This window comes from Astatotilapia calliptera, chromosome 18 (assembly GCF_964374335.1).
Source record: "Astatotilapia calliptera chromosome 18, fAstCal68.1, whole genome shotgun sequence".
NCBI lineage: Eukaryota > Metazoa > Chordata > Actinopteri > Cichliformes > Cichlidae > Astatotilapia > Astatotilapia calliptera.
Genome location: NC_137439.1, coordinates 31,938,417 through 32,009,128, shown reverse-complemented (window position 1 = coordinate 32,009,128; position 70,712 = coordinate 31,938,417). Strand labels below are relative to the sequence as shown.

General features: G+C 40.0%; 5 protein-coding genes and 1 non-coding gene across 7 annotated transcripts in view; 1 reads left to right on the top strand and 5 right to left on the bottom strand.

The window, feature by feature from the left end:
- Positions 1-7,469, bottom strand: part of LOC113010940 (myosin-7-like) — a 13,057-nt gene extending 5,588 nt beyond the window's left edge. Inside the window, exons 1-20 of the mRNA XM_026150237.2 lie at positions 7,269-7,469; positions 6,550-6,693; positions 5,313-5,469; positions 5,200-5,227; positions 5,010-5,115; positions 4,548-4,640; positions 4,376-4,439; positions 4,178-4,276; positions 3,974-4,077; positions 3,684-3,822; positions 3,495-3,613; positions 3,216-3,365; positions 2,954-3,124; positions 2,552-2,861; positions 2,392-2,471; positions 2,095-2,300; positions 999-1,122; positions 774-910; positions 419-674; positions 99-341 (exon numbers count right to left, since the gene is read on the bottom strand). Coding sequence (XP_026006022.2) covers positions 99-341; positions 419-674; positions 774-910; positions 999-1,122; positions 2,095-2,300; positions 2,392-2,471; positions 2,552-2,861; positions 2,954-3,124; positions 3,216-3,365; positions 3,495-3,613; positions 3,684-3,822; positions 3,974-4,077; positions 4,178-4,276; positions 4,376-4,439; positions 4,548-4,640; positions 5,010-5,115; positions 5,200-5,227; positions 5,313-5,469; positions 6,550-6,693; positions 7,269-7,469 — 2,931 coding nt within the window. The remainder of the gene's footprint in view (positions 1-98; positions 342-418; positions 675-773; positions 911-998; positions 1,123-2,094; positions 2,301-2,391; positions 2,472-2,551; positions 2,862-2,953; positions 3,125-3,215; positions 3,366-3,494; positions 3,614-3,683; positions 3,823-3,973; positions 4,078-4,177; positions 4,277-4,375; positions 4,440-4,547; positions 4,641-5,009; positions 5,116-5,199; positions 5,228-5,312; positions 5,470-6,549; positions 6,694-7,268) is intronic.
- A 14,407-nt stretch (positions 7,470-21,876) lies between these two features.
- On the top strand, positions 21,877-23,869 carry fitm1l (fat storage inducing transmembrane protein 1, like). Its single transcript, XM_026149623.2, has 2 exons — positions 21,877-22,982; positions 23,119-23,869. The coding sequence occupies exons 1-2, from the start codon at positions 22,804-22,806 to the stop codon at positions 23,804-23,806; spliced, it is 867 nt and encodes a 288-aa protein (XP_026005408.1). The 5' UTR covers positions 21,877-22,803; the 3' UTR covers positions 23,807-23,869.
- A 3,527-nt stretch (positions 23,870-27,396) lies between these two features.
- trnau1apb (tRNA selenocysteine 1 associated protein 1b) lies at positions 27,397-36,268 on the bottom strand. Of its 2 annotated transcripts, none has more exons than XM_026150314.2 (9): positions 36,089-36,268; positions 34,189-34,286; positions 33,433-33,532; positions 32,579-32,631; positions 31,529-31,657; positions 30,942-31,058; positions 29,037-29,340; positions 28,509-28,554; positions 27,397-28,409 (listed from the first exon to the last, which is right to left on the bottom strand). In XM_026150314.2, the coding sequence occupies exons 1-9, from the start codon at positions 36,125-36,127 to the stop codon at positions 28,273-28,275; spliced, it is 1,023 nt and encodes a 340-aa protein (XP_026006099.1). In that variant the 5' UTR covers positions 36,128-36,268; the 3' UTR covers positions 27,397-28,272. The 2 variants fall into 2 exon arrangements, with proteins under 2 accessions (XP_026006099.1, XP_080149049.1); XM_080292923.1 differs by having other exon boundaries at positions 28,509-28,551.
- A 340-nt stretch (positions 36,269-36,608) lies between these two features.
- On the bottom strand, positions 36,609-36,680 carry trnaq-cug (transfer RNA glutamine (anticodon CUG)). The gene has a single exon. It is a non-coding gene; the product is annotated as a tRNA-Gln (tRNA).
- Positions 36,681-39,395: 2,715 nt separating this feature from the next.
- Positions 39,396-49,301, bottom strand: bpnt2 (3'(2'), 5'-bisphosphate nucleotidase 2). The gene is made up of 8 exons (XM_026150109.2): positions 48,698-49,301; positions 45,454-45,526; positions 45,026-45,172; positions 44,691-44,850; positions 42,865-42,960; positions 41,616-41,777; positions 41,175-41,309; positions 39,396-40,783 (listed from the first exon to the last, which is right to left on the bottom strand). The coding sequence occupies exons 1-8, from the start codon at positions 48,838-48,840 to the stop codon at positions 40,638-40,640; spliced, it is 1,062 nt and encodes a 353-aa protein (XP_026005894.1). The 5' UTR covers positions 48,841-49,301; the 3' UTR covers positions 39,396-40,637.
- A 1,150-nt stretch (positions 49,302-50,451) lies between these two features.
- dars2 (aspartyl-tRNA synthetase 2, mitochondrial) lies at positions 50,452-60,754 on the bottom strand. Its single transcript, XM_026150505.2, has 17 exons — positions 60,391-60,754; positions 59,897-59,996; positions 59,251-59,314; positions 59,057-59,158; positions 58,531-58,626; positions 58,333-58,456; positions 58,117-58,163; positions 57,800-57,906; positions 55,813-55,882; positions 53,988-54,167; positions 53,750-53,857; positions 53,549-53,611; positions 53,213-53,365; positions 52,903-53,121; positions 52,705-52,815; positions 52,525-52,600; positions 50,452-51,113 (listed from the first exon to the last, which is right to left on the bottom strand). The coding sequence occupies exons 1-17, from the start codon at positions 60,563-60,565 to the stop codon at positions 50,929-50,931; spliced, it is 1,980 nt and encodes a 659-aa protein (XP_026006290.2). The 5' UTR covers positions 60,566-60,754; the 3' UTR covers positions 50,452-50,928.
- Between the last annotated feature and the right edge of the window lie 9,958 nt (positions 60,755-70,712).

The window sequence follows — 70,712 nt, the reverse complement described above, 5'->3', positions numbered from 1 at the left end:
AGGTAAATGATGGTATTACAAATTCTGTGCACAGCTTAGACACATGACTCTTTTTCATACCCTTGTTGTCAGAAATAGAAATATCAAATTAGTCATACCTTGTTCTCAGTGGCATGCTTCTCTTTCTCCACTTTAGCTAGAGTTAACTCTAAGTCATCGATGTCTTTCTTCAGCTCGGAGCACTCGTCCTCCAGCTTCCTCTTCTTAGCAGTCAGTTCTGCATTCATCTCCTCCTCATCCTCCAGCCTCTCTGTCAGCTCTTTGATTTTGGCTTCCAGCTGAATCTTGCTCTTGATCAGCCCCTCACATCTTTCTTCAGCATCACATAGATTGTCTTGTTCCTACCAAATAGAATTCTTGTTAGTGCTCACTTTAATGACACATTTAAAACAATATATAACTATGGTGTCATTCTTACTGCCTGAACTTGGAGCTGCAGGTCATTCTTCTCTTGGAGAAGAGTCACCATTTTCTCCTCTAGTTCCTTTCTTCGAGCTTCAGATTTTGCATAAGCTTCTTTGAGTTTTAGGAATTCTTCCTTCATGTTGGCCATCTCCTTTTCTGCCTCAGCAGATCTCAGCAGAGGTTTGATCTTGAAGAAAAGCTTCATCCAGGGCCAATTCTTAACCCCCATGAAGGCACGTATGTTCCACTGGATTACTAATAAAGCATCTCTAGAAGTTTTTTCAAGTAAATTAGGGATTCAGTTAAGCATAAAATCACAAAACAATAACTACTGAATGTTTAATGACAGTACCAGCTGTAGAAGATACCTGCGTTCCACCATCTTCTGATACTCAATGCGAGACAAAAGACCACGGGATCTGGCTTGAATCGCTGTGATGATTTTGGAAAGACGCTCATCTCTCATCTCCTCAAGCAGACCCAGCAAGCCAGCCTTGAAGAACACCTAACAACAGCAATGGGTTTTAAGGTTGCAAAATTCTGTTTTTATTTTTGGACATTTTTACTGATATGAGTAACACCTGAGAAGATACCTTTGTATGCCCAAACTTGTATTGGTTGTGATCAATATCCAAAGACCCAAGAAGTTTCTCTGCTCCTTTCCTACTGTCTATGAACTGGCCTTCGGGAATGGCAGCAGGATTCAGGATGCGATATCTAGAAAATGATGTAAACTTGTGCTTATAGTGCAGTGGAAATGCTATCAAAGTTTTGAGATACCCCTACTGAAAGTAGAATGAAGCACACGAGTGTTTTTCATATTCTCTAGTCTAAGGTGTCTAATATATCAGATTTCTTCTTGTATAAAAATATTTTACTGCATAATTAGTAAAAGCAAAAACTTCAATACTCTGAACTCATGTAATTTCATAATGGAATGTCTGATTCTTTCTGAATTGGTGTGAGAGTCAACAAGAGGTCTTTATACATGTCTGAAAAACAGAATGTGAATTTCTTAATGTATTAGGTAAATTTACTACTTTCAAATATTTTTAAGTATGAAAATCTGTGCTTTTAATGTACTCATATACTTTTCAACTTTTTATTCTTTTTGAAAACTTGACGACATGATGATTATTGCTCATTTGGAAGCATTTTTCTTTATAGTTTTTCAAGAAATTGAGTACGGGTTTGCACTAAAGAGCTTAACGCTAGCAACTTAGGTAACTCACCTAGCTTCTCCAAACTAAATGAGTTTTTCAATTTTTCAATCTTCAAAGACTTACCATGGATATTTTAGAAATACATCTGTAAAGATTGTGGCTCATTGGGGTTGGTTTAAATTACAAATGAAACATACTTTAATGTGAAAAAAAATTCATCTAACCAGTTACTCATGAGCTCCTATCAGTCAAAGCCTATATGGTGCCCTTTCCAGCAATCTTTTACAGTTTTGTTTTGGGATTTTTTTTTGTTAATTTAGGCTGCATATCACAATATCTGTCAATGTAAATATTTTTGCAGTAAAATATTTTACACAAGCACTAGTATTGTTCTTGACAGCACTAACAAGATCCCATTTCATATATTAGACATTTTAGACAGTATGAAAAATTGTTTGTTTTTCTTGTGGTCTGGGTATCTCACATGTGGGAGCATTTCCAACCTGTGATCTTAATGAGGTAATACCTCTGCTTGAAATCTCCATAGAGGATCCTGTTGGGGAAACCCTTTCTGCAGATCCTGATGCCTTCCAGCACACCGTTACAGCGCAGCTGGTGCATCACCAGAGGGTTCTCCATGGCCCCTGGAGTCTTGGTCTCGTTGGGGATGATGCAGCGTACAAAGTGAGGGTGAGTTGACCTCAAGTTGGTCATCAGCTTGTTCAGGTTCTCCTTTAATGAGGTAAAACAGATATTTAGAAATACTAATGATAGTTGCATGTAAAAACCATTTAGTCCAAAAAATCTAAAACATAAGCAGTACCCTGTGAAGAGCAGACACTGTCTGAAAGGAGGATCCTTTTTTCTTCTTCTCTTTTTTTCCCTCGACAGCTTCAGACATAGCTGTTGAGAAAATATGTGTTGTTAGTACTAGACAAGAAACCCTACAAATATCTTCAAACTAGATATTCAGCCAGGTGTACCTGAGTCAGCTCCTGCATAATTTGCAAACAGAGTTGCAAGAAGTTTGAGGGTAGACTTTTGGTACAATGCCACAACAGTCTCATTCAGAGGATCCTTGTTCTTCACCAACCAGTTGTTTATATTGTAATCAACAGTTCCAGCGTAGTGAACCAGGGCAAAATGAGCCTCTGGTTTTCCTTTGACAACTCTGGGCTTCTGGAAGTTGCTGGATTTTCCCAGGTGGTTGTCATAGAGCTTAGCTTTAAAGGTGGCATCACTGGCTTTGGGGAACATGCACTCCTCTTCAAGGATGGACATGATACCCATGGGCTGCAATTTATGAGTGAAAGGGCAAAATATGAGTTTTGTTTTTTTTTTAAATACCATATTTGAGCTGAACATGTAATAGTTCAGGGTCTCACCTTTTCAATCAGGTCGATACAGGCCTGCAGATCCATGCCAAAGTCAATGAAAGTCCATTCGATGCCCTCTTTCTTGTACTCTTCCTGCTCCAGTACAAACATGTGGTGGTTGAAAAACTGTTGCAGTTTTTCATTGGTGAAGTTGATGCACATCTGCTCAAAGGTGTTGAACTGTAAAGAAAGAAAGAAAGAAAATGTATTCAATTTTAATCATTCTGTACATATTATGTTGGGAGAGATGCAGTTTACTGTGATTACTCACATCAAAGATTTCAAATCCGGCAATGTCCAGCACCCCTATGAAGTACTGGCGAGGCTGCCTGGTCTCCAGTGACTGGTTGATTCGCATTACCATCCACAGGAACATCCTCTCATAAACAGCTTTTGATAGAGCACCAACAGCATAGTTCACCTGTGGAATGGGAACACAAGGACCATACAAGAAGCCACAAAGCAAGGAGGGTGTATTCCTCATTTTTGAATCTAAATCTAACCATTTAAAGATAACTGTATTGAAATATGCCTTCTCTTATTCTCTGACCTGGGCCACATTTTGTCCTTTGGTGACCCACTCGTTTCCTACTTTGACTCTTGGGTGACAGAGACCTTTGATGAGGTCGGCAGAGTTCAGGCCCATCAGATATGCAACTTTGTCAGCATCTGAAGAAAAAATAGAATACTTTGATTGGTTTGATTCTGTGCCAAAGTGCCAAACAGAACCACACTGTACCTTCAGTGCCATCAGCCTCTGCCTGCTCCTCTCGCTGCTTCTGCTTGAATTTCATGTTACCATAGTGCATGATGGCACCAGTCAGCTTGTACACAGAGTTCTTTTCCTCTTGCGTAAAGCCCAATACATCAAAGGCACTCTGTAGAACAGCATACAATAATGTCTCAACATCCTTAAAGTGAAAATATCACTTTAAGTAATCGGTCCAAAACTTCTACGGTGCTCTATAAGACCAACACCTGGACTTATTAAATGAGAGGTTATAAAATAGCAATAAGTGAGAGCCTGACATCTGTTGCCATGAGTTCCTCAGCGTCATCAATGGAGGCCACTTGGGTTTCCCCCTGTGAGATGAAGGCATAGTCATAGGGATTATTGGTGATCAGCAGCATCTCTGGAAGACACATGAATGAATGAAAAAAGGTGATAAAGGTGGGCATGTGACAATATAGAACCTATGTTTTATATTTTTTTATACCGTTCCATGCACTAACCCAAGATTTCAGGCTTTTTGTTGGACAGAATCTGGTAGAAGATGTGGTAATCTCTCTCTGCCTTGAGCTGGAAGATCACACGAGACTTCTCCAGAAGGTCTGACAAACGTGAAGTAGAAGGTATTTGTGTTAAATATACTGTGTGACTGTTTGACAAAATAAATATTATATAAGTGTTGAAAGAATGTTTGTTCTTACATGTTTCGATATCAGCAGAGGCTACTTTTCCCCTGGTATCAAAGTGAATTCGGATAAATTTACCCTGAAAAGATAATATTTGCATTTAAAAACCTTCCTCTTACTGACTAATTCCATAGAAACATAATATTCACAATACTCATGGTTCAGTTTTAAAATATTTGCCACTCACAAATCTGGAGGAGTTGTCATTCCTAATGGTCTTGGCATTGCCAAAGGCCTCCAGAGCAGGGTTAGCCTGGATAATTTGATCCTCCAGGGTGCCCTGTCATAAAGGAACACTGTGGTTGTTAAATGTGTGAATATTTAGAGGTTATCTCTTTTTTCTTTTTCTTTTTCTTTTAATTAAGAATCTCTGCTAGCAGATTATATGAAATCAGGAGAAACGTTTGTAGTCTTTGCAGGTCTTAAGCCATCATCATTGATGAGAAGCAATCCAAGCCTGTCACCCTGGTTAAAAGTGAAAAATTCTTTTGGTTAGTGTCAATTAGAATATCTATTTCTCTACTTGTTGTCCATGGTTACCCTGAAGAACAATTTTAAAAAGCCTAACATGTTTTGATAACATAGTGTTTGAGGTACTTTGCATTTGCATTGATGAGCTCTTGGACCTAAGACAGAGTTTACTGCTTACCTTGTCCTTGACATTTGTGTCCTTCTTAACACTTCCAGCCGCAATACTTGCAAAATACTGGATTACTCGCTTTGTGTTGACGGTCTTTCCTGCACCAGATTCTCCACTGTAATTGCAAAGTCACTCATCAATACGTAAATGCACCATATTGTAGAATAATGTTGTGTTGTGTATCCAAGACTTTACATACGTGATCAGAATTGACTGATTTTCACGGTCTGCAAAAAAGTACGTTTGCAAAGGTTATGTCAGTATATGTCCCAAAACTTAAACCAAACTGTGTCTATTAATATCCATCTGTACCTGCCAGCATGTACTGGTAGGCATTGTCAGAGATGGAGAAGATATGAGGAGGTGCTTCACTCCTCTTCTTTCCTCTGTAGGCAAGAACCACCTCCTGATTGTAGACTGGCAGCCACTTGTAGGGATTGACAGTCACACAGAACAACCCAGAGTAGGTCTGAGAATATAAAGAAAACCATTGCTGTTAAGGCATAAATGCATTTCTATTTCTAATTTAAAACTTTTTGTTTGGATTTGCTTCAGGCTTTGGACATGCCGCTCATTTGATGGTAACTCCTAGAACATTGTTGTGTCTAGATTCAAGATTCAAGGTCTTTATTGTCAATGCAGTGTACTAAAATGCCACTTCACCCCAAGCCCCCCGTGGTGCATTTATAAGAATATAAAAAACATATCTAAAAACAGATATGAGACTAGAAATTACAAATAAGTAATAACTCACTAAATTTGGGTAAAGTTAAGAGATAAAAAGTACTATTACTAACTATATCTATGCACAATAAACAAAGACAGGACAGAGGCAATATGAAGTGGCCATGTGCAATTATAGTAAAGTGAGATGATTGTGCAGTAGGAATGAATACCAGGTTCAAGTTATGAGTCAGGATATTGTACACAAGACAGGACGAAGACGTGCAAGATGCAAAATGTGCAAATATAGTATAGTTTAGATGTGTTCAGTAACTATGTGACTGAGGTGTACAAATAAGCGTATTGTTCCTAGTTTGTAGTAGATTTGTGGAAGTTTTTGAGTTTTTTGGTGAGTATTGTAAGGTGTTTTTAAAAGTGTTTGTGTTTATCAGTCCTTTGGTGGTAGTGAGTTGAGGGCTTTGACTGCTTGGGGGGGAAAGCTCTTGCTTCTATGTTAACATTTTAAGTACATTCCTAGTTAATGGAATACAGTATTTGCTAAAGTTAGAAAAAATGAAGCTTCTGAATATTTCTGGCAGCCCCCAATATCAAGCTTAACCACAGTTCATAGGTCATCTTCGTGCCAACGTTCCCCAGCCGATCGCTTATTGCTTGCCTACAGTTCTTACACATCTGCTATCCTCTTTGCAACCCACTTATACGCAATCTCTTCAGTTTCATGCTGTGTCTGATTTAATCAATGCCATCTCATTCCTGTTCTTTTCAGAACATTTTGCTGCTCCTCATCTGGTGAAAGCACCAGATGTAAATGACTGCAAATAGGTTTTACCAGGTTTCCCTTGTTTTTGACTTGCTAACTACTCACATAGATCATCCATGCTGCATAACGCTCTTTGAGATTAAACAGCACAGCTGGTTCATGGAGGAAGGTCAGCATGGCCATGTCTTCAATCTTGTCAAACTTTGGAGGATTTTGTTGCAGAATCTGCGAGTCTTTGACAGTCACAGTCTGGAAGGAAGAAAATAGAATGTGTTTTGATGATTTGGGTTATGAAACCAAACATTAACCTCCTGTTGTCTGTGTTACCTGCTTGTTCTGCCCTGTTATTGTCAGCATTACTTGTGTAGTGTTACAGTGCATACCACAGGCTGTCATTGCCAGATGGCAGCAATACCTCGCTTCATCACTCAGCTGCTCTGTGCTGTGAGCGGAGACTTTAATTGCACTAGTAGACAGGCTTCCATTTGAACTTGTCCTGACACTCACTTAAGGACAACACTTTAAATCATTCATAGATTTACACTCAGATTATCACTTTCTCCCAGACATGCACTCATATGCACTCACATCTAATGTGTTTCCTGTGCTGCTCTAACTGACCTGGTTACTGGAGTGGCTCCAGTTCATCAAAATCACCTGATAGATTTAGTTTTATGGTACAGAGTGGTGTACTGAACGATCAAGTGGACCAGGCAATCGATTGCCTACCACTACAGTATGTAAGGTAGGCTAAGTAAGATTATATTTGACTTAACCGCAATCTCACTGTGCAAACAAAATGCCAAAAACAGCAACGAACTAACCTTCCCATTCTGGGTCTCTACAGTGACCTTGTCTCCATCTCGGCTGGTGATGGTTGCCTTCACAAACTCTTCTACTGGATCAGGGACAAAGCATTCCTTCTTAATGTCAAAAGGACGCGTCGAGGCCTCCATACGTTCCTTCTCCGACTTCCTTAGGTACTGGGCAGCCGCCCCAAACACAGACATCTCTGCATCCCCCATCACAGCACTAATATACATGCAAAGAGTTGGTTCAGAGCTTGATACTTTTTCTTTCTTTTCTTTAAAAATTTACTGCACTCCATACTTATGCAAATGAAAATCTAACTTATTTTCTTTGTCCAAACCATATATAGAATTTCCACTGATGGAAATATATAATTGCCATATAATTGACTCTGTAATATAAGTTGTTATAAAAAGAAAGATCATTTACCAGTGGGTTCAACTCAGATGACAAGTGAGCTCAGACTTCACTGTATGAAATGATGATTCACCTGCAGTAACCAGAGAAAAAGAGTGTTTAATGAGATTCTGCAACATCCTTTTGGGTCATGTAAATGGACTGGATCTTATGAAGTGCTTTTCTACAATACTTAAGCACTTAAAGTGCTGAATACAACGTGTCTCAGTCACCCAAGTATTTTTTCTACATCTTAGTGCTTTCTATCTAACATTCACACTCAGATGGGAGCAACTCGGGGTTTAGTCTCTTGCCCACTTTGGCATGTAGCAGCCAGGGATCGAACCAGTAACCTTCTAGATTAGTAGATAACCTACCACAGCCATACAAAGTACACCAGTCCAGTGTTAGCTAAGTGTTAAATAGGACCAGGAGACCTTATAACACCACATTTAAACCTGTTTAGTTTAGACAATGGGAAAATAAACTATGATAACAGCATGCAAAGTATAACCAGACTTACAGAGGCCAGGTGAAGAGAAAGCAGCTGGTAGACCTGCAGGCAAAGCTGGGATCAAATATATAACCCCAGATAACCCTACCTTACAAGGCCAAGGGCACCACCCTGACCTGATAACACACACACACACTTGGTAACCACCATCATTTTCATCACTTATGACAGGGCTCTCCATGGTCATGAGATGATGTCTGGCTGCCCTCTCTGCTTGTTTGTCTCCACCTCTCATGTCCAAATAATGTGATTTTTGGGAACACCGCCAGGAACTTTCTGCAGCATAACTCATCTGTGACTCACCCAAACATAGCTTCTCTATCTCTAATTCTGCCACACTTTTTTCCTGTCATCTCTTGCACTGAATTCTTCTTCCAAGTGGGGACTGGTCATGGATGGAAACCAGATTCCATTTACTGCCTGGGCAGAAGGGGAGAAAAGGACAGAATGACACTTGAAAGGCACAAATTGCCACCATATTTACTTATAGTCTACAATGACTCAGTCATTTTTGCCATGGGCAGTGCACTTCCATAGCTTGGACTTTTCTCCTTGTCAGCAGTCCAACTTTCAGCAGCCCACAGAGCAGATGGAATCTTAGCAAAACATTATACAGTTTTCACCCAGTTAGGCACAGTTTGCAGGTTGTCTTAAACACATGTTTGTGTTACACACGAGACACAATAATAAAGGAAGTTTAAAAATACATCACAGATGTCATTTCTAAAATACAACTCAGAACCGTTCACACTTGTCGCGAATGATGTTCATAAAGACTCGTTACAGCTGATGCACTTCAGAGTGCACAGCTCTGCACACAAGGTTGATACCAGCGACTGAAAACAATCTAAGGGAAAGTAATTTCAGATTAAATGTGGGCCAATAACCATGTTAAGCTGAAATAGTTTCACATGGAATGACAGGCAATTTGAAAACAGACCTGCTATAGTATGAGACTAATATATGTCGGACTTTCAGATACTCAGGAAAGTGTGTCCTTTCACATTTTTCTCAAATTTGTTCATGTTTTAGCTTTTAGAATTATATTGGATCAGTAAAAAGTGAAATTGGATAGTATTAAGTCAATTAAAGATTGAGACATGCATTGCTAAAGACTTGAGCCACCCCGTTTGTTTTAACACTTTGCTTATTTTTTTGTTATTTTAAAGGCTCGTCGTGAGCAACAGGTTTTTAGGCTTTCTGAAGGTTTAGACTGCTTTGTTAGTTTTTTTCAGTCAAGTCATTGTAACAGACTATTTTCAAAGGAAAGTTATTTGTTGTTGTTGTTGTTGTTGTTAAGCCGCTGAAGACTGACCTATGAATCATTCAAAGCATACAAAAGGCACCTAGCTCAAGGTGATTTCCAGTGAGCTATTAGCTGATCCACTCTGCAGTCCCACCTGGAAAGTGTCCGATTGGTAACAGCTTCATTTTTCAGTCTGACAATGATCCCAAACACACTCCCAATGCAGTAAAAACATTGGATAGAAAAAACACGCAATGAACACTATCAGTCATAGATCGGCTTTAATCTTGTGCATGACACTGTATACATCTTTTTTGGTCTTTACATTTCCAACACAGCCCCGTGGGATTAAAAAGCTTTTCCAAGCCCTGAACATTCTGTTTTTTGTTTTGTGGAGTGTGGAGTGAATCTGGTTTTGACAGATACAACTGTTTCAAAAGATTTGTGAGATTGTGTGCGAACAATTAGAAGTTCATATAGTGCCAAATCACAACAGCAGTCAACTAAACATGCTTTATATTGTAAGGTAAAGACTTGACAAAGCCAATCAAAGGGGCACAGAGAGATTGATTTACAGCCTAAACTCCAGGAATTAAATGACCCCCTTTGATTCTAGGTGAGGTTGTTTTTCTGGGAAGAGGTTGGATTTAGTTTGGTGATTCAGTAGTGGTCAGTGTTTTGGAATGACTCACTGAACCAAAGCTTGTACTGATGGTGAACAATTGACAGACGACTTGGAGCCATGGGCTTCTAATACACTTTCTAATAACAGTTTTATTTTTTCAGTTATTATACAGGAAGTTCCACTTTTGATTTTACATGTGGTTGAATCTTCTTCACACTCACAGTTTGTAGATTATGAATCCTTATAGATGATGATTATACTGTAAAGAGAGAAAGCGGGAGCGAGAATGACATTTGTATATATGAAATTAAAACTTGAAAATATTTAGAATGTTTAAGCATGAGCAAAATTACATTCAAATAAAATTTTCAAATATGTCTAATTAAATTCTGAGTACACTGAAAGATGTTTGAACATTAACCTGTGACTGATAGTAATACTGAAATCATCCACAGGATAGCCTTCTGAACACTTGGATTTTAAAACTGCAATCCTGAAATGTTCTGTTTCTTAGTTTAATTTGAAAACATTTTGACACCTGGCCATATGCAAATCAATGCCAGGAGGAGGCTATACTGCATCACCACCTCAAGGATTTTAGTTCCATTCTTATTGCAAGTACAAAAACATATTTCTGAGAGTATTGGTTGTATTAATGATATTGTGTCTGTCAGTTCAGGCAGGGTATTATTAGATGCTATTCTTGGTAGCAAATTCTTACACCCATCACACCTCACTGAAGTGATTTGTTGGTCTATTTAAAGCCTCTCACAGCTGCATTCATTCTGTGAAATTCACCCCACCCCAAACTTCCTCTGCTGTAGTCAGACTGTTTTTGTAATCACCACAAACAGATCAAATGGATTTTACAAAGACAGACTTTCATTTTAAGTTTATGATTCAGTCACTATAGAGCAAAAATAGGTGATTTTTTTTTTTTTTTTGAAGACACCCACCTGGCGACCTGTGCAGCTGCTTTGCGACTGAGTTGCCCAAAGCCTGAGAGTGACCAGTGAAATAATTCAATAGAATCACCGAGCATACACAGATATATCTTAATCACAAGGAGGTTGCTTCCTATTTTTGCTCAAATCACACTAACTGCAATCGTTCCCAGTCAAGCTTTGCAAGTATTACTTTTTAATTTATAAACTCCAGATCTGACAGATGCTGAAAAAAACAAGCAAAAAAACTACCCCGACCCCCCCACCACATTAAAAACAATCACCAAAGCAGGGGACAACTACGCTCTCTTGACCTGTGTAGTGCACTCTATGTAGTATTTTGCATTGTAGTAACTGTAGACTGGGATTTCTAATCGATTTAAAGGTTTCAAGCGTATCTGAGACCAGAAGCTTTGAAGTTTTCCGACTCCCATTTTGCAATAGGAAAGGATATTGATTCATCCATTCTGGAGAGTGTCCTGTATATTTTAGACAGTAATTTGGGGGTTTTGAGATAAAGGAATTGTACCACATTTTCTTGTTTGCAATTTCACTTGATTAGGCTTAAATTTCGTTTTCAAAATAGATTTACTTTTTTGACATTCAACAAATCCAGTTTTGATAATCCATATTGTTTAACTAATGTATCAAATAGAATAAAGTCTATTCTGTAATTGGCTAATGGGTTCTGGGTCAAGACAGTTTAACTACAGCCAGCTTGAAGGCCTGTGGTACATAGCCGATTATTAGAGATAGGTTGATCATATTTAAGATCGAAGCATTAATTAATGGCAGGACTTCTTTGAGCAGTTTTGTACGAATGGGGTCTAAAAGACCCGTTGATGGTTTGGAAGAAGTAATTATTGAAGTTAACTCAGAAAGATCAATTGGAGAAAAAGACTAAATGAATATCAATGGTGCTGAAAGTAGCTGTAGATAATATTACATCTGTGAGATGATTATTAGTAATTTTTTCTCTAATGGTTAAAATTGAATTTTTTAAATTCATGAAGTCATTACTAGTTAATGTTGAAGGGATGGTTGGCTCAACAGAGCTCTGACTTTTTGTCAGCCTGGCTACAGTGCTGAAGAGAAACCGAGGGTTGTTCTTATTTTCTTCAATCAGTGATGAATAGTAAGATGTTCTGTCTTTGTGGAGGGCAGCAAACTATTTCTCCAGGCTAAATGATGATCTTCTAAATTTGTGATACACCATTTCCTTTCCAGATTACGAGTCATCTGCTTTAAGCTACGTGTTTGAAAATTATACCACAGAGTCAAGTACTTCTGATTTGAAGCCTTATTTTTCACAGGATCTAGTATTTAGAGTCATACGAGGTGTGGAGGCAAAGTTATAAGCAAGATAATCAACCTCTGTGGGAGTAGCATTCAGGTAGCTGCTCTGTGTTGGTACAGGGCATTGAAGATGATAAAAGTGAGTGGATTATATTCTTAAACTTAGTTACAGCGCTTTCAGAAAGGTATCTACTGTGATGAAGTCTACAGTCTGACATTAAAGACATTAAATTTAGTGACCTGCGATTGACGTAACCGAGTGTCATTACTGCCAACATGAATTATAATTTTATTGGAGGATGATTTTACAAAACCAGTTTGGTCAGGATGTATTAAAAGGGGGTTATCTTCACTAATCTTTTTGAGAGAGCTTTGCAGATTATTTTAAGTGATATTGGGCGATAGCTGGTAGGAAATACAGGGTCTTCCTGGTTTTAGCAGGGGACAAATTTTGGTAGAATTCATATTTAGTGGTAGTGTGCCATTTTCCTTGATTTCCTGCAACATTCCATGGAATACTGGTGCCAGAATTGTCCAAAATTCTTTGTAGAAATCTGCTTGAAATCCATCTGGACCTGGAGCCTTATTATTGGGTAAACAGTGGCTTCCTGGAGTTTTCCTCATGTCAGCGGTAAATCCAGTGCTATTGCTTGACTGTCTAATAATTTCAGAAGGTTTATGTCAAGAAACATCAAGAAACTGATCAATTTCGTCATTGGATGGGTTTACAGAAGTGAATATAAAGTCTTGTAAAAGTCTCTGAAGGTGTTATTTATTCTTTTAGGGTCATATACTGTGTTCCCAGATAAGTCCTTGGTCGTTTTTTCTTTCTTTATTTTCACTTTCTCTGGTTCACTTAAGATCAACCTGATTTATTACCATGTTCAAATATTTGCAAGAAAAGATTTCATATTAAAATTTTCTGTTAATAATTTTATTTAATTCTAGATTTGCTGTATGTATTTTGTTCAGCATTTCCTGTCACAGGCAGGAGACAGACTTCTTCTAAGGATTTGATGATTTCTTCTAATTCCTGAATACATTTGTTTACTCTTTTCTTTTTATCTCATGAGAATGAAATTGTTTTACCTCTCATCACAGCTTTCCCTGCTTCCCAGAGAACAGATGCTGATGTTCCAGACACATCTTCACCGTCTAAGCCCAAAAATATTCCTGACAACTCTGTCAGGACCTCCTGCCTTTAGCCTCACTAAAACAAAGCTGACACATCCACAGGATTCAAAGAACGAATGAATGAGTGAATGAATCTTTAAATTTGTCTGCTTAATATACTCAGCTAATCATATGCACATCAACCGTTCAAGAGCAGTTATTTCAACTCACGCGGACAATGCCTGGCTTTAGACTGCCACATTCATGTCACTTCTAGTTCCTATGAAGTAATCACAAGGTTAGGGTTCAAATCCCTTACAGACCACAGAAAAAATTCTTTTTCCACTTGACTGTACTCTAAATGATAAATATCGCCATGAATTTGTTACAAATATAACATGGAAACTTAAATTTTATGGAAACTTCTTTTTAGCGTTATTCTAATTTCTTAAAGGATATTTGCCTTTTTCCAAGCCGCCACTGTAAATATATGTAAGAATGTATTCTTAATGACTTGTAAATTATGAAAAAGTGAGAAAAAGTAAGGCAAACACTAGTTCAACTTCAGCTGATATCTCTTGAAAACAAAATACAGATTTTCCAAAACCTCTATGTTTTATGTTGAACACATTCTGTTGATGGCATCAGTCAGATTTGAAACACTGAAAAAATAAACCAAAATCTCCAGTCTGGCTTTGTGAAGTCGTTGCTGTTTAAGTTGACTAGTTCAAGATTAGTTGCTGACTTTTTAATAACAGCACTGTGAATGCAGAATGGTGGAGTCATTTTGGTATATGTCAGTTTCTGTGCACCTTGCACCTTTGAAATCCTACTGCAGGAATGAACACCTGAATGTAGAAGATCCTATACTACTATAATCATCATCATTAATAAATGTAAACTAAATCTGTTATATTGAAAATATGGTGGTAATTACTAGCAGTCTTCTACTCTGTTGGTGTTCTTTTAAGTACTTTCTAACCACCACACACATTCACACTCTGATGGATCCACTGGGGACAGTATGGCATTCAATTTCCTTAGCCAAAGACATTTTGACATGTGGACTGAAGAAGCTGAAGAGTGAACCACCTACCTTCCAACTGGTGGAACCCACCCGAGCCACAACCGCTCGCTGAGCTTGCTGAAGGTTAGCAAGAGATTGTGGGTTGGGTTAAAACGTGAACTTGAGAGTGAACTTAAACAACTACTTCTTACTAGCTTACAACTGCTTCCTTCTCTCACTTCAACCTGGTTGCGGCAGATGGCCGCCCCTCCCTGAGCCTGGTTCTGTCGGAGGTTTCTTCCTGTTAAAAGTTTAAAAGTTTTTCCTTCCCACTGTCACCAAAGTGCTTGCTCATAGGGGGTCATGTGATTGTTGGGTTTTTCTCTGTGTGTATTATTGTAGGGTCTACCTTACAATATAAAGCCCCTTGAGGTGACTGTTATTGTGGTTTGGGGCTGTATAAATAAAATTGAATTGAATTGAATTACAACTAAGGTATGCTGAAAAGCATACATCAGCATCAGCACGCAACACAGAGAACCTTGAAGCAGATGGACTACAGCAGCTGAAGGCCACAATAGAAGATTGGAGAAAAATTGCAAGAAATGATTTGTTTCAATATCTGCTGCAGCACTCAGAGTGTTGGGTCAGAACTTGGTGTGACCAACATGAAAGCAGAGCTTCCTCATATCAATGGTTCAGGCTGCTGATGGGGTAACACACCATGTCACAAAGACCAAATCATCTTAGACTGTTTACTTGAACATGACAGTGAGTTCACTCCACTCAAATATCCTCCACAGTCACCAGATCTCAATCCAATAGAGCACCTTTGGCATGTGACATCAGAATGTACCAAAACATCTGAGGAATGTTTCCAGCAACTCTTTGAATTCATGCCATAATCAATTAAAGTAGTTCTGAAGTCAAAAGAGAGTCCAACCTATTACTATCAATATATAACCAATGAATTGACAGGTGAGTGTATACCAGGGGTGGGCAACTCCAGGCCTCGAGGGCCGGTGTCCCTGCAGGTTTTAGATGTGTCCTTGAACCAACACAGCTGATTTAAATGGCTAAATTAGCTCCTGAAGTTCTCCAGAGGCCTGGTAACGAACTAATCATGTGATTCAGGTGTGTTGACCCAAGGTGAGATCTAAAACCTGCAGGACAGCGGCCCTCGGAGCCTGGAATTGCCCACCCCTGGTGTATACAATAATTTAATTGTTTATTAACAGTAATTGTTTATTACAATTTATTTCACTATTAATGTACCATTTATTAACAGTGTTAACAAACAGCACATACTCACATCATCATGTTCATTAAATCCTTTAGTGACCCCTCATGAATGATGCTATCACTCAGAACATTTATTTACTCCTCTGAAGTGAACCATTCAGAGTCAAGCATACTTTTTTAGTTACTAGTATACTAAGTTTAAAGTAGCCTATCAATAGAATGTAGCGCTCACCTTTGTCCTGTCATTGTTTATGTATTAAGCATGTGTGCACTTTAATAACTGCCGGTGTGATAGATTAATAATAGACCTTTTATTTGCTACCTTGCCTGACCCCGCTGCTTTCCACTGCATGAGCAGACTGGATGAACTGTTAGAGCCTGTGTACTGTCCACACTATCAGTAGCATTCTCCACCTGATAGCAGGTGGAGAGATAAAGGCTTGCTTTTACAAGAACAGATCTGAGCCATGCACAGAAGATATAGTCATAGAAGAAAAAATATCCACCACAACTACACGGAGAGGCTAAAGCGGTTATTGTCAGGCTGGTATAATGTTACTTTTTGAACTACAAAGGACAATACAAAATGAGTTTAGTTAGTAAAAAAATAAAGTAAAAAACATAAAATTATATGTTAAAGTATGAAAGAGGACTCCAGCATGTCTGACCCTGTCTGTCCTTTCTGGCTTTCCAGTTTGGAACATTTTCAGCAGCAGGACAGGGCAGAGGAGATCAGGTCAGCAGCTGTTTGTGTTGCCAGTCAGTCTTTAAGGGGGATTAGAGGCGAGATCCCACAGCTGACAGCTTCGATGACTGCCACACAGATAGCCAACCCTTTAATGGATCCGGAAGTGGGAGAGGCAGCACAGCATTACTAGCTTTCTATCACATCAAAGAGAAATTCAGAGTCACACAGTACAGAACAAGCTTGACAGATGTAGGAAGCGAAAGGTTTCAAAGATTCTGGAAAGAAAATTACCTAGAGATGTGTCCAGAGACACCATAACAATGGCCAAAACACTTGTGAATGACTTAGCCAAGTTGGGAAATGTAGTTCCAATGAAAACAATCACTCCAACCTTGCAGAGGGATGGAGTGCGAGGTTGCACTTCACTTGGCTGCTGGTTTAGCTCACTGGGATGAGCGGGTGACCATATGCTGCCTTGCAGAGAGCAGCCGGCCTAGGTTTGGTTCCAACCCGTTGCCCTTTGCAGCATATCTTCCCTTTCTCTCTCCCTCTGTTTTCCTGAGAAGAGGGAGCATAATCTCATCAAGGTGCAAGGAATCGTGAAGAAGAAAGCTATGTGAAGATTTTGAAAGAAAACCCCAAGCAGTCAGCAGGATAACTGGGTCTGGGTCATAATTTTGTCCAACATGCTGACCCATAATGCTCCCTTTGAAGAACTATTTTCATAAGTTAACATTATTAACTGGGAGCTTACTTGAAGACATATAAGAGACAAGTGTCAGTTGACTATTTTTTTATTTATTTTTTTTGCTGGATAACAATTATTATATAATTATTTTAAGTTCAATCAGAAAGATCTGTGGTCACACATCTGTCTGCTTTCCAGGTTTTTGGTGGCTAATTTAAGTTTTACATCACTTTCCCACTCTGTCAAGCTCACTGTGGACATCACTGGTCTAGTCCAATCATCTTTCTCCCTGCGTTCTCAAGGCCAATCAGCCGCCACTCCCCATACTTTAAATCTGTCATTCTGCCTTGCAGATGCCTTCATGCAACCCACCTCCTCCCCATCTCCTCCTTACCTTACAAGTTACTCAGGCTCCATCCAAGCCTCCATCTTCATCTCCACCACCAGCATCTAGACTCCACTGGGTCCTGCTCTAACTCCTATCATTCTGCTGTGTTGGGCCGTCAGAGTTTAACTGCCAAATAGATTAATTGAAATCTGTATATCAATAAATCATGTTCAATTCTGTCTCCTTTTCAGGAGTGACTGTTGGCATCAGAGGGGTACTGAAACTTGTTTCTGCCACTGAACAAAGTTTTTTTTGACATGCATAACTCGAAATTTTGAAGGTATCTCTAAATCCCCCACTGTTCTGTCTGCTCTACAGTTGTACCTACATGATGCCTCCATTACTTTGTGTTGTCGACTCTGTGGTCTGCTACAGCTGAACACAGGATTGTCACACCAGAGGATCGCAGCAATGGCATCCTGGTAAACAGGAGCATGACTCATTGTCACAATGATATCACCAGATTTTGAAAAGCAACTACGAGTATTGAGATTGAAAAGGAAGAATGTGACCATTGACTTACTATGGTCTGACTGGTCTGATCACTGGTGTGTGCCTGCATGTAAATGTAAGTGTAAGTGTGTGTGTGTGTGTGTGTGTGTGTGTGTGTGTGTGTGTGTGTGTGTGTGTGTGTGTGTGTGTGTGTGTGTCATAGGGACATTTATAGTCATATTTTTTATAGTCATCCTTTGGGGGCACAAACCAAGTTTACTTGGTGATGGCTTGTTTGAGTTCAGGTTATGTTTAGGGTCCATACTGTCCATTACTTGTTACATGAAGGTGACTATGACTATTACACCGGTTGCAGTAAACTGTTATGTCTCAGCTGATCCACAGAGTGGCAGGGTTTTTGTTCACCCCCAATTCAAAAGCATACACTATACATATAAGTTCTAATATATTATATATAAATGTACCTGTCCACTGGTCGATCACATGAGCATGTGGAGGCAGGGAGTTCATAGCACAAGCATGCTCCCAACCTATTATAAGATTGTGCTTTGCATTATTAAATATAATGTGTTTTATTTATCCATTATATTTCTAAACATGAAGAAGTCACAAGCAAAGTGAGACCACACCACAGCACATGTTTAAACAAGGACATAAAAAAAACATGTATGTATTATTGTAGGGTCTACCTTACAATATAAAGCCCCTTGAGGTGACTGTTGCTGTGCTTTGGCTATATAAATACACTGAACAAAAATATAAACGCAACACTTTTGTTTTTGCTCCCATTCCCCATGGGATGGACGTAGAGACCTAAAATTCATTCCAGATACACAATATAACCATCCCTCCCAAACAGTGGTCACAAATCAGTCCAAATGTGTGGTAGTGGGCACATCTGCTATATTGAGATAATCCATCCCACCTCACAGGTGTGCCACATCAGGATGCTGATCTGACATCATGAGTAGTGCACAGGTGTACCTCAGACTGCCCACAACAAAAGGCCACCCTGGAATGTGCAGTTTTGTCTCACAGCAAAATGCCACAGATGCCACAAGCAATGAGGGAGCGTGCAATTGGCATGCTGACAGCAGGAATGTCAACCAGATCTGTCGCCCGTGCATTGAATGTTCATTTCTCAACCATAAGCCGTCTCCACAGGCGTTTCAGAGAATATGGCAGCACATCCAACCGGCCTCACAACCGCAGACCTCGTGTAACCACACCAGCCCAGGACCTCCACATCCAGCAGGTTCACCTCCAAGATCGTCTGAGACCAGCCACCCAGACAGCTGCTGGAACAATTGGTTTGCACAACCAAACAATTTCTGCACAAACTGTCAGAAACCGTCTCAGGGACGCTCAACTGCATGCCCGTCGTCCTCATCGGGGTCTTGACCTGACTCCAGCTCGTCGCCGTAACAGACTTGTGTGGGCAAATGCTTACATTCGATGGCGTCTGGCACGTTGGATAGGTGTGCGCTTCACGGATGGCCAGCATACTCACCCATTGAGCATGTTCGGGATGTGCTTGACCGGCGTATACGACAGCGTGTACCAATTCCCACGAATATCCAACAACCTCGCACAGCCATTGAAGTGGAGTGGACCAACATTCCACAGGCCACAAATGACAATCTGATAGACTCCATGCGACGATGTGTTGCACTGCATGAGGCAAATGGTGGTCACACCAGATACTGACCGGTTCTGGGTCCTCAGACCCCCAATAGTGCAAAAAACTGCACATTCCAGGGTGGCCTTTTGTTGTGGGCAGTCTGAGGTACACCTGTGCACTACTCATGATGTCAGATCAGCATCCTGATGTGGCACACCTGTGAGGTGGGATGGATTGTCTCAATATAGCAGATGTGCCCACTACCACACATTTGGACTGATTTGTGACCACTGTTTGGGAGGGATGGTTATATTGTGTATCTGGAATGAATTTTAGGTCTCTACGTCCATCCCATGGGAAATGGGAGCAGTAACAAAGGTGTTGCGTTTATATTTTTGTTCAGTGTAGATGACAGTCTCAAAACAACATTTCTCCATATTTAATTTTAGGCTAATGTTGATTGTCCAATAATGCGTATTCAAATACAAATAGCCTTCAACAGATCGTTCTGCAGTCAAAACTCCAGTTCTCCAAACTGAATATTAAAAAAGCGTAGCTCTAACAACAAGATAATGGTTCTCATTGACTCTCAATAATCCACATTTTTTTAAGACGCGTGGGGTGGGGGATTCTTTCAAGTAAAAAAAAGCTTTTCCTGTAGATGTCAGCAGCACTACAATAATGAAATCCAAGCACAGAGGGTCTCTGTATTGCTCTTGGGAGTGCTGTTGCGCTCCAGACAGCGCTACACTGAATCTTACAAACGCTGTTGTTTGCAATCATGTGGAAATCATCTCACGATGGTGGAGCTGCTCGGGATAGAAGTAACAATGCAGATGAATTGTCAAATAATAAGTTAAAGAAAGATGAACCTGATTTCATCATCATTTCAACTGCTGTAACAAAAGAATTTGCCACATCTCAGATAAAGTATTTTTCAATTATTCACTCATATTTGTTCATGCTGAATATGTACATTAGCCAAAATATTGAACAGTGCAGTGAGATGCGGCAGTCTGTGTAAAATGATACACCTGTAAATCAGACAGTGTTACAGTGTAACAACACATAACACAGAAACACACACACTAATAGAGACATTAGTTTAGGTAATATAATGAGAGTAAATAAAAATACTGAACATATTTCAGTGGCTGATTGAGTTCTCATCATTTTTTTCATGCTTACAAAAACTATAAAACTATAGTTTTATATATAGTTGAAGCTTTCTATTTTAATTGTTTATCCATTCATCGGAGCTTATCCACTATTCATTGCTTCTAGCAGACTAATCTTAATGATGCATTGGTGTTGTCTTGACATAGGCTGTCCAGCTTCATTGGAGGATTGCACTGGACCATTGGTTCAGTACAGGAGGCAGGACTGACAGTAGGCACCAATCTTGAACAAGGGCTTAAAAAAGAACATGCTGAAAGAGTTACAGTGACATAAAAAGACAGAGGGGGAATACTGTGGCCTGTAACGATACTCCTAGAACACAAACACGTTTTGTAACTTACTCAGCACACTAAACATAGTCTTGGTCAGGTATCAAAAAGTGTGATTCAGATCCTTTCATGTCATGGAGTTCCTCAACAAAGCCTGCTCATAAGATGCTGGTTACAGTTATGTAATGTATTTCCCAAAATATTGAATTTATCAGAACTAATTTTCTATGAAGTCTACATTGAAGACAAAGCTATTGACTGTAAGTAATTAATGCAACAACACTGAGACTGCTAAGCAGGAAAGATCTAGTGCTGCTTAAAATGAAAGTGAAGTTTACAGAATGGCATACAGTTGATATGTAGTATGAATATAACTGAAAATTAATCTGACTAAAAAGCAAAACAGCTATATATTTAAAAAGTAAACAAAAACAAAGACTTAATAACAACCAATGCAGATGAAATTATAAGAAAAAAATAAGAAAAACTGGACTTATTTAGAGCATGCTAAAACAGCACAACAGTACAACGTAACAACAACAACAACAATAACAATAATAATAATAATAATAGTGCCATTTATTGGTATGATGTAAGAGCCACTAAGAGTTGAAGGATCACTGTGTATAACAGAAATTGTTACAGAGAGAGCTCTGTGGACTTTAAGTGACTGGGTGCTGAGAGGACAGAAGTGCCTTGGTCAATTTGGCTCAATTAAAGAAACTAAATGAAACAGAATGACAGCAGACCGCGGAGAGCAAGAAAGGACAGCAAGTGATTGACAGAGACAGACTTCTACAGCAGCTGAGCCTCAGCTCAGATACAGTACAAAGGTTATAGCTATTAATACACCAGGACACATACAAACACACACATAATGTGACACATTTAATTTAATTGATGTCACTTCTGGTTCATGACGCTGCTCAAGTCAGCATTGCTCAGTTTACTCTCACCCTTTAACTTTGCTTTGCATTAATGTGAATAATCTGAAACCCCATGATATCCATTTTACTGTCAAGGAATCCATGTCAGTGGTTCGACCTTCAGCTACTCCAATATGAGCAATGTGACACGGGTAAGAGCACACTATGTACATATTGGGTGGTTGTGAATGACAAGAGCACTGAGGGAGAAGCTACTGTTACACTGAAGATAGCAGAAGAGTATTCTGGAGCTACAACTATGGGATGTCTCTGAGTGTCACAGCTGGGTTGACACTGCATTTTTGAAGAATCAGTGCAGGCGTGACCAGTGACAAACGCACAGTCTCACAGTCGCATGGCAGGAAACCAGGAAGGAGAGAACTTCTTCAACAGAAGCTCACTCAGCTCTGAACTAAAGCTGTGAATGGAGAACAGCAAACTTCCCTGACTCAGTAGAAGTGCCTGCTGGACTGAAGAATTTTAGGGCTGGATTTCATGGGTTGTCAAACGCCAGTTGTCAATTCATTCATACATACCCCTGGAAGTAAATACTAACGTCACAGCAGCTAACATTAGTGGACTTTTATCACACCCCTAAGCAACAGTGGATTTCTGGAGGATCAATCATCATTAATAATCATGCTCCAATGGATCTAATCTTTGAAAACTGCAGTTTGTTTCCCTAAATTCAGTGACTTTATTGTGCATTTGCATTTGTCTGGTCATTGCTACTATCTCCTGGACTACATAAGATGGTGAATTCTTCTTGTTTCTTCTTGAATTCTTCTGCAAATGTAATGTGTGGTTAGCGTTACATGCATTCTGTAGAGGATTACAGATTCATCACATGAAACAGTGAACACTGTTGGGTCTGAGGTGGATAATCTGCACAAACACAGCGAGCAGCAGGTGGCTTTTGTATATTGTTTGAAATTCAGTCAGCATTTTGGTCCAAATGTTCCTCAGCACAGTCCTTGTAGTCCTGACAGACCTGGCAGCCAGGTTTATGGGTACCACCTTGTTCCGGCGGCACTTCCACCTGTTGTTGTCAGCACTGGTGATGTTCGGTCCCATGCTGAGTCTTTGGGTGTCTCACCACAGCATCTTTGCCAAGAAGAATCACTTCCTCTACAGGTGAGACTGCTTCCTGTTACACTTCCTGTCAACTTTGTTCTGTCCTGATATTTAATATTTCATATTCAGTCGATATAATTTCTTCTTCCATCACGTCCTGTCTCCACTGCTCTCATCTCTGTTCTCCTTCTTCCAGGATGTTCTTGCACTCTGGTTGGGGTTGGACCTGCATCTTTGTTGGCTCTTTTGTTTTCCTCCTCTCCTTTTCCGTCCGTCGTTCCCTGTCTCTCTCCATCCGCCACCTCTCACGGCTTGCGGTGGCCGGTGGACTATGGCTTGGTTTTTGCAAACTCTTGGACCTCCTGGAGAATGCCACAGGAAGCTGCTATGAACCTTTAGAAGCTGGAACAGTGGTCACAAATGGCCAGACTCTGCTGGTGCTGCGAGAGGGGGAGAGCAAGTCTGAGTGTCTGAAAGCTGGAATGCTGTGGAGGGGATATGAGGTTTCTGAAGACATTTTCCTTCTCTGCCTTTGCTGCCTGCTGCTGGTAGAGGAAACAGCTGTGTTTGGACCTTATTTGAGCCTTGGGGGAATCTCAGATGCCCCACTGAGAATCCTCTTTCTGTTCTGTGTTCTTCTGCTCTGGCTCTGGATCTTCTTGTTGCTCTGTCTCTTAGCTTACTTTCCTCAGTTCCCCACCCAGCTGCTGGGGGGTGCTCTTGGCTGTCTCAGCTGGAGAGGACTATATCAGGGCTGGTACCGCCTGGGGCCCAGCTGGTACTGCCCCGGGAGGCCTGGTTTGGGACTACTTAACATAAAGGCTGTCGGTAATGACGTGGAGGATGCACAACTGAAACAACCAAATCACGATCACTGCAATTAACTTAAAAAACAAACAAACAAACATTTGAGAACTAACTGTAAAATAAATTGAATTCCAAACAAACAGATGTACAGTGTGGGTTATCAGACCTCTTAATTCTTTCATGTCAAATATGTTTATTTACCTTTTCTGTTACATACAACCGATGATTCACATCTGCTCTTCCTTTGAAAGCTAGAATTGTGTGACAGCCAAATCAACCCAGCACTGGAAAGACAAATGGAGAACACAGAAGCAGATTTACAGAGACATTAATTTGGTCGAATTTGCTCACTTTCTGTTTTGTCCAGATTTTTTGCTGTGGACTTCAAGGCAATGAAGAAGTGCCAAAAGCTACAGTCCTGTCACTTGTAGCCAGAGGTGGCGAAATATAGACATTCTGTTCTAAAGCAGAAGTGCAGTTCTTTATCATAGCGAGACTATCTCTGCACTCTGTTACATATTCCATATGTACGGGGTATGACCCCCATTGGCCGTGGCGTTACACCCCATACATATGGAATATGTAATGAAGTGGAGAGATAGTCTCTCACTCAGAGATGTTACAATGTAACCGTACAATAGTTGCATTAAAAAAATACTCCAGTAAAAGTTGAAGAGTAGTGATTAAACTTCTTTACTCAAGTACAAGAGAAAAAGAAAGTGAAAAGCAGCTCCTTGAAGGACAATTCTACTAACCATTTTTATGCATAGATAACTGGACCTGCCGCTATATTAATATAATATTAAAATGATATTAGTACATGAGAATACACATATTAGTCAAATCTAAATTCTAATGAATGCACCCAGCTTGAATCTGTTGTTTAGGACACAATAAGTAAAGTATTTTTTTCTTTTAAAGAATGTTAAGTGAGATTTGGCAAGTGGGGGAACACTAAGATCTGTTGTACTGGCTCAACGTGGGGAAAATGCTAACACTCACAATAATTTCGAATGTAAGCTTGAGCATTAGTAGACAAATTGTGATCAGCTTAGCTGCTGCTCTTTGTGGATTTAAACGACTGACTTCAACATGTGTTTCACAGCCATCTCGGTGGAGTTTCATTTCTTACACTAACAGTATACTGGATGTTGCCTTTATACTAGACAGGTGGATGAATTCATTCAGTGAATGAATCTAAGCATCATCAGCTTAAATGCAAATCCATCATCTACACTACATGTAACCTAACACTGACAACTACAGCCACTGAGTATCAGGCTAACACAGTGTTTTACTGTAAATTCACCAGATTGATGCAAGCTAACCTGTTTATCCTGCACATAACTACCCTGAATGTTCATGAAACATTTGATGAACACATAATTAGTGCATGGTACAGTAGTACCATTTGCTCCAGTTCTTCTTGTTCTTGTCCCCACGCTTTGTCAGATGCTGACCAAGTCTGTAGGGGCTACTTTGGGGTTTAAAGTTAAAAAACCAGGCTGTGAGACCACGCGTGGAAATATCATAAACAAACATAAAGTACCTGCAAAGCTGTGTGCCATGGGTCCTTGATGTCATATATACTGTTTTGTATATTTTGTTTTTCAGGACATTTCACAGTATAAAAAATAAATATTTTATCAAAATACATCATATACTGATAAAATATGGGATTCAAAATGATAAAATCACAGATAACCTTTGAATATTATTTTGTGTGCAGTTTGTTACAGAATGTGTCACTAGACGAAGCTCCAGCTGACATTTTTTTCGGGGAGATAAAAGAAAGAGCGTTAACTTCACTCAGAGATGGAGAAAGATGTAAGAAAAGAAAGGACAGGAGAGGAAGACGAGAGGTTATGTTTAAGGGTAAGAACTGCTCAGTGAAACATGGTAAATTCCAGTCTGTGTTTTTGGTGATGTTTGTCGAGCTGATAGAAATGTTGTTGAAAAATTATGTTGTGTAGAAATGTTACACTCTTTGTGCTCATTTCTCTTTAGCGCAAGCTAGATCCTGACTACAATATCACTGGTGTCGCCCACTTTTATACTTTTATACTTTAATAATCGCTATAAATGATACAGTTGAACCTAAAGTAAGGAGCCTGTTTTGAAGACGTAAGGAGTAGGTAGTATAGATATTTGTGTTAAAATGTAGGGAGTAAAAGTGTAAAGAATTTTAAAAAAAAAAATGAATACTCAAATGAAGTACAGATACCTGAAAATTCTACTTAAGTAGAGGAACAAAGTATTTGTAGGCTACTTGTTTGTTATTTTTAACAAGTAGAATAGTATAAACATGAACAGTAGCAGTAAATCAGACCAGATGACCAAGCAAACTTTAAACCAAGCCATTTTTACAGGGAATGTTTTTCACTGGAAGAAAGTCTAGTCTCACTAACATCTGGCTGTTAGTGAGAGTTCATAGTTCATAGTTCATAGTTCCGAATTCCATGACTTTATTTCTCCTGCTGACAGTTTTTTTTTTTATCTTGTGCTCATTTAATAGATATAACTTCTATTTGATTTTAACTTGTGCTAATGCATGATCACTTTATCTAAAATATATTTAATAGTCTTTGATGGGAGTGAAAAAGGGAAAGAACTGTCAAAATAACTTGACTTGGTGTGAAGGCTTAAATACAACATTCAGACTGTTGGAGGTCAAAACAAGCTTACGTGAGGCAATTTAAAGTCAAAGCTCAGTATAACCAAAGCCAAAGGAATCAGGCAGGTGAACAAAAAACGATGGCACAAAGCATCGTCTGGAATAGGGTTACGGGGCTCCGTAGGCCTTGGGAGAGAGCTCCGGGGAAAGAATCTGGTGATCAGGCCTTGGCCCTTAGGGTGTAACCGGTTTCTGCTTCACTCTGCTCTAACAGGCCAGCCCAAATAAACTGCTCCACTCTGCATAGGGGTGCAGGGTGGATAAAGAAATCACAATTTTTATTCAGAGTGCCAGTAGATTTTCTTTGTGTACACCTGCTCTGGTGTTTACTGCTCTTTGTAGGTTTATGTATATGTATCTGTTTAAAATTATACTAAGGCTTAGGATTCACCCCTATTCATTGTTAGAGGTGTGTAAAATTCTTACACTTGCTCGCTGATAATTTCGCAATTAGCCCTTCAAAAATGGTTAATACTGGGTCAAAAAACAAGACAGAAGAGAGAGATTAAGGCGACTGAGGCCTCCAACTGTGGATCCAAAACAAATGGCAACCTCGGGAGCCAACTCTTATATTCCTCTAGTTAAGTTTCCTTGTACAGAGGGTACATTTCTTTTCTACTTTTTTCTAACTGGCCCACCTTGTGTGACTCACAGGTGTCCTGACATATGTAAGATTTATTTATATTATGCTTTTCAAGAACAAAATGCACCTATACAGTTCATGGATGTAGCAGCCCAGCAAACTACTATTTATTGATGACTTATCACACCACCCTCTAGTCCAAATACGGTTACCAACACTACTGTAGCCATATTGGTAACATTATGACTTAAAGTGAGTAATATCGATGTTTCTTCGCCCATCTTCTGTATACAATAAATAGTTTAAGAAGACAACTGAATGTTTTCTTAACTTAAACAGCATTTTTATTATTGCTGTATATTTTAATACTTTCCTTCCAGTATTGGCTGTAAAGACAAACTCAAGAGACATTTTTCCACCTTAATTCATTTTATTGATAAAACATCTCCAGAAAGAAAATATATACAAAACTTCAGCCATCAAAGAGCAGTTGATGGCTGCCTCGAAGTCTGACATCAAATCAGCCGTTAAAGTCCTCACACAGTTTTCACAGCACTCGAACATGTTGGGAGTTTGTCTCGTTCATCTAGCACATAGAAAGATTGTGAGCTTCTTGTTTGAAAAACAGATAACGTTTCCAATTGATGTGTTTTTCTGTAGGGTGTAAACTCAGTTTTCAACTCTTCCTAAATGAGTTCAATAATCTATCAGAAATTTTTCTAAAAGACAGGAATTCCTTCATTTAAAAAAAAAAAAAAAAAAAAGATGAGAAGGATCGATGCTGTGTATGTACAAAGCAATTCTAATGATCATCCTGGACTCACAGGAAGTACATGACAAAAGACAATAAAGGCATGGTTTTCATTTTTGTTTGCAGATGTCAATCTCAACGTTGCTGAATGTGCATCTGCTGGTCATTCCATCACCAAATAACTACAGTTGGTTCCTCAGTGGCATAATTCAGTGGTGGTGGATGACACTCAAGTCTGCAGTACTACAGCTTCTGAGCGCTGGTCAGCTGCAGCACCTCAGATGGTATAAACTACAGAGCACTGAATAATGACTGACCTGCTGTTTGTTGCTAACATGCTAACTGTTACAGCCAAGTCTGTGAATATTTTAGGTGTTTAAAGAGGAACGTGTTTGTATTATCAGTCTTAGTGAGAACTGACACAGGAAATGAAAGCTGGCCACTAGAAGGTGTCAGTGTGTTGTTAAGATTTTGGGGATAAAAAACCAAAAACGTTTTTTAAAAATGAAAAATTTCAGGGGGGTGGGGGACATTATCAAGAGAATGAGGGGATGGGGGAGTCAACAGAGTCCAGAGCCTCCCAGTGACAATTCATCATGGCATCGTAGAGCTCCTCACTGCGCTGCATGAAATCTTTGTTCCACAGGTCGACGTCACACTCGGGAATGGGCTCTAGAAAAAAGAAACAACAATGCAAATCCCCACTCTGTGAGTGTCTCCGACATTTCTCTGGATAGATTTTTTCCCTAATGTTATGTGACTCAGCCTTACCTTCTGCATTATCCTCATCTATGTCTTCAGCCTCCACATGGCTCTGCTGCAGAATGACATCAGGGATTAGAACTACTTTCTCAAACATGGAAATAAATCTGAAAACTGCCTGGATGTGATAATACATGGCACTAATTAACACAATATAAACACGGACAATGTGTCAGCTGTGCTATGTGTACTGGGTGTATACAGTGAACATGTTTCAGTGAACATTTTCACTTGGCAGTGACAACAGTTTGCAGTCAGTTAACTCAGCAGTGTCACTTGTCCTGTCTACACTGAAGCTGCTTTGTTCAATTGGCCCATTCTGGGTAAAGAGAGCTGGTGTTTGGATGAATTACTTGTGAGCATTCTATATAACATGATAAATGATGTAAATGAGAATCTTAAACTTTTGGAAGGAAGCTGATTGTTCTTTAGCAAAGGTTAGCAGTTTCTCACGCTAAAAGTCATTTTGCTAAGCTTTGCTAACTTCCTGAAATGTCAGGGTTCCTTTAAGCACTGGTGTGAAAGTGTTCCCCTTACCTCTACGGCTCCTGACATGTCTGTGGACATTGGTGGCATCCCCATGGGAGGTGGTGGCATCATGTGACCTGGTGGTGGGTATCCATAGGCTCCGTAACCGTAGTTGTAGCCACTGTTGTAGCCGCTGCCATAGCCGCTGTTGTAGCCGGTACTGTTGTAGCCACCATACTGGTCGTAGCCCCCCCACTGAGAATAGTAACCCTGGCTTCCACCACTATGGCTGCCATAGTAACCAGACTGAGTCTGGTTGTAGTTGCTCTGGTAATTCTGGCCCTGGCCCCCGTGGTAGCTGCTCATCTTCTGGCTGTAAAACAACAAAAAGAACAATTTTTGGTTTGTTTGAAGGTTATCTGATGAAAGATCTTCATGAATGAACATGTCTCAGAGGAGCCTGGATGGATTTAAAGGTGTAGACATATGCTGAAACAGTAAACTGGACTATACTTTTGTTACAGACAAATCAAATATAAATCAGTCATATGGTAATGGTAGAAAGTACACCTAAGTAAGCTTTTGGATATCTATATAATAAACCTAACCGGGTCCTTAGCAGGTGTTAAAGTTTAGGTAAACACTACATCAAACCAGTAACACATGGCATACTGCATCATGTCAGTTAGCAAAAACAGAGCCAAAATACTGGTGGTGGTCAGAGGGCCCGGTGGCGCCAGTGTCCGGCAGCCTCGCCTCTGTCAGTACGTCCCAGGGCAGCTGTGGCTACAATGTATCTTGCCATCGCCAGTGTGTGAATGTGTGTGTGAATGGGTGAATGACTGAATGTAGTGTGAAGCGCTTTGGGGTCCTTAGGGACTAGAAAAGCGCTATACAAATGCAGGCCATTTACCAAAATGCAGGTCTGGACTTTGACTGGTCCCCTCCTGGGAAGATGTCTTGAATATTTTAAACTTGTGAATAATCTTTGTCACTGGAGAATGACTGACTTCAGAATGTTTTGAAGTGGCCTTCTAACCTTTCCCAGACTGATGCGCAACAATAACTGCTTCCCTAAGACCTTCTTAGCTTTGTGTTAAAACACACATGAACTCTCCAGACCAGCAAACTGCCAAAACATCTGCTTTTACAGAGGTGGTCACACTTAACTACATCTATTTGATTATTATCATAGTTCTTTGTAAATTATGAGAGTATAATATATTGTTGGTCATCTCAGGTTGCATTTACTCATTTTAAGACTTGCTATTATGTTATTATGTCCTAAATCTTGAAATTGAAAGAGGGTCTACTTTCATTTTACATGACTGTATTTTTCCAGTCAGGCTGACTTTGAGGCAGATTGAATTTTAAAGTGTGAATTTTAGTTCAGTCTTTTGGTTACTAAAAGACTATCAAATAAGACCTGATAATAATAAAAACCCCAGGTTTCTCTTTCTCTTGTCCTGCTAGCCCTCAGTGAAGCCTTCACCAGCACTGACCCTGTGCTACAATCATCCTAGGCTCTGGTCACTCACCTCTTTTCCCTCTCTATGGTTATAAAGCACTCTGCATTTAACAATTGGTCATTATTAAACTCTGACTCTCTTATTCAGAGTGTTTTTTATCCCACCTCCCACTGCTTTTCTCTGTCCTCTCAGTCTAACCGACTGTAGTAGATGGCCCTCCCTGAGCTTGGTTCTGCCAGAGTTCTCCTTCCTCCTTCCTGTTAAAAAGGTTTTTTTTCCTTTCCATCATCAAGTGCTTGCTCATAGGCCATCACATGAATGTTGGGGTGTTCCTCTCCATTATTGTAGAATCTTTGCCTACCAATATACAATCACTTGTGGTGAGTTTTGTTGTGGTTTGGCGCCAAGTAAATAAAACTGAGTTCAGGTGAATCCAAATTCCTCTGTCCTATTTTCTTTGGCACTTTCTCTATTCTATTCTCTCTTATCCTTGTCTGGGTCTTACCTCTTTGCAACAGCAATACTGAGCCTGAGTGGCTTTCCTCCCAGCATTGTACCCTGGCACTCCTCGATCGCCTTCTTCTGCTCGCTCTCCTCTCCAAACTTGACAAAGCCATAGCCTCTGCAAGTCAGAGAACAGTTACGCCTCCTTTGCACCGCCAACGTACACTCCATACTTGGCATTTAATAGCCACTTATAATGAGAAACAGAATATAATGGGTATTATTATGGTAGAACTGAAACTTGTTGTTTTACTTTTAACATGAGGTAGCATCACTTGAATTGTGAGTTGCTCTTGCTTAGCCTATATGGGGAAAACAATAGTTTTAGCATTAAGACGGCAAGAAAACATTTCTTCAGCCTTTTTTTTTCCGAAAATAGATGAAGATGCACTGATGGTCAACGTCCATAGCACTGCTATCCAAATCATTATTATAGCACAGAAAACAGAAAAAAAAAAATTACAGTATACTCTTACAACATTCATACAAGAAGGCAATACATCATACTATAGGAAGAAATACAAAATTCACAGTCAAACAGAATAATACTGCTGCTGCTGTCACGTGCACCTCAATGAGCTGACGTACCTTGAGTATCCATACTGGTCGGTGACTACTTTGGCTCCTTTGCATGAAGGGTACTTCTTAAAAACTTGATGCAGCTGGAAGTCATCTATCTCAGAAGCCAAGTCGCCCACGAAAACTGAGAACTCTGGCCTGAGAGAAGCAAGATCAAATATTCTTACTCAGTATGATAGACTGATATACTGATATGTTGACTGCTTTAGCCCACATCCCACTTAATAAGGACTGTTATGCAAGTTATCCTTCGTATTTAAACAGGAAGTGTATTGGAAGCTGGATAATTTACGGAACAACTTTGTTCAGTTTTAGATCATAAAATTGTAATTGCCCATTTCCTACCTATAATACAATCTGGACCCCCTCCCATGATGCATGTCACCCTCAGCTTTCACTGTTTATACAATGAGGGCCAGAAGTTTATGGACAACATTTCTTTGGTCACGTTGCTTCTACACATCACCACAGTGGATTTTAAATTAAGCAATCAAAATGTGATTGACGTGGAGGCTTTCAGCTTTAATTCGAGGTGTTCAAGTGAAGTGTTGTGTTAATCGCTTATGAATTACAACCATTTTACTATATACCTATAGTATCAATTTTAAAATCCTAGATGACTTCCTTCTTGAGTTATTGCATTCACCAGATTTTTTGACCTCAAGGTCAAGGTCAGAGGGCTTAATTTGAAACTCCTACGGTGCTTCGTTCTCAGGGTGGGTGGCCCATGTTGCCCGCCCACCCACCTGGCAAGGTGATGGCAACACCCCAGCAGCCTTTTATGGCTGAGGGTAAAACAAAATAAATCAATAGAAAACTGTTATTGTCCAAAAATGTATGGACCTGTATGCCACTGCTGCATGTCATTAACTTCTATCTTCTCTCTGTTCTCATTTATTTTTTGCCCCGATTGCCGTCCGTTGTTTTCGTTCCTCTTTTCTGTGCCGTCTCTTCCTCCAGCTAGGCAAGTTAGCTGGAGGAACTAAATTCTACAGAAAACTGCCTCCAAAAGTTTGGCGTTATGTAGCAAACAAAGACTGAATGGAAGTAAAGCCTTACCCTGCTTCTGGCCGTTTCCCATAGGTGGCATAGTTTAGCTTAAACTTCCGGGGCTGCACAAAGGAAGAGAAAGAACACACACTAAGCTAGGCAGACACACCAAAGACATGTAGTATAGCACTGATATTGCTGGAAATAAAAAGTGGAGTTACTATGGTTGTTATTTGGGTTTACATACCTCCACCACCCAGACCAGCCTTTAGCCCATTCCTCAGTTAGTTCCTACCAGAGACTCTATTCACCAGCTTCAAACAAAGTACATTCATGTACAAGCCTCTTAGCCACCTTCAGCAGCAGATACAGCCCAGTGAACAGGGGAGCCCAGTAGCTTGGCCAGCCCACGGGGCCAAAAGCATTTCAAACCAAGGAGCAAGCAGCTAAAGCTCACAACTTCCCAAACCACTTGGAACTGAAATTTGAAAGATGGGATGCCTTTTTTTGTCTTGCATCACCAGACTTAACTGGACCAGCCGTCTCTGCAGTTAGTATGAGACAGCTGCACTTAACATGATGTTTAACTAGTTTTGCTTCTTGATAAAACTGGTTTAAACTGACAGGGAAATCCTCACAGTGACAGCACTAAGAGCAACAAAAATCTGGTGTGTTCACAGAGACAATAACAACAGGATGTTAAACTGACTCCTAAGCACCTAACACTGTGTTTCTGTCCTAACAAAGCAGGACCAAGACTAGTTGAGCTCCACTATCCACAGATCAACAGTTAAGTACTGTTTGATAATTCTACTGAAAAAAGGAAGGCGGTATTACATGTCAACAATATTTTTGTATTTATGATGAAATAATAATGATGAATAATATATGTGAGTAAATATCAACTGCACTACAGAACTGACCGGGTTTGATCCAGGAACCAGTTTCCCGTTGAGTCTCTGGACACACCGCTCCACACTCGCTTCATCTGCCAGCTCCACAAAACAGTATCCTGCTGAACCGCTGCACAAGAGAACAGAACCGGTAGCTACTTTTAGTGTTGAACGAGAAAGAGGCGGGAAAAACGCAGACAGATCAGGCATAACATTATGACCACTAACATATGAAGTGAATAGCACTCATTATCTTTTCATCATGGCACCTGTTGGTGGGTGATATATTAGGGAGCCACTGAACATTTTGTCCTCAAAGTTGATGTGTTACAAGCAGGAGAAATGGGCAACGCTTAGAAATTGAGAGAGTGGAGTAATGCTTTGTGCGATATTCTTCGGGGAAACTTTGGGTCCTGCCATCCATGTGAATGTCTCTTTGACACTTGCCGCCTATCTAATGAGTGCTGCAGACCGTGTGCAACCTTTCATGGTAACTCTTTTTCCTGATGGCTGTGTGGCTATTTCAGGAGGATAATGCGCCCTGATAACAGGAACACAGCAATGAATTTGAGGTGTTCACTTGGCTCCCAAATTCCCCAGATGTCAATCCAATCAAGCATCTGTGGGATGTGCTGGACAAACAAGTCTAAGTTCTGCAAGTTGTGAGGTGTGGCCTCCATCATTTAAAGGATCTGTTGGTAACATCTTGGTGCAGATACCACAGCAGAACTTCAGTGGTCTAGCGGAGTTAATACATATACATTTAGGCTGATGCATATATCCTACCCTGTTATCCTGTGAGTGATGATCTTGACCCCAAATGGAGACTCTCCCATAGCACTAAAGGCCTGTTTGATGAAGTTCTCATCCATATATGGGTCGAGCTACACACAAATACAAAGAAACATCATATGCACCACATTAGGTTCTGTGCAATATAATACAATGCATGTTTATGTTTTACTGTATGTTATTACGCAGTAATACAGTACAATGCAACAAAGCATGGCTCTTTGTTCTAAGGCTACGTTCACACTTTAGGCGAAAGCGCATCAAATGCGACTTTTTTGACCCTATGCGACCCATATCCGATCATGGTATGACAGTGTGAACGGCACAAATCCGATATTTTCAAATCCGATCTGGGTCACTCTCGTATGTGGTGCTGAATCCGATACATATCTGATGTTTTGGAAAGCAACTGCTGTTTGAACGGTCATGTCGCATTAAATCCATCTTTTACGTCACTGACACAAGACAGACGCCAATTATCAGCGCCAGAGAAGACATGTGAACGCTTCCTGCCCATCCAGTGTAGAGGTCAGTGAAACTGTTGGGAAGACAACGTGAACATTTTATTTGTATAATCTGCAGATTCTGATAGAAATCTGCAACTATCCTTTGAAGCACCGCTCTTCTCTAAAACAGCAATAAGGATCATTATTAGGCCAAATGTAAATAACAAAATAACTTTATAACTTAAAGCAAAATTGGGAAACGTAAAGCCGGAAACAAGTCTTTACATTAAGGGCCATCAGTCAAACAATACTGTTTGCTCTGGGTCTAAACAGAGCGCGTTGTGTGTGACGTCTTCTTTTGCGCACGCGGGCCGCTTTGAGGGTTCACACTAGAGCGCGTTTGCTGTCACTTTTTATTTGTAGTGTGAACAAGCAGACAAAAAAAAATCAGATTTGATCAAAAAATCGGAATTGAGCATCAAGACCTGCAGTGTGAACGTAGCCTAACTGATACTTGTTTCTACTACAGAAGCTACTACAGAATATTTAGTAAAAATAACCAAACGCACACAAATTAAACCTCATTTTAGCATTCCTATGTAATTAAGCGGTTTCGAAATCACATGAGAAAATGCACAACTAACATGACTGACAAAAAGCGACACATTTGGGATTTTGATGTCGCCCAAACCCACAGCAAAAGTCAAAACGCACAACCAATAAAACTGATTAAACTTCCTATAATTTATAATCTTGATAATCTCTTTCTGCTATTTGCACTTTTTTTTTACTGTAAATTTCCAAGTTAATTTGTAAATTTTTGTAGTAACCTGTAAATTGTAAATACTGTAAAACTTTTTTCTGTCATTTAATGGTCGGGCATTGCACAGCTACAAGCATTTCACCCCCATGTCATACTGTGTATGGTTGTGTGTGTGACAAATAAAATTTGAATTTGATCGATCATCTGTGTGTCTTTAGCACAGGCACAGCGCGCCTCCAGACCGAGGTTGTTTTTTTTGTTTGGTTTTTTTTTTTTCAAACTAAAAAAAAAAAAAATTGTCCTTTCGCTTAACCCTATACCAACTTTGAGTTTAGAGAATAATTTTGTGTGTGGCACTTTTTACGGCTTAATCTGTTAATCTTTGTTGGCGTTATATTTAAACTTTAATGATTAGCTCGCATCACTTGCTAAAGCTCGCCACAATACGAGGAGGAGCCTGGCCACAGACAATAACATTAGAGTTGTTTGATGACTTATCGTCGTTAATCGTTAATATGTGGTATTATTGAATTATGTTACACCAAATCTTTTCAAACTGTGTACACTGGAAGACAGTTTAGTCCAACATTTTACAAGTAGTAGGTTACCCTAACTCAACCTAGCTAGCAGTCGCCACACATAGCTAAGCTAAGATCACACACAGAAACATGGATTTCAAACATACATCACCCATCCAGAGACTCGTCTGTCTGTTGAACATCATGGATGCGAGATAAGATGGTAAGAGTATATATTCGTGGTACAAAAAGCAAATGTTTTGTTTAAAGTTATCTACACGGTCACACTGGACACGTCCATTCGTTGTTCCACTTCCGCCTTAGCCAGCAGACGTGTGCTCCGGTCTTTTCAAATTAAAAGTCTCACTCGAAACTATTGTAGCTGGCGTAGACCATAGGTCGAAATAGTCAGAATTGGGAAATAAGTCAAATTAATAATCACACAAATACATGTGCCTTGATTAATTTATATTGACATTTGGTAGCATTTCGAGGTCTACAAGGTGAAAATAAATATATCAAGGCGTCGGACATGTGTGATATGGACGCATTGCGCAGGCCAAAAGTTGGTCCTCATAAAAAAATATTGTCACACTTTCCTCGCTGGAATATTTTATATTTTATTTCCACAACTGTATTTATTACAAATCCGTTCGAGTTAACTTGACATGCAGCTTAAAAATAACCAGGTTCCACCGAGATTTGAACTCGGATCGCTGGATTCAGAGTCCAGAGTGCTAACCATTACACCATGGAACCACCACGCCTGAAACCACCGATGTATTCAAACACTTTGTCTTCTATCTGAATTTCTTATGTTATTAAGACTCTACAAAAGTGCTATTTTTATATCATGCTTGAACCGTTTCAGTGCTACCATGTGTCTGCTACAGTAATATCAAAGACTACGCAGCCCATTCCTTCATGCACACATATGCTTTATTGAGAATTCACAGCAAAAGAATGATTAATCACTCACAGAGCAAACCACCTGACAGTAACCCTCACTCCATAGCCTTTAAATAGCACACCAACTTTCATTAATTGCTTCTGATTTAGTTGTCCACTACCCTTTCATGTAAAAAGCCCCAGACGACACTGGAATAAATATGCCACCCAGCTTCCAAATTCAAAGAAACAGTTTATTATTATTGCCCTTATGTGCTGGTTAGAGGCAGAGTGAGTGGTCAGGTTAACCACACAACTGATTTGACCTCTGTATGGCTGGAACCAGAACGATTTAAACAGGTGTCAGAGTCCTATAGAAGACACAGTATTTAAAACCAGTAAACTGAAGTGACTATCAACTCATTGCTACCCCACTCCAATAATAAGTCATTTGTTATTAGTTTTATTTTGAATAAAATGTGAATCCCCTGTCCGAACCAAATGCAAATTGAGCCTACTCTTGTTAGAAAGGCAGGGACAGCCAGATAACCACACAGAATAAAACAAAACAAATTCAAGATGAGTAGGCTCTGTCTATATTGTATTCAAATTCCCACCCCTGGTCGGAAGTGTGAACACTGGTTTACATGCATTTCATCTGAAGCATTGCAGCTGAATACGTCACATCAGAATGGAAGGACTCTGGTAAATTTCCAAAAGTTACACGATTTGGTAACATTTGGTCAACTGATTATCGTTTCTAAAAGTGTCCGACAGGAGCAGGACATTGCGACTACTAAAGCACCCACTGTGCTCAAGGCTTAAGGAACTGAATACACCATTTAAGCAAAAGTTACAGGTGTCTATGAGCATGGTAGCCCTGTTTAATGTCTAATAATTGTATCCTACAGATTCACTGTAGATTGATTTTCCTAATGAAAACCTGCTGCCTACAAGTGTGTGAGGAGAAGGCAACAAAGGTCTGTAACTGACTTCTATCTTAATAATATTTTCTCATATTTTTCTTATTTAATTCAAAACTTTTCTTGTAGAACCAACAAACTAATGGATATAGCATCACTTGAAGACATTTTCACACATGAAGCTCCAGGGTTTTCTGGTTCCAAACAAACAACATATCATCACAACTGGTTCACATTCAGTCAAGGCCAAGATATCTGGGAATTTACTTTCCATTTTCTAACCATTTGGGAAGGGAAAAAGATTTAACGCTTGAGTAAATTTAAAAAATAAAAATAAAATAAAAAATCTACTGCAGACTTTATGCAGAAAAAATCTTCACCTCAGAAAATCAGCTCAGGATATTTTCCACAGTTGTACGTTCTTATATGTAGCACACATGTGTTCTTGTGTTAAAATGACTTTAGATTTCTTGCAGCTCCTTATGGAGCCACCAGCTTAGAAAACAGTTCTCACACAAAAGCACAAAGTAAGGCAATGTACAGCACTCACAAAAACACAAACACAAAGAAACATTACCCAAGTACTTGAAAAGTCTCTAATCCCTCTTAAACTGCCTACAGAGAATGACGCTTGGTATATCAACCGATGTTAGCATAGAAACATTCATTGACAGTCTAGTTTAGTGCAGATCAAACACACTCAAATCAGGTACAATGGAAATTTGTCACACTGTATATTTTACACTTAGCAAACCCAACATCTAACAGCCTTCAAACAGCTGCAGTACCATCAGTCTGTAACAGACCAATCCCACCATTGAACTTTTGGAACAACCAAAAAGGTCCCAAGTCAAACTAAAGGAACAGGTCACTCACAAGCTCAAGACACATCCTTGACTTTGTATTTCGCTGGGATTTTTCACAATGTAGCATTATTTCACAGTGAAACAGTCCAGCTTCAGGGGTTATAGAAATATCAGACAGACGGTACAGAAAGATTTCAGAGCAGTAAGCAGGAAGAGGTTCAACATTTTCAGTATGATGAAGTACTAAGAGAATTAAAAGGCTAATCAAAATTCAAAACCATGCACATGGAGTCAGTGTACAGTTTAGCATCCACCAAATCTGGCACCGGCATTTCAGCAGTTTTTCCCGTCAATTAATTTTCCAAGTGTGTAGACTGCACAGTAGCAGAAATTGTTTTCAAACTGGAGACAATATACATCAGTCCAGCTCAGGTTGTTTTACATACATCTGTGAAATACATTTCTCTATGAAAGGTTTTTTAGAAAACTTACATTTAGCTGATGGCAACATGACACCACTGAAACACACGATTGATTTTCTTGTGACGTTCTGCTTTTAAATTGATGTCAATGATTTTGACTGAGCTTATGTGGTGGGACTTATACACTGCTCTCGGCAGAGGTGAGATCCCCTTGCTGTATAATCTGTAGTCTTTAGCTTTGATGTTCTGCTCATGTATGTAAAACGGTGGAGGCGACGCTGTGTGAAGTAGCTGAGAAGGTGCTGACTGACGTCACGCTAAGTCTGACTCATGTATTTGCAGGAATCTGAAGAGGAATGCAGAAATATAGGAACTTTTGCATTATTTTAGCTGATTAAAGCTCCCATCACTGAAAGAGAAAGGAAGGACATCATGTGGTGTGGGAAAAAGTCCCTTTACTGTACACATTTAAAAATAATAATCCAATTTAAATCTGGTATGGTTGTTCAATCTTGCAGTCATATCAGACTCCCATACTCTCTGGGAGTTCATATTTGGACTTCACAGAGAGCAAACATCACAACCTGTGTCGAAACGACCAAACCTTCATGCAGCTCTCAGGATGAATAGAAACAGGCCGTGAGTCACAACTCGCAGACTAAAAAGCAGCTTTCAGTGTCCAAGCCCAAAGGTGGTCTATCAGGTCAGGAGCATGCTACATCATCAATTTGTATTTGTCCCAGGATCAGACCGCAAATAGCCTTTTGATTTTTATAGGAGTAGAAGCAGACATTTTGGACTACATCTTGTGAAATACATGTGCTGACTGACTCGTGACTGAATATATTTTACAGTGTAGCTGAGATAGGCTGCAGCCCTCCCATGACCCTGACAAGGATAAGCGGAAGAGGATGGATGGATGGGTGTATATATTACAAGAGACCCTGGACTACAGTTTGATAGACCTGCAGCTCAAGTGTGATCAAGAACAGCAAAGTAAACTATTACACCAAGTGAACTGTGATGTGTTCATATAACATAGGGTAGTTAACCCCATATTACAGTGGAAGTTTATGATATGAAGACATATGGAGTGTATTTGCCCAGTCTCAAATAATACTACTATGGTACTATTAGTACTACTACTACTAATAATAATAATAATAATGATAATGAGGGGGATTACTCAATCTTGATGAGTATTCTAGTGTGCTTGCCTGTAACATGTTCTTTTCTTATTCTTGTTTTCTCTTCTGATTGTTGTGATAAAGACGATGAACACCAGAGATGTCCCTCTGTGGGTTTTGTTGCAGTGTTCAGTGTTGTGCTCCTCAGTTTGGGGGGTGGGGGGTTGTTTTCCACTGTATGTCCTTGTATGCAAGTTCCTGACAAAAGGAAGACATGTCGGTTCTCCACGCTGCAAGAAAGTATGCTTTCAGAGGAGTGAGTATTCAGAGCCATTGTGCCAGCTGTTGCAGTTTCCAGTCATAGCCAATTTGGCTCCACAGTCCTGCTCTTTTGTCCATGCTGGTAATTGTGACTCCAGTGCAACTTGATGGTAGATGTTTGGTGTCCCATGATGATGAAATCATGCAGGCCTGATTATGTTTCCAGCCCACTCTTGCTGGCTGCTGTGTCACCCTAATCAAACCACCTATGGCCCTGTCTCCGTGTGTTTCACTGCTTGTCATTGTCTGTGTTACCTCGTAGTCTTTTCAGTAAGGCCTCGTGATCTATACCTACACTGGCCACCAGTCCTCCTTCATTTTCTGGAGCTCCTCTGTAGTCGATGTTCTCTCCCTTCAGAGTTGTCATTTGGCCCCCTACAATCACAGTGATTACATGATTGAAATGGTCATTGGACAACAATACAGCTGCATTTAGTATTTCATTTCTTTTGAAGTATCTGTTTAGGTGTAGTTAAGCCAACATGCAGCCTAAGGTAATAACTGTTACTTTCATTAAGGAGGCTGCATGATTGGTTCAGTTTGCTGTTTGGATTGTCCAAAATATTATGGACAGTTATATAAAAATAGGATAATGTATTAAATCTTTTCAAATGAAACTGGAACCAGAAGCTTCTTGACGAGGACTCGTGCTTATTGTGTAGTGATCTTTTTAGCCTCGTCTGAGACGTACCATCTCACAATGCTCTTGTTAATTTAATGAAGTGGGAAAACAGGACAGGCTGGAAAAAAATCTTTGCTACGTTACCCAGTTCAGTCAGTAGTGCAGCACCAGCACAGATGTCCCACTTCTTAATAACGGTGGTGTGGACGTAAACATCTGCCTCCTCTGTAAGGCTTGTCTCACTTGAATGTGTGTCCAGCAGTGACAGTACTTTGTATCCTGAGAAAGACAGAAATATTAAACCATGTTAGCATCCTCATCCGCCATAGCTGAGGTATGACATCTTGTACTAATGTTTGAAAGCAGGAAAAAAGGAAAATTTTTAAAATTTAAAAACATACATTAGAAAAAAAAAAAGCAACAATAAAAACAAACTTTTTGCATTTTCTTAAATTATAGAAACTAACTAACTGACTGCAACACAAAGTCTTTGTGTGAATGGAAAATGGATTTGAAAACTAGACATTTAAGTGCAATTAAAGCCTTTGACTTTTAAATATTAAATAAATGTAAGGGACCACTCACCTGCTCCACCTGCTTCTATGATTGTTGTGCTGTTTCCAAAAGCATTCCGAATACGATTTTTAACTTTTCCAGAGTGAGAACGTGATACTATCACTTTCTTAGGGCTGGCGTTGTAGGATGAGCGGCGATTCACATTTGATCCATGACCTACGACCGCCCAGGCTGAAGGAATGATGAAAAGTACACAGAGAGACGGAAGAAGCTGTAAATGTCTCTTTTTCAGAGAGAGAAAAAGTCTTTTACAGTTAAAATAAATGAATAAATGTTTGCAAAAAACCCCAAATACATTTAAAGCAATTTGGCCCAAAGTTACACATGTTTTTTTGTATATGTTCAACTTTTCCAAGTGATTGACAAATGCCAATATGCAGGTGTGTGCAGTGTAATAGTGGCGCTCTGAATACAAATAAACACAATAAGTCTTCTGGATTATTTTGGCTTTAAAATGGTGTATGCTGCTCATTGCATTAGCAGCTGGTGAATGTTTAGAACATAAAGAGGGAGATCTGTTTTTAGGAGCTGAGACACGAGGCTTCAAAATGCAGAGCAAGAAGCTTTTTTTTTTTTTTAAACGTACAATGTATGCACAAAGTGTATCGGGTGTTCGGTGCCTCACAGCAAAATAGCCAAACTATTAACGAAGGTGACGCCTCACAGACATCCATCAGATAGAGCTGCCTGTGCCTTCAACTGTCAGTCCAAGCAGCCATGCCCCTAATAACAGTAGTCCTTAAGAAAATCCAGAGGTAAGTTGTAAACATATTCAACCCTGTACAGCTGCTGAAGTGAGAAATATCCACTGACAGCACAACAGGTTTTTATACCAGCCTATTAAAAATTCTTTATGGCCAAATTGGGCATTGTAACAGGGAAGTCTACAGAGAATGTGATACTTTTAGAGCCAGCCTCTATTGGCCAAGCTCCAAAGGAAGAGGAACGAATGGTTTCCGGCACTTGACATTTGATTAACTGTGTAGCACCAGAATTTGCTGCTTCTGCACCGTAACACAGCAATTGTGACGCAGTTGTGCTTTACAGTTTACTTATTTACCAAGATGACTTCCCAAATGGGAAGACCAATAACTTAGAAAAAGAAAACGCCCCTGAAAACTCACCAAGTGATGGACTTGGCCAATCACCCAAGAAGCTGACTTCGCTCAACAATGACCTTATATTATTGGACTGGATGTGTAACAATAAAATGTGGAGCCTTGTTTAATGTGAAAGCGGCTGAAGCACTTAACCTTACCAGTGAAGCCAGCAAATGGCTGGTGTACAACTCCAATCACAGGTTTACCATCTACAGCCACACACACCATGGTGGTCACATATTTCACCAGATTCTCTGTGGACAGATGAGCAAAGAGGCAGAAGGCAGAATGAGGATAAGACAGAAACGGATAAAAAGACATCTTAATCTAGAATAAAATGCATGAATCACAACAATAATTTATGCTGTTGTTAAAACCCAAAGGGTCCCGTGGCAGTTTAAATGTTTAAGCTTGATATACAAGCGTTTGAAAATGACTCTCTCTGGCTTTACTTTTTCCACAGAAATGTTCCTTAATAACACAGTTATGGATCCCAGCACAATACAAGTATCACTTTCATATTACATTTGCATGGCACTGAAAGCCTTTCCGCAGCCTCACATGCTACTTCTTAAGAAATCAACATGCTTCAGTTTAGAACACGTCACTGTGGCCGGTGGAAACGTTGGACGTCGGCGACTCATTGTCAGTCACCTAAATCAACTAATCATCTCTAAACACACTTCTGCTTTAATTACCGCCCACTGCACGCTTTTCAAGCGTACAGCAACCAGCATACTAATTTTAAACTAAAGTAGGTCATGTGCACAGCCTGTCACCCACAGAGACTCAGTATGCGCATACATAAGGACACGTTCACAGAGTCAGTCTCACAAATACACATCAGCACCCAGTGTGTTCCTCCATCTGGGAGGCTGCCAACGAAACAGGCCAACATTTAAACTGTTACCCGGGTACATCATGAGAAAGAATGCTAATGACATGATATATTTTACAAATAAATTATTATTCAATTTTAATCTCATTTTAATATAAATTAATAATTTATATTAAAACGAGAATGCAGCGGAGTTTCTCTTGCTCTATATTAATAAAGAGGTCAATTGTTGTTATATAACACTGTTTTATATAACAATACTGACTGTAAAGACATTTTATCAGGATATATTTTTCTTTATTTAACAAATAATGAGCTTTAGAATAAACCAAAACATCTCAGTTGTGCAATTCTGAGCATGTTCAATGGCCTTGTGTCGAGGAAACAAACAGATCTTTACTGAACTTGTGTAACTGGATTTCTTTTAATCAATTTCCAACAAATGATTTTATACAGTATTGTGCAAAAGACTTGAGCAATCCCTTATTTATTTGTCTTATGTTCTCTTGTCCACACCATGCCAAAATACACCACGTTTCCATCTAACAGCACTTTCAGAATCACCTTTTTGGTGCAGAAATACTATTTAATGCCTATGAAAATATATTTATTATTTTTGCAGATTCAATTCAAGAAATGGGAATTAATTACATGTTTTCGAGACAGGGTTACTGCACCGAGCGCTCCAATTACCATGGACTACTGTTGCCTTCCCCCTCCACATCTTCTCGAGCCTTTCTCTCAGTATTTCTCGAGCGTCTCGTGTTCCTTCTTCCTGATGTTGCTGTCATTAAGTATTGCTACATCTATCACTACAGCCGTCTTCCTCTGCTTGTCCACCACTACTATGTCCGGTCGGTTAGCCAATCCGTATCTGGAAGTCCCACAGGATCTTAGCTCGGCCATGCTCAACCACCCATTTTGAATAGAATAAACAGACACACACAAACCCTCTATAGTCTATTCTATCTTTTGTTTTGAAAATGGTAGATTTGACATCATCAAACATCATACACAAAATAAGAAAAACCTCACTGAGAGCACACAAGCTGCCACACTATTAGTTGAATATACCATTCTCCTGTGGAACTTCAAATATGATATCAGTATGAGATGAGGCTGGCTGAGCGTCAGTGATATGCACACCTGTGTATTCCTGTGTCGCGTCTAGGGGATCGATCCACACAGTAATGCTCTCGACTGGAATGTCACTGCTCCCCTTAAACTTCTCACTTATTGCACCTGGAATGTTCTGGCTCCATTGTATTGAATTATCCTCCATGTTGTCGTGTTCTTCACTGTTCACCTAAAAACAAACACACAGAGAGGGAGATTAGTCCCAGTTTGTGATTTAACTCCCAGATTTGTGGAGCCGCTTATAAATGAGAGCCCTCACCTGCCAACAAATACAAGGCAAGATAATTTGTGTTTTCCCAGGAGATTTCAAGGCAGCATGCAGAAGTAAAGAAATCTGGGCTCACCGTAACTTCAGGGAATGTGTTCTTCAGTAGGTAAAACATCTTTCTGTGAGACTGCAGGTCGCCCATAGTGAGTGGATCGTTAGCTCCTTCCTTTGTTTTGCCCTTTGATTTCTCCTGCAGGACATTTTCTTCACGCACCTGCTTTACCTAGAGAGATTTACAAAGCAAAACAAAGCTCACATTTTCACCAGCTAATGATGGCTGTGTGTGGCTTACTTTTCTCTATAAATTCATTCATTATCCAGTTTATTCTACACTTTGCAGATGGTTTGCTTGATATCTGTGAAGGAGTCGTTTAGAAAGGTTTTTTTTCTTTTGAAACATAAAAACATCAATATTTAACTACAATCAGAGATTGACACAAATTTGTCAGTGGCAAGAAATTTTATTTTCAGTCATATGGGGCTTAAATAAAATTGAACTCTTACCTCTTTGCCACCTAGTTCTGCTGCCTCCATTGAGACAGCCAACAGGTCCCTCAAGTCCACTGTTCTTCTCTGCCTGCATGGATAAATGGACAAAACAAGAATCGTTAGCTTCCCAATGAACTTTTCCTCACAGCTAACCTGCTGAAACTGTATGAGCCTTATCAGGTTTTATATGATGCTAGAATTTCAAACTCAATAATATTTAGTAGTACTTTTGATACTATGGGGAAAGCTTTGAGCTCATCTTGAAGTAATAGCAGTAATGACAAGTACGTCATTTCTTGACAAAGTAAACTTGTTAACTTTTATCAAATTTGCCCAGTTACACGTTAGTTTTACTCAGCTACGTATTTAGGATCACGTTTGGAGGTTTTAATCATTTCATTACAGATCATGACAGTAAATTATATTTTAGAACCTACTAATAAACAAAGGGTACAGCAAACAATACAATACCTAACACATCCAAATAATTTAATTATTATAAAAGAGCAGCACTATGAAAATATTAAAAATGAACTTTGGATAAAGTGAGCTTATGCCAAAATAAAAACTGAAAAAAAAAGAAGAAAAAAGTTCACACTGCTCTGCCTCAGTCGCAGCTCTTCAGGCCTCAAACAGTCTGATTTGACTGCTCCGTTCTGGATTTCACTCTTTGGTCCTCCACACAGCGAGCATTGTGTCCACTCTGCCACAGCTCAATATGCAAACCATTCAGCCTGCAATATTTATTGATCTTTTATCCAACTACAGTCTGGTAGCCATTACCTTAATGACAATGATTAATGTTGCTATTGGGTGATCGCTAATAAAAATTCACACGCACACCAGCCAGGTTGACATTTCTGGTAACTATTTAATAATTCAATGTTGTTGAAATGGGAGCTTGAATGACCTCTGACATTCCGTCATTTTCAGTCCAGTATTTGAACCTGATCATTGTGAGATGAATATATTTCTTTCTTAAACCACTTAACACTGACATATAAATCATTCACACATAAAAAAGGCATCCAGCTCAAGTGATGAGCCAGCGTTCTGCCTACACATGAAAGACAACTTAGCAAAGAGCCAATTTTAAGTTCTATTTAAGCACTTTATTAGCAGCAGTATAATAAAGTTTACTCCAATTTCTTTAGTTGAAGTTACAAAAATACCCAAGATAACAGGTTGAAAGGCATCGGATAATAAAATGCTTATCAGCTTTTAGCTGAAAACTTGGACTATCTCTGCATGGTACGAAGTGCATCCTTAGCAAAATAATGTTGAGGAATCTAAACAAGTAGAGGACAAAAGAAAAAGTGGGCCTAAAAAATAAAGATAAGCAGTATCTTAAACTCTTTCATTTTTCAGCATGAAAAAGATCCCAAAGACTCTGCAAACGTAGTAAAAGAGTACCCGGATAGAAAAATGGACAAATGAACATCATCAATCATGGATTGGCATCCTTAGAGCTGGGACTTAAACAACAGGGTGGGATGATTTTGACAAGAGAACGGAACAAAACGCAGCCAACATCCAAAGAACTTTGAATGTCCTTCGACTACTTAAAGAAATTATAGGAAAGATTACCTAAGAGAGTTCAGCCTTTCAAACTTCTTGAAATTACACAAACACGTTTGTGTTGTATGCTTGAATGTTTCAATGAATTGCTGCAGCTATTTAACATTTTTTTAGTAAGAAATGAAGGCTGGATCAAGACTTTTGCACAGTACTGAATGTTATTCTTCATTTGCTGGCTGGTCTTGTCAATAAAGAACTAGAAAAGGGATGACATAGCTTCATCTTAGCCTTGTGATTATAGGTGTGGGTATTTAGCCAAAGATTTGGAGATTTTAAAATGGGCTGAGGCAGTGTTTAGTTTCAAACAGTGTCACAGAACTACATCAAGGCTAGTCCTAGGCATTTTTTAAACAAAACATACCAGTGCTATCACAGTATTCACAAAACCCACACTGATTACAACCCTCTTAACTAAAGCCAGTTCTCTCTCTCTATTTTTTTTCCCCTAAACTACACAGAGTCGTTTAGAAAGGCATATTCATTCTGCAGGACAACAAAGCCAACTGCACAGGCAAAATCATTCAGAGTCAAGTTCAGAACAAAGAGCCCTGCCACATGTTGCATGTGCCTCACAAAGCCCTGCATCATAGTGGGGCTGCATGAAGTGACAGCCTTGAGAAGAACTAAATCCATTGAAACTGTGGCAAGTTATTTCCTTAACTTATTGAAAAATAAAGACACTTATACTTTAATTTTACTGCCTGAAACTGTCAAGTGTTACATGTAAATGTAAGAGTGATATGAGCCTGTGTTTCAGATTACCTGGTGACAGTGAGGTACCAACTGCTATCTGTTCTCAGAGTGGATGTTAGTGAGCTCTCCCTGTATGCTGCCAACGGGGAAGACCAACCAGATTAACCTGTCACATATGTGCACCTTCTTCATTCTGACCAGATTTCAGCTCAACCATGAAGATTAACATCAGAGTTTGAGTTACAATTACATCAATAAATCTGAGATCATCTGCCAGAAGGTGTTAATAGGTTCCTTTCTAAGAAACCTTACAGGTAGTTTCTTTGTGAGGGAACGGTACATAAAACCACTGACACCTGCAGATGCCATGTATGATGTATTGTGCACGGTGCAGACATGTGATGGGTTAATCTGGTTGGACTGCCCCGCTGGCAGCATACCAGGAGCGGACTAACATCCGCTCCGAGTACAGATAGTATAAAGCAGGGGTCCCCAATCCCAGTCCGCGAGGGCTGGTGTCCCTGCAGGTTTTAGATCTCACCCTGGGTCAACACACCTGAATCACATGATAAGTTCATTACCAAGCCTCTGGAGAACTTCAAGACATGTTGAGAATGTCATTTATCCATTTAAATCAGCTGTGATGGATCAAGGACACATCTAAAACCTGCAGGGACACCGGCCCTCGTGGACTGGGATTGGGCACCCCTGGTATAAAGTGTATGCTGCAGTTGTAGGGCTCACTAACAGCAGATCCCATAAAAATGTGTGCGAATAAGAACGTCAGGGAGAGAAATTACGAACACGCATCAGCACAGTTCTTTGGCGTCATACTGTCACCAGATAAACTCGCGCGCTTCATCTATTAACAAAGAATTGTGTCAGCTGACAAGAAAATAAATGCATTTTAGAGACATGTACATGAGAATAAAACCACAGACAGACACTCTACGAGCAGTGACAAGTTTTATCACGTTTTACCACTTACTGTGTTGAGAGGGGAGTCTGGGACCTGAAGGCAGCCAGGCGGCTGGAGATGACCCCGGAATACAGGTGGTAGATGACACCGACTCCAAGGAGACAGAACACCGCCACACCGAGCGGTGACAACCGGATACCCATCGGAGCCATGGCTACACGGAGAGCCTTTTCGGGTTTTTTAGCCGGAAAATGATTACTCAAATCCAAAATAAAAGCACATAAGTGCTTACAGGAGCTAGCTGACGTGGCTGTCCCCCGCCGCCAGTCACGAAAACCTAGATCCGCGTTGCCTCACAACTGCCAGCTAATCTTCTGATAAACACGTCGACTGTGCTAAAACAAAGCTAGGAAACAAGCTGTCAAATAACCCAACACACTGGCTATTTTTTAGCAGCTGACTAGCCGTTTAGCATCGTCCGACATGTCTGAGAGAATTCACCCAAAAACGAGGCCACCGCTCCCGTTTAGAACGACATTCCGATTCTTGGACAGCTCCCCCGCTCCTGGTTCTCGCTGTTAACTAACTGAAACGAGCCAAGTGTTCACAGCAGAACAAACACACCTCTGTTCACTCATTTTCTCTATGCACCTACAGATGTCGCGACTGCTCACTTCCCTTCCGGGTTATTGCTGCTTTCGTCACTGCTGTCAGTTCTTCTGCGTCTTGACTTTTTTTTTTTAAATTGCCGTTAAACTTCCAGATAGCACTTATTTTTATTACTACTAAAATTCTTCCATTTAGAAAAAATACATTAGGATGATTAAAAAAAACTTACTATAGCCAATAAATATTAGATAAGCTTTGGAAACCGATCTTTACCTAACAAAAAATCATATTTTGTCAGAAAACTGTTCATGATTTATGAAAATTATTAGTTTTTAATATTTTTACTAAAATTGGGTTCTTTTTATCGTAATGCTATCCTAATTTGACTTCTTATGCATATTAGCGAGTTATAAATGCATAATATTGACTTTGCAAGCATATAGCTTTTAGGCTTGCAAAGTCTCTAATAAGTGACTTCCTTATTTCTTTTCTTTTTTAGGAGAAACTGGTTCCCTTTCTAGTTAAAGGTGAATGACATGCACTAAAAACAATATCTTCAGTAGACAAATTCACAAGTTTTATGTAACACTACACATACTGTGCACTGACAGTGACGGATGCGCCTACAGTATGTGCAAACCTCCCGTTTATTTTAATAAACGAATGAAAAAATAAACATGTTTATTATTTATCTATACTAATTTATTTTACGAATCCAGATTACTATCAAAGTTGGCTAGTTGCTAGATTTATGTGGCCACAGAACAGTTTCCACTTTGCCTCAGTCAATTTTATTAACACAGCAGTGCTTTTGGATCATATTCCTATATGGCTTCTTCTTTGCTTTAATCAGTATATTTTGGTGTTCACAGTTCTGGGATTACTCCCGAGTCCATGCACTAATCACACACACAAATTTCAGCCTAATTGTTGCGCACAGAGATTTCTCCAGATTCTGGTATATTATGCACCGATATGAAATTTTTTTTTCAGTCATCACAATTTTACATTGAGGAAATGATTCTGAAATCATTCTATAATTTGTAAACAGTGTTCTTCCGACTGGTGAACCTCTATCCCATTCTTACTTCTAAGAAACAGATTCACTAAGATGCTCTCATTATTGTTTCTGACCTGTTAGTTGTATCTAGCGACCATCAAATTCAAACTGAGCTAATATTTCCCATGAAATGACACACGTACTGAGACTAAAATATGGGTTTACGTCATTTTCAAATCATTGCTTGCTGTTTTTATTTACATTACACAGAAGATGTATGAAGATCATCATGAAAATCATAAGTGAGAATCTCTGACTTTTGGATTTTAAAGTTCTGCACATGCTGAAATTGAACTTCTTGGCATCAAAAACAATGACATTATAGATTTATTATTATTTCATATAATGCCTCATTTGAACATGTACACCAAACCACCCCATAATAAGCAGCTGTACAGAATCAGTAAAAAGATATAAATATCTAAAAAACTTGATACGAAGGACCACAAACATAGAGGGACGGCAGCATCAATGCAGCCACAAGTATCTCTTGTCTCTGTTGTTTTGCCATCTGGCACAGATCTTACAGCCTCAAAGTCTTTTTGCTGTCTGCTGATAGTCTGCACATCTCCTCAGCCTCACCAGACCTGGGACTACACAGACATCCTTCGATGTCTGTGGTTCTTCTTAATCACTTTCCCTCTCTTCCTTGCTCTGTTGGCATTTTAACAGAAATGTGGTAACACTTCAGGTCCTCTTCAGACACCAAGTCGGGTGCACGGCTCATGAGGTCATGACCGCGGAATGACTTGGGGAAGGCGATTACGTCGCGGATGCTGGGAGCTCCGACTATTATTGAGACCAGTCGATCCAAACCTAGAAAAGGATAAAGAAATAAAGAGACAACTTGATCAATATACTGTTCAATATTGCACAATTTACTCTGAATTCACTGTTCAATTGTCCATGCAGGCTTCGCAATACATGCATTTTATACTAAGGACCTGGCAGAAAAAAGCTTGATCGTGTTCAGTCGAATGGTACAGACAGATACAGCTGAAATGGGCTAATAGTAAGAGTCAGACAAGTTCAGCACTGCTGCGCATTTGTCAAGTCACATCTTCCAAACCCAAATCATTTTGCACAATAACTGACTTGCTCACAGTTACTGAAACTCCATTCAGGCCCGGTGCTGCTCTGCTCTGAACATCTTATTCAGGTGTCACTGTGTGCCAGCTAATGACACAAACAGTGACAGTGTTGCCACCCTGTGGTCAAACCAGAAAGTACAGCTTTCAACTTTATCATTTCTATTCACACACTTCACACAAAACAAATACCAAACAAAGAACCACAAGACTCACAAACTACAGAGCAGTTTGGATTGTGTCTCTGCAGCATGTCTTTTGTCCTGTGTCCCTCCCCTCACCTCCAACCAGTCACAGCAGATGACCGCCCCTCCCTGAGCTTGGTTCTGCTAGATGTGTCTTCCTGTTAAAAAGGAGCTTTTCCTTCCCTCTGTCACCAAGTGCTTGCTCAAAGGACATTTCAAGATTGTTGGGTTCTCTCTGTATTATTTTTTAGAGAGTATTTACAATATTAGGTGCCTTAAGGTGCCTGATGCTGGGATATGGCACAAAATATATAATAACAAAATTGGACCCCCCCTCCAGCCTTAAATTATTCATTCACAAACTCGGATGCACAAATTGACCAGAAATTTTAATAAAAGTACCATCCAACTGTAAGTGTCTCTCCTTCTCTGTTCAGCGTACCAAAATGTTAACTCTAAGTTTGAACAACAAACATTCTGAGAAATCTCATACAGTTATGAGCTAAAACATAAAAATCCCACAAATGAATTATAAACTGATCCATCCTTATTGTCTTGGTCCAGCACTGTAAATAATTATGTGGACTTTAGCTGCTGGCGTTGTAGCACGAGACAGTGGTTTGTGGGCTGAAGAATGACCTGCCTAATGAATGGCATGGGAACACTAATAATTACCCAGTTAGTGCTATAGTGGGGATTTATATACAACTAATGGAGAAACATGTGTAACTAAAATCAAGCATGTTGCCATGGATATGTGTTAGTGCTAAGAGCAATTCAAGAAAATACACTGATCTCTTTTCAGTGGTTAGGGAAACTGGACCGCCTACAAACAGTATTTAGAGTGAAAGCAATGATATCAGGTTGATACCGTGTGGTTAGTAAAAACCCAGTGTATGCACACATGTAAGTCATATACGAGCTCAGTGATAAATCGAGCAGAGTTGAGCTCACCCAGAGCAATGCCTCCATGAGGCGGCGCTCCTGAATCCAAGGCCTCGAGGAGGTGGGAGAGAAGTCCGGGGTCCTCCTGAAACACAAAAACAGTTGGAAACAGTTAGTGTTAACACTGAAACGTCCCACTCTTTCATAAGTGAAAGACTGAACTGCACCAAGATGGAGGAAGCCACTGACCTTAAGGACATTCTTCAGTACATAAAACTGCTCTGAGGCTTTGTGGATGCGAATGGAGCCTCCTCCGATCTCACAGCCATTTAACACCAGGTCATAGTGCTGACCACGAACCTGTGAAATACAGAATTTACAAACAGACGATACATCCTGCATTTTTCTACATAATTAAAAATAACTAATAAAGTACTACACGAGTACCTTATGTGGATCAGTATAGAGTAACCGTGTGTCCTCTGGCACTGGTGCAGTAAATGGATGATGAGCTGATTCCAGCTCCTCTGGATCATCTTCTTTGGGCAAGAAGAGAGGAAAGTCCACGACCCACAGGAAGTGGAAGGCTGAGGGGTCACGCACGACCACACCATGAGACTCCAGGAGCTTTGCACACTGCAGGCGAAGATGACCCAGCAATGGGCACTGAGAGCAGAAAAGAGAGTCAGATGAAGGGAGCGTTTGTATCAGCTCTGTGCTTCTTTGTTTGACAGCCGACTCAAACCAAGCCTCTTACAACAGTGTGGTGGGAGCCTGCTGCAATCAGAAGCAGGTCTCCTGGCTTGGCTTCAGTCCACTTCAGCAGCTCGTCTGTGACAGACGAAGACAGCAGCTTCTTCAGGGGAGACTTCAATGTCCCGTCTGCTCTGACCAGCACCAGGCTCAGCTCCTTAACGCACGAGGAGAAAACACAACTTGTGACTTTCTACTAGTGTTTGTAACACACAAGTGTTTGTAACACACAAGTGTTTGTAACACACAAGTGTTTGTAACACACAAGTGTTTGTAACACACAAGTGTTTATCTCAGAACAACGTGAGGCGTAAAAGAAAGAAAAGGATAAGAGACCTACCTGTCCAAACTGAGTCTTGGCTATTTGTTTCAGTTCTTCCAAATCCTTCCCAGTGAAAAGTTTCTGTTACAAGAAAGAAAACATAATGTGAGACACACAAATTCACATATGAGAGTTGTCAGCTTCTCTTGTGGCACAAAAACACATCTTCTGTTCTACATTTTCAGCATTCTCTGCCACAGGAAATGGTTCTGTTCTTACTGCTCCACTGGGGACACAGACGGCCCGAACGGAGCCTCCTGGTTGGCCAAGAGCTGATTGGAGGAATTCAATTTCCGTGGAAAGGAAGATCTGACTGAGGTCTATTAGCTGCACAAATAGACAAATAAAATAAAAAAATCATATAATTCACTCATGTTGTACATTAAACAAAAGAGTAAAAGATGTAGCATGTTCAGTAAGGACATAGTTTCAGTTAGGACCCCAAGAAATCAAACACCTTCATGTTGAATCTGGTGTCGGGTTTGTCCACACCGTAGTCCCTCATGGCCTCTTCATATGTCAGAGTTTGGAAAGGAGCCTTAAGAGGACCACGTTCTGCAGGCCAAGAGTACTGCAGCAAACCCTCCACCAGTGACATGATACCTGCCTGGTCCACAAAAGACATCTCTATGTCCACCTGGGAGAAACGACAAGAGGATTTTCAGAATTCAGACAACATGACATGATCCAACATGTCACATGTATGTGACAACAGGCCGGTCTATGGGCCAGACTAATCGGACTATATGTACTCAGATTACAGGAGAGACACATGGTACTCACACAATCCTGAATTGAAATCTGTGATAAAATATCACAGGAGCAAAGATGGCACCAGTATGTGTTTGCAAATCTTATTTTGGTGCAAAATCAGCAAACCTTTTAAATTACGCACATCATTGTTTGCAATGTTTTCACTCACAGCTGTAAAAGAATTCCAGCAGCAGCAGGATCCAAACAAAAAAGAGCTTTGGAATCAACTTGAAACATCGAGACAGGCTCGATCAAGATTTACAGTAAATTATATTGTGTGCTTTACATCTGGGAAGTGAGCTGCCATGTAAAAAGTACAGTTTAATTATTCTGTATTAGTTTTTTTAATTCGTCCTTTAAGTACTTTATTATTACATTTCTTAGCATTTTAAATTATTATTTTTTAGCAGTTTTATGCAACAGTGGGGTGATAAAATATCAAATCTTAGCAGTACCTTTATATATAACTTTTGTGGATTTAAAAAAAAATCCATAATGCTTAGGCTCAGCAGAGGACAAAAATATCCAATTTGTCACAGTAGTTTGAGAAGGAGAATCCTGGACTACATGCACGAACGGCACGCAATTAGATTTGAAGCATAACATTTTGATACAGGTTAGGATTCCTGTTTTTCACACAAGTGGCCTGGATTCAACACCCAGTATGCTCACCTGTACTTCAGGCAGGTGAGCTACACTACACAGTTTAATTAGCTGTTGAATGCACCAGTCAGCTGATAAAATATTAAAACTAACAGGTGGTCTACACACACAAGTGGTACGAAATCGCCCATATGGAAAAGATATATATATAAATCTTATAAAGTTTGTATCTGTCGTGTGAAACTTGTATGAAAAGCATATAAGTGTGAAAACAGATATAAGATCCCTTGAAAAATTATATAATGAAACTTGTATGTTTTGGATACTTACTAAAACAATGTATGAAAGTAATGCGAAAGTGGCCACTTTCATGAGTAAATCATGTAAGCCTTATATGATTTAATCACATATAAGTTTTTACTATTTCTTTTCCGTATGGGCGGGTTTGAAGTCAGACATTTTATTTCAGAAACTGAACAAACTTCTAGTGGTTAAGATTCCAGATTTTCCCACAGGCAGCTGAGGTTTGACTCCCAGTATAGGAAAGGGCAGTTTAATCATATACTCAAAGCTAACAGGACATCAGTCGTTTTCTCTTTTTCACGAATCTGTCATTTGTTTTGATTTGTTGCTCTTACCGCAGTTGGCTCTGAGCTCTGGATAGCTTTTGCAACTTCTCCTGTTAGTTTTTTTTTTTTTTTTAAATGTCCATGTTCAGCTGTGTCTGTGAGTGTGCACACAACTATTTGCCTGCACTGCTGCGCGTGTGCTGCATATGTCACACATGCATGAAGAGGACTACTTGTAAATAGATATATGGGAGGTTGGCCAGCAATTTCAAATATCTCATGTCTGAAACAGACTGAAAAATGTATTTTTCTTTTTTTAAACTGTGGCGCTTCAAACTTGTGTGTATTCCATCTCACCTGGGTGAATTCAGGCTGCCTGTCTGGTTTGGAGCCTTCGTCTCTGTAGCACCGGGCTATCTGAAAGTACCTGCCACAGAGGAGACAGAAGACAGAGGTTGTTGGCCATTAACAGCAGGTTCTGACTCTAACGTGGTGGACTTCTAAAAATTCTGTTATGTGTGCAAAGCTGTCAGCAGTGGAAATCAGTCAGGTCTAAGTGCTTTATTTCAGTATGGGAGTGCAATCATCCTTTGGTTCTTCTCCCCGGTATATAGGCAGTGACATAAGATTAATACCCCTAGGCTTTTTTCTCTTTTATCCAAGTACATGTTTCACACACAGAGTACGAATCTCCAGTATTTGCTCCATGCCTAGTCATCACATTTTAGGCTGGTATAGCAAACTTGCTTTAACCTCCTAGGACCTGGCGTCCACATATGTGGACATCATATTTTGGGTTATTTAGAACAAAATACTCAATTTTGCTCTACAAGGGCCTGATATCCACTTACGAGGACATTATACTGCTACTGTTCTATCGAATTTTAAACGAATATCCTCATATGTGGCTCTCATTTTTCTTAGAAACAAAAATCAGGTTAAAAAACAAAACAACAACTGGTAATTGTTTGTTTTTACATTCATCAGGTCCCAATCAGCCCAAATATCAAAGAGAAATTAAAAACGCATGCCATGAAAGAGTTTGGGTCTTAGGAGGTTAAAATGGTTTCTTATTAGCTGATGGTGGTCAGAAGTTTGCAGACGCTCATCGTGAACATAAACGTGACAGTAATTTTAAATAACCTCTTTGAACTGTTTTTTCCCAGGGTGGAATGATACACGTGCTTTATGTACAGCATACATCTTTAATAACAAATATAACTTGACTATTATTTCTCTAATGTCCCTTACAATGCTTTGCCTCGACGAGACGCTTTGAGTAGCCGTCAACAAGCTTGTGGCATAATTCTCGATGGATATTTGACCACCACTTCTTGGTAGAATTTTTAGAGTTCATTTAAATTGGTTGGTTTCCTGGTCCCAGCCTTTATGTGTAACCAACAAATTTTCAACTAGGTTGAGGTTGCAGTATTGGGAAGACCGTTTCAACTGTCCAGCTGTGGATTTGTTGAAAAATTTGGAAGTAGTCCTCCTATATTATTCTCTCTATTTTGGGCAATTTACCCGTATCACTGGTGGCAAAACATCCCCAAAGCTTGATGCTACCACCACCATGCTTGACGGTTGGTATGGTCCTCTTAGATTTGAAAGTCTCATCTTAATCCTCCAAACATACCCCTTGTAATTGTGGCCTAATAGCTCAATCTTTGTCTCGTCCAACCATAAAACCTCTTCACTTTCTGGGTCAGCACCCTCTCAGTCCATGTAATATAAAACTTGTTTCACTTGGGAAAGTGGCACTAATGTTCAAGTTCATGGCAGTCTTAAGCCCTGTGCTTCCTGGGTTGTTTCCTGAATAACCTAATCAATTTCCTCTCCTCTGAGGGAGAAATTGGTCTTCTTCCAGACAATCCAAACAATTTGCATTTACATGCAGTTGTTTGAATTTATTATCTTGCAGTATTCAGTTGTTTAGAAAGGTCTCCAACAGACCTTCCCAGTTTGTATACATCTACAGGTCTCCTTCCAAGACCTTAAGTGAGTTCTTTCCCCATTCTTGAGTGCTGGTCAGTCCAATGAATGCTGTCAAAAAATCATTTTTATACTGGCAAAAAGGGCAAAATCATGATCACTAACCAGTAGTTAAAAGACACTGTAGAACCTTGTACATACATACATTAAAGACGCATGTATGTACATCATCATTAAAAGCCCCAAATTACCATGACATTCATGCTCCCGACGAGTGGATGAAAACTTCTGACCAGAACTGTATGCTCACTATTCGTTCCCTTTTAACTCTGTTTTCGATCTGGACCAGTGCAGCGTTTAAAAACAACAAACATCTTTCTGTTAAATAGCAGATTGTGGAGCCTGCACCCACCTGTCTACGCCAGCCACCATGAGAAGCTGCTTAAACTGCTGTGGACTCTGGGGTAAAGAGTAAAATAATCCTGGCTCTCTGGAGGGAACCACAAACTCTTTGGCTCCCTAAAACACAAACACTCATTAAGTTCATTAAAATATCAGATATGAAACCATAACATGTAAGCCAAATTATGTTTTTGCTGTTATATTTATATTTAATAGAACCAAAGAATTTTTTAGAAACTGTTCTTATAGACCATTAAAGGTGGATTGTTGTGCAAGTTTCTGCTCTTTAACCTGGTAAACATGTAAAAATGTCTACAAATGTCTTACCCCTGGTGTCCTTTTGAACAGAGTGGGAGTTTCCACATCCACAAAGCCTATTCATTACAGCAAAACAACAACAACAGCAAAAAGCATATGAAAATCAGAGCTTGCTACAGCAAGAACAGATTAGTTTCCTCTTACAGGCAACAACATCAGTGACAGTCCTGTGACCTTTTATGTCTGGGCAAATTAAAGACAGAACACAAACATGGCTGTCCATACCGTGCACATTACAGAGATACTCCCTCATCTTCATCACCAGCTGGGATCTCAGTCTTAGGTTCTTCTGCATCTGTGATGACCTCAGGTCCAGGTAGCGATACTGCATCCGCAATGACTCAGACTTCTGGTGAGTAAAAAAATTTTTTATTATTACAGCGTGCTCAATAGTCCACGTCCATGTAACGTTAAGTTACTTACTTTGACAAAGTCTTTTATCTCAAACGGCAGCTTCTGGCACACATTGAAGACCTCCACATTCTCTGCCAAGACTTCGATCTCTCCTGTCGGCATCTCCTGGTTTAAACACACGATTCAAAACAGAATTAGGCGACTAATCACCAAAAGTCTCATTATATTGCTACAGAAAGCAATTTAAGATTGATGAAATGGTATCAATTCACCAGATTATTTAGGACAGACAGTCACTCCTTGGAAAAGAAAGTTTCTGATCCCTGTCCTTTACTATGTTCATTAAAGGACAGAACATTATTATGCTATTTGATAAATATAGTGAAACATATTGATGAGAGAGTGTTGGTACTTTTTTTCCCCTTCCACGTTTAAAACCAGGCACTCAGTATATTAAGCACAGTGTGACTGGATGCTGTAGTAATTAGGATTCCTGGCCCATGTGGGTTAAACTCAAAGTACAGGAACTAGACTTTCCTCACCACCCCCTGCAGGTGGGTGGTGTTTCACTGCACCTTCAGAAGCACGTACAGACCTTGTTCTCCTGCCCCACTGGTCGGTTCCTGACTGTTCCTGTAACCTTGATGACAGACTCGGGCGTCAGATTGCACAACGTGGCTTTCAAAGTACTTGGAGACTTAAAACAGAGGAAACAAACTATTTAGTTCTGTATTTTACAGCACAGCGTTCATTGGTAATGTTAGTGTATTTTGTTGTTTTCTTCCATACTTCCTGAGGAATTAGAATTTGTGTCAAGCCGCTGAAGTCTCGCAGGATGACGAACAGGTCCTGCCTGTAGGGGGCAGAGACACATACTGTTTCTCAAATTTATATGAGACCCTTTGAAGAATGATGAAAGAACTTTTTTTAAGATGGTCTTAGTTCTCTTGGCTTTCTTGAGATCTTTCAGAGTTTTACTTAAATTTTTTTTGGCCTTTTTCTGCTTGTACTCGATAGAGTACAGTGAAGAGTGACGGAGAGAGAGGGGAACACGTGTGGCAAAGGGTTGCGGGTCGGATTCAAACCTGTGCTGGCCACTCTCAGACATACGGCCTGCTCATCCCAGTGAGCTAAACCAGCACCCAGAGGTTTTCTTAAGACGTTTGCTGCTTTTTCACTCATTTCCAGTCCAGTCCTTGCACCTGACCATTTTCAGCTGGTTGTCATGAAGCCATTCTTAAGCAAGGGAAACGGGGAGAAAAGGCTGGGGAACGCCAAATTACACAAGAACCGGCAAAGGTCTTATAGAGCGATTAACCCAAATTGGACACTTTCGGTTTTGGAGGTCAGGAGAGAGGTACAACAGTGGGTTACTACAGCCATCTGTAAAACACACTGGGGGCTCAGTCATATCAATCAACCAGTGGCTGACTACCTGAGATACTGGACCCAGCCACACAGAGTGACTTTCTTCCCCGCATCATCTGATCGCAGTTCTCCACAGGTGTGACTCCTGAACGACAGACTGCTGGGACCTGATCGTAAGATGGATTTGGGACACAAGTCACAAGTTACACTTTGATACTCATTTTAAGTACTTACTGAAACTGAAGTGAATTTCTGCCGCATTAACAGATATGCAGAAATGTATAGAATTACAGTTTTTACAGAGACGGAAGAACAAATGTTTTACAAAATAATAAGTGTCCAAAAGTCTTAGATAATACAAGCAAACACGTCTCCTACAAAGTGGAAGATTCTAAAGGATTCTAATGAAACATGAATGATGTGGACAAGCTGGACTCAACTGAGAATCCTGTCCAATAACTACAAATGTAGACAGGCGAAGACCAGTAGAAGAAGTAGTGGCATTGGGCGCACGCACGTCACGTCAGTGTACAGGCTGGAGTACAGCCAGCTGATGAGTACCTGTGGAGGGCGGAGCAGCCCCGCAGAGTCCGTATGAGCAGCTCAGATGTCTGAGCTGAGGTCTCCACAGCAGCCGACCTTGACTGGGAGTCGAAGCTGAGCTCTGATACCAGACAGCATGAGCTCTGAGTCCTGTGAACACACTCCGCAGCACCAGCCTGCCTTTTGTTGCCATTTCTTTCAAAACACAGAGTGAAGCTCAGGCTGAGGAGAGCATGTTATTCAGAGCCGTGTCTGTCGCACTCCTCTCCCTCAGAGTAACAGGCTTGCAGAGTCCTTAAGGTTGTAATGTGAGCATTATGAAGCTCCACGGCAGTGAGAGCAGGTGAGCTGCCGTTACTCTTCCTGGATCCGGATAAGACTCGTGAGAAGTTTTCACGACTGCCTGCTCATGAGGATGGGCTGCTGTGCATCTGTTCAGTCTCATCCAGTCATGTGGCAATCGGCGCATTTTTACCGGACGTGACGTCACGTTGCTAGACGAGAACAGTCAACCTGCGACATGATCGATCTAACTCGCGAGGAAAAAGTCCACACGCTTTCAAGATTTCATCAATCTCCGATTCTTTTTCTAGAGACAACGCAACTTTTAGTTTAGTTTTTCAAGGATGTTATTTAGTCTGTTGCCAGATTATTTATACGCAGCATTAGAATTACAAAACCAACCCCAAGTTTGTTCTCTTCTTAACTCGTTAAATTTGTTTAAGAAAATAAACCACAGAAAACATATATTATAAAGAGTGGTGTCAAACTCGTGTCACATCGTGGGCCACACACAGCCCACTTATGATCGAGTGGGCTGTGTGCCGCATGACTGGATGAGACATGACAGCCCACTCGATCATAAGTGGGCTGTGTGTGCAGTGAAACTCCACAATAAATGTGTAAAATGACAGAAATTTGTGATAGTTTGTGATAGTTCATTGCACTGAGTTCTAACAGTGCAATGACACAACTGTTTTAAAGCATCTTCCTAACTGCTTATCTGAGATGAGATATATCTCCCCTTGTGGTTTGTTTTCCGCTTCTCCTTGTATATGTGGCCTTAATGTATTATTGCATTCTGTTCATTAATTCTGTCTCTACAGATGTCTGTATCGAATGTCTCTGTATTTTCCATTTATATTAATTTTTACAGTTCCCTTAGGCAGTTCATTGTATCATTTTAAATTTATACAACACTAATTTCTATATTTTCATTTGTACTTTAAGTATTATGACAGTGCTATTATATTTCCCCATTTAAAAGCTTATCATGATCATGGCCAAATCTTCAAATTATCAGGTCAGTATATGTAAAAAGTAATCCCTTTAAGCCCCAAGTTCAGGCGTCACATTTTCCAAACAGCCGGTTTTCTGGTCTTGACAGAGAGACGCTGTCACTACTGTGGTCATCTCAGGCACACAGCCTCACCCATGTGCAGTGGAGAGGAGCTTTTTCCTTTTTCTTTGAAAGGATTGTATGTATGTTCCCACTTAGCCTGTTTGGTGCCCTGGGCGAACACCCACTCTCTGTTAATTCTTGATATTTATAGTGATCTGTACATCCATCCATTCGCTTCCGCTTATCCTTTTCAGGGTCGCGGGGGGTGCTGGAGCCAATCCCAGCTGTCATAGGGCGAAAGGCGGGGTACACCCTGGACAGGTCGCCAGTCTGTCGCAGGGCCAACACACAAGGACAGACAACCATTCATACTCACATTCACTCGTACATTCACACCTAGTGGCAATTTGGATTATCCAATTAACCTATCCCCACAAGCTGCATGTCTTCGGAGGGTGGGAGGAAGCCGGAGTACCCGGAGGGAACCCACGCAAACACGGGGAGAACATGCAAACTCCACACAGAAAGACCCCGGCCTGATGGTGGAATTGAACTCAGGACCTTCTTGCTGTGCGGCAACAGTGCTAACCACCGTGCCCTAATACAGGGAGTGCAGAATTATTAGGCAAATGAGTATTTTGTCCACATCAACCTCTTCATGCATGTTGTCTTACTCCAAGCTGTATAGGCTCGAAAGCCTACTACCAATTAAGCATATTAGGTGATGTGCATCTCTGTAATGAGAAGGGGTGTGGTCTAATGACATCAACACCCTATATCAGGTGTGCATAATTATTAGGCAACGTCCTTTCCTTTGGCAAAATGGGTCAAAAGAAGGACTTGACAGGCTCAGAAAAGTCAAAAATAGTGAGATATCTTGCAGAGGGATGCAGCAGTCTCAAAATTGCAAAGCTTCTGAAGCGTGATCATCGAACAATCAAGCGTTTCATTCAAAATAGTCAACAGAGTCGCAAGAAGCGTGTGGAAAAACCAAGGCGCAAAATAACTGCCCATGAACTGAGAAAAGTCAAGCGTGCAGCTGCCAAGATGCCACTTGCCACCAGTTTGGCCATATTTCAGAGCTGCAACATCACTGGAGTGCCCAAAAGCACAAGGTGTGCAATACTCAGAGACATGGCCAAGGTAAGAAAGGCTGAAAGATGACCACCACTGAACAAGACACACAAGCTGAAACGTCAAGACTGGGCCAAGAAATATCTCAAGACTGGTTTTTCTAAGGTTTTATGGACTGATGAAATGAGAGTGAGTCTTGATGGGCCAGATGGATGGGCCCGTGGCTGGATTGGTAAAGGGCAGAGAGCTCCAGTCCGACTCAGACGCCAGAACTGGTTTGGGCTGGTATCATCAAAGATGAGCTTGTGGGGCCTTTTCGGGTTGAGGATGGAGTCAAGCTCAACTCCCAGTCCTACTGCCAGTTTCTGGAAGACACCTTCTTCAAGCAGTGGTACAGGAAGAAGTCTGCATCCTTCAAGAAAAACATGATTTTCATGCAGGACAATGCTCCATCACACGCGTCCAAGTACTCCACAGCGTGGCTGGCAAGAAAGGGTATAAAAGAAGAAAAACTAATGACATGGCCACCTTGTTCACCTGATCTGAACCCCATTGAGAACCTGTGGTCCATCATCAAATGTGAGATTTACAAGGAGGGAAAACAGTACACCTCTCTGAACAGTGTCTGGGAGGCTGTGGTTGCTGCTGCACACAATGTTGATGTTGAACAGATCAAAACACTGACAGAATCCATGGATGGCAGGCTTTTGAGTGTCCTTGCAAAGAAAGGTGGCTATATTGGTCGCTGATTTGGTTTTGGTTTGTTTTTGAATGTCAGAAACGTATATTTGTGAATGTGGAGATGTTATATTGGTTTCACTGGTAAAAAAAAATTGAAATGGGTATATATTTGTTTTTTGTTAAGTTGCCTAATAATTATGCACAGTAATAGTCACCTGCACACACAGATATCCCCCTAAAATAGCTAAAACTAAAAACTACTTCCAAAAACATTCAGCTTTGATATTAATGAGTTTTTTGGGTTCATTGAGAACATGGTTGTTGTTCAATAATAAAATTATTCCTCAAAAATACAACTTGCCTAATAATTCTGCACTCCCTGAATTTGCACTAATGTCATTTTTTTTTACTAGCAATGCTCCAAAGCTGTTCTGTGGATGTCGGCAACCAAATACCCTCTGATGTCTGTGTACGAGGAAACGGCCCAATCCGTTTGTGTGTAATGAACACAAATGTTGCTCTGTACGTAATCTATATTAAACCAGAGGCATGTTGATAAATATATATATATATATACATATACATAAGTAAGACGAGGGCTTGGTCTCTCCAAAGTTTCCTTTCTTTGTTTCTTCACGTTTCTGTGAGCAAAGAGAATTTTTGGATAAGAAGCTGCTGGGAAATCAAGCCCTCTGATCTTTGAGACCAGCCAGTGTTGCTGCCTCTCCAGTCTATATGACGCATCTTTTAAGCTGGTGTGATCACTCTGCTGCCCTCTACTGTTAGGAGTGGGATCAGCATGGAGACGCATTAATTAGCGCTCAGCAGTATAACTTACTAGCACTATTATTGAAGGTCTTATTAGTATGAATGACCATATTCTTGACATTGGGAAGCGTGGGCTGCAGGGTTGAGAATGAATACACGATCAGTGTAGGATCAAACCTGACCAACGCTGCTTTGACTTTTTGTGTTTATTTTTTTAAAGAGATGAAATGTAGAGTTTGATGTATTTTGCACATGTTCTTCTGAAAGGTGAACCTAAGGACTTTTCTGTACACACCATCTTATTTTAATACCAACACCATTCCTTTGACGTTGATTTTTCTTTTTTTCGAACTGCTGTTCGATACTGTTGCCTCTGACTGACAGATGTGTAGAGATGAATTGTAGTTGTGGGGCTGCTCTCCCCGACACTCCCTGCAGATTTTTGTTTAAGGTGAATTGTTTTTGTCCATTGAGTTTGTCCAAACACAGCTTTAGGACCTGCTCTGTTTAATCTGGCTCTCAGTGCCATTTCTTTTCTGTTAAAATGCTTCATGTTTGTTTTTTTGGACTTTATGCCTGTCATTGCCTTGCCTATTTTACCAAAAATAATGTTAATCAAATAATAATGGGTGTAGTTTGTAAGGTCAAGAGCAGACAAAGAATGTATTGAAAAAGCTGTTACAATCAGTTTCTTTGAAAAGTCTCATTTATTTGTACATTTTGGCGACAAAGCATCACGTGACTGAACTGACTGAGGACGATGAGAACATGGACGATGCGACAGCTCCCCAAAAATGAAGCCAAAACGTCTCTATCGCCCCCTGGTGTCTGGCTGCAGTATAGGTCATAAACCCCGCCTCCTCCATGTTAGCGGATGGGACTAGGGTCAGACTAAAATAAATTAATTCTCCTTAGATAACTTTTTTCCAAAGATTCTTTCTTTTGTTTTCAATAGCTCTCATCACGCTGACGCAACAAAATCAATGTTTGTTCTTCAACATAATTCAAGGGTTAATTTCCAAAACTTGCTTATGATCTTCAATTTGTAGCAGATCCACTATCACATAGCAGCTGGAGCAGTCTCCAATGGAGGTCAGTCCACTGCTGCCACCTGTGGCCAAATACCATAGCCTACTACTAGATTAACTTGTGACACATCTGCACCTGCTGCTATGATCACATTGAGTAGAGGCTGAGTGGCTGCACTTACCCCTGGTACATCCAAATCTACCCACAAACATGTTGACAGATGCAATCCCAGCAATGTGGATTGTCAACACTAAAAACAATCAGTAAGCAAAGACAACAGGGATAAATTTTTTCTGTTTATTTAGCACCCACAACATTTGTAGTCGCCTTCTGCACAGGGAAAGTCCACACACACACTGTGTGGTACCACTTTCCACAGAAGGTGCATTCAATCTGCAAGATTGAATGAGATTGTCAGAGTCATTGTCTGACTGTTTATTACTAATCACCTGCTGTACATTCACAGTAACTGCCATCTCCTTACAAATGTTTATTAGACTGACCACACTTATGCAGACTGTATATCACAACCAACTCTGAAATGTTCGTTTGCAGAGGGAAGACACAGGCAGACTATGCTAACGACATGTGATGTTACAACACTGGTGAAATATTAGTGTGTCATATATTTGTTCACGACATTTTTCTTATGGGCAAAAGTATTGATATCAGGATGGTGATTCTTATGACTATGTGTATGTCATTTGGCATTTTGTACAAATGTAGGCTGATAATAAATACATGATATCATTTCATTCATTTCAATGGTTTATTTGCATGACGCACAAACACACAGTTGAAAGGTACAAATGTATTGTGCATGAAACGAATTCAAACGTGCTGCAGATGTGTGTCACAGGTTGATCTGGCTGTAGGCTGTGGCATTTGGCCAGATGTGGCGCTGGTTGATTCGACTCAATGTTAGTGCACAAAGTAAACTGCTTGCTTTAGTTGTGCAGCAAAAACGCTGAAACCGGAGAAATACAACGTGCCAGGGGAACGACAAGTCTCCCGATCGTTTACTCTTGCTGTCCTGTGAACAACAACGGCGTGGTACTTGTTTGCTGTTTTCGCGATCGCGTCGCGCATGAGGATATCACCAGGTAAACTCGCCACATTTTTAAACATTTTGTTGTTCAACAGCATCAAGACTGACGGAGTGTGTTTGAGATAACCTCACAAGTGTCACAGATGACACATTTGGCATTTTTTTGCTGGTTTGTCGGTAGTAGCTCCTGAAACGCAAGTCTGCCACACATCTGTTCGACCAACGACAGTTGATCTAAACGCCAGTAGATCTGGAACACCGGTCGTCACGGCAACGCTACAAGTGCGTTTCTCAGCATGGGCCCGAAAAAAGCTCTGTCAGCCGAGGAAGGTGACGATATTAAGAAGTCGCTGGAGTTTATGACAGAGGAGATTTCTACTGTCAAACTGCAGCAGAAAGCCATCCTGGACCTGGTCGAGGAAGTTAAGGCTCTCCGCATCCAGAACGCCGAGAAGGATCGGCGGCTGGCGTACCTGGAGAACAGAGTGGCGGATTTGGAGCAGGACACCCGGATGAACAATGTTATCATCACGGGGCTTCGCATCAAACCCCGGTCATACGCCCGGGCGGTCGCCGCTGACAATGTAGGAGGGCCAGGAGAGGAAGATGTCAACTCCACGGAGCATCAAGTGGCTACCTTTCTACGGTCCAAAGGTGTGGAAGTGGATTATAACAACATTGAGGCTTGCCACCCTCTACCCCGAAAAAATGACAGTGACAAACCAGCCATCATTGTGAGATTTGCAAACAGAAAACAGCACTGTTAAAACAAGGAAAGAAACTGAAAGGATCCGATGTCTTCATGAACGAACATCTGATAAAAAGAAATGCGGACATTGCCAGGAAAGCACGTTACTTGAGGAAACAGGGAAAAATTCAAAATACATGGACCACCAACTGCAAAGTATTCATTAAACTCAATGGAACACCGGAACAAGCCAAAGTGTTGGTCATCAGAAATATGGAGGAGCTGGACAAATACTGAGGTCAACTTACTCTGGAGGTATGAATACACATGTGACGTGACACACAACACAACACATGGCACAGTCCAAAAGAACTTCATCTGCATCCGGCAACAATATCAACATAACTCATTGGAATTCTCTTTATGATAATCTGGAACTGAGAACATTTCGATACACAGACCATAATGTTCTAGACTTAGAAAAGTATAGACCCGGAAAATAATTTCTTCTACAACATTAGCAGTAACTGCTGCTACTTCACCGATGAACAGTTTAAGCACACCATCAACACAAAAAATAAATGATCAATAATCCATTTTAATAGCAGAAGTCTGTATGCCAACTTCAACAATATAAAGGAATATCTCAATGAGTTGACAAATCCATTTGGAATTATTGCCATTTCTGAAACATGGATCAAATCGGAGAAAGGAATGGACTTTGGACAGGAGGGATATGAAGTGAATTTTGTAAATAGAAGGAACAAGAGTGGAGGGGGAGTAGCTGTGTATGTGGATAAAAACCTAAACTACAAGGTGGTAGAAAGTATGACAACTGTAATTGATAATTTACTAGAATGTATAACAATTGAAATTTATAAGGAAAAAGAGAAAAATGTAATAATTAGCTGTATATATAGAACACCTGGCTCTAGTATTCAAGTATTTAATGACTTCATAGAGGAAATATTTTCTAAAACAAATCAAAAAGTTATGTTTATCTGTGGTGATTTTAATATTGACCTGTTGAATCCGAAAAAGCATAAAATGACAGACGAATTCCTAAACACTATGTACAGTTTGAGTTTACATCCTAAAATAACCAGGCCTAGCAGAATTACACCACATTGTGCCACCTTACTTGACAATATTTTCACTAACAATATGGAAAACAACATTGTGAGCGGAATATTAATTAATGACATCAGTGATCACCTACCAGTTTTTGCAGTTTATGACACTAATTATAAGAAAAATCAGCATGAAGAACAACTGAGATACAGACGTGTAAGGACAGAAGAAACTATGAATGCATTTAAGAACGATCTATTAAATCAGGACTGGGACAATGTGTACAAAGAAGCTGATATTGATATTGCATATGGCATATTTTTAAGAATATTCATGGAGTTGTACGATAAAAACTGTCCAACAATAAAATACAACAGAAAGCACAAATATTCAGATAGACCATGGCTCACTAAGGGTTTACAAAATGCATGTAAAAAGAAAAATACACTCTATAGGGAATTCCTGAAACAAAGAACAAAAGATGCTGAAAATAAATATAAAAAATACAAAAATAAGTTGACCAAGATTAATATTGAACAACAATAAACATAATATGAAGGGAATATGGGATGTTTTAAACAGTATCATTAAAAATAATTCTGGACAACAAAGTTATCCTAAATACTTTATCGACAATGGCAATATTATGGAAAACACTGCTGATAAGGTCAACAGCTTTAATCATTATTTTGTAAATATTGGACCAAAACTGGCAGAACAAATTCCTGAGTCACTGCCATCAGTAGACTGTAGTTAAAACCTGATTGATAGGAACCCTAACTCAATGTTCCTCACATCAGTGGAGGAAAAAGAAATAATTGACATTGTACACATGTGTAAATATAAAACATCTACTGATTGTAATGATATTGACATGAAAATCGTCAAGAAGGTCATTGAAGGAATTGTAGGACCTCTAATATATATTTGCAACTTATCATTTCAGACGGGAAAAGTGCCAAACAAAATGAAAATAGCTAAAGTTGTGCCGCTGTATAAAACCGGGGACAGACGCCACTTCACAAATTACAGGCCTGTTTCTTTACTACCACAATTCTCCAAAATCCTAGAAAACCTGTTTAATAAACGATTAGACAAATTCTTAGATAAATATAAATTACTCTCTGACAGTCAATATAGATTCAGATCAAAAAGATCAACATCTCTGGCATTAATCGAATCAATTGACGAGATTACAAATGCTATAGATCAGAAACAGTATGCAGCTGGAGTATTTCTGGATCTCAAGAAAGCATTCGACACAATCAATCATAACATATTAATTAATAAACTGGAACGGTACGGGATCGGGGGGGGGGGGGGGGGGTTGTACTGCAATGGGTGAAAAATTATTTAAGTGACAGGAAACAATTTGTGAAGCTGGGTGTCCATTCCTCATCATGCTTGGACATTGCTTGTGGTGTTCCACAAGGCTCTGTACTGGGTCCAAATTTATTTATTATTTATATAAATGATATTTGTAAGGCATCTGATATATTAAAATTAGTATTATTTGCAGATGACACAAATATTTTTTGTTCTGGGGGGAATCTAAAAGAGCTGCTGGATAATTAAAAAATGGTTTAACAGGAACAAACTATCGCTAAATCTAAGTAAAACTAAAATTATCTTATTTGGGAATTCCCTTAGAAATGCACAAGTGCAGATTCGTTTAGATGGTGTGGAAATTGAAAGAGTACTTGAACATAAGTTTCTTGGTGTGATTATAGATGATAAATTAAACTGGAAGTTAGGGCTGGGCGATATATCGAGTTTTTTAAAAATATCGATATATTTTCATACAAGATATAAGATGTGACAATATCGTTTATATCGATATATAGTCTATGTTACGTTATAATTATACTTGTGGAGCCGCAGGTTTGCCTCTCTTTCGTCCACTTTTGTCTCTACGCAACCTTACTTGGCCTCGCCTCTCCTTCACTGAACACAACTCCCCCTCCCCCATAGCTTCACCTGCAGGCAATGACAAGATTAAAGCGGAAAATCTCCGTTAGCGAGTTACCGTGCGTGGGGCTGGACGGCGTCAACGTGTTAGCGAGCTAACCGCGCTAACGACATGCAGCCCAGAGGGGCTGCACGGCTGCACCACTTGATGGATTGTCGGAGGATTACGGCTACCGGGGAGGAGCCTCGCGGAGTGATACGTACTGTGTGTGTATAAGGACCACAAATGGCCCCTGTTCAGAGACGTGGTGCAGCTGTGAAATCTGTCTCTTTGTTATTATGCTCAGCGTCTATTAGTTTACATTTTGACTGCACAATTGTGAGCTTTTTGTTATGCACAAAAACAACATTGTTTTCTTTTATTTATGGACCATGATTATTTAATAAATGCTGATAATTTATTTTTGAGTAATTTCTTCATGTACATCTACGCTGTATGTAAATAAAAGTGCCCGTGTGACATCTGGGACACAGTGTGACTAGGAACACTCTTTTTGTTCTTAACTTATGGCTTTAAAAAAAAAAAAAAAAAAAAAAAATCGAGATATATATCTTATATCGCCATCCAGCTAAAAAATATCGAGATATGAATTTTGGGTCATATCGCCCAGCCCTACGAAGTCTCATATAAATCATATACATAACAAAATTTCAAGAAGTGTCTCAATCTT

Coding starts and splice junctions, on each gene's coding strand:
- fitm1l (XM_026149623.2), top strand. CDS start 22,804: ATGTTCCTCAGCACAGTCCTTGTAGTCCTGACAGACCTGGCAGCCAGG. Junction 22,983..23,118: donor AAGAATCACTTCCTCTACAG/GTGAGACTGCTT, acceptor TCCTTCTTCCAG/GATGTTCTTGCACTCTGGTT.
- trnau1apb (XM_026150314.2), bottom strand. CDS start 36,127: ATGATGTTCAACAGACAGACGAGTCTCTGGATGGGTGAT. Junction 33,533..34,188: donor ATCACTCACAGGATAACAGG/GTAGGATATATG, acceptor TCTCTTGTGCAG/CGGTTCAGCAGGATACTGTT. Junction 31,658..32,578: donor GGGAAACGGCCAGAAGCAGG/GTAAGGCTTTAC, acceptor TGCTTCTCTCAG/GCCAGAGTTCTCAGTTTTCG.
- bpnt2 (XM_026150109.2), bottom strand. CDS start 48,840: ATGGCTCCGATGGGTATCCGGTTGTCACCGCTCGGTGTGGCGGTGTTC. Junction 45,173..45,453: donor CAGAACTAGGTGGCAAAGAG/GTAAGAGTTCAA, acceptor AAATCTCTCTAG/GTAAAGCAGGTGCGTGAAGA. Junction 44,851..45,025: donor ACACATTCCCTGAAGTTACG/GTGAGCCCAGAT, acceptor GTTTGTTTTTAG/GTGAACAGTGAAGAACACGA.
- dars2 (XM_026150505.2), bottom strand. CDS start 60,565: ATGGCAACAAAAGGCAGGCTGGTGCTGCGGAGTGTGTTCACAGGACTC. Junction 59,159..59,250: donor AAATTCTAATTCCTCAGGAA/GTATGGAAGAAA, acceptor CTCTGTTTTAAG/TCTCCAAGTACTTTGAAAGC. Junction 53,612..53,749: donor TCTGTGTCCCCAGTGGAGCA/GTAAGAACAGAA, acceptor TTCTTGTAACAG/AAACTTTTCACTGGGAAGGA.